This window comes from Staurois parvus, unplaced genomic scaffold, assembly GCF_062004578.1.
Source record: "Staurois parvus isolate SC_StPar_1 unplaced genomic scaffold, SC_StPar_1.0 ptg000694l, whole genome shotgun sequence".
NCBI classification, from domain to species: domain Eukaryota; kingdom Metazoa; phylum Chordata; class Amphibia; order Anura; family Ranidae; genus Staurois; species Staurois parvus.
In genome coordinates, this window is record NW_028318490.1 from 1,238,539 (window position 1) to 1,310,627 (window position 72,089).

General features: G+C 41.0%; 1 protein-coding gene across 1 annotated transcript; it reads right to left on the reverse strand.

Annotated features, from left to right (window-relative positions):
- Nucleotides 1-13,092: 13,092 nt before the first annotated feature.
- On the reverse strand, nucleotides 13,093-38,601 carry OTUB1 (OTU deubiquitinase, ubiquitin aldehyde binding 1). The gene is made up of 7 exons (XM_089652784.1): nucleotides 38,469-38,601; nucleotides 26,528-26,589; nucleotides 19,094-19,192; nucleotides 17,010-17,128; nucleotides 16,727-16,811; nucleotides 16,301-16,495; nucleotides 13,093-13,858 (listed from the first exon to the last, which is right to left on the reverse strand). Exons 1-7 carry the CDS (start codon nucleotides 38,512-38,514, stop codon nucleotides 13,661-13,663), a joined length of 804 nt encoding a protein of 267 aa, XP_089508910.1. The 5' UTR covers nucleotides 38,515-38,601; the 3' UTR covers nucleotides 13,093-13,660.
- Between the last annotated feature and the right edge of the window lie 33,488 nt (nucleotides 38,602-72,089).

Here is a 72,089-nt window from a genome sequence, read left to right on the forward strand (position 1 = left end):
AAAATAAGAATCCCCAATTCAGGACTGCAAGTACACTTGTGCACTCAGACTCATTTTCATCAGGATGTTAAAATCCAGAGAGCTGTCCGTCATGTAATATACTTCTGTGCAGCCATGTAATCTGCAGGTATAATGCTGAGGCAGAAAAAGGCAAAAAAAAAAGACCATCTTGTTACTTGCACGTGCGTTTCTGACACATTTTTTGTATGTTTTTGATGCCTTTTTGACGCGTTCCAGTGCGTATTTTATGCATTCCAGCTCATTTTCCCCCTCTCTTTTTCAATTTAAAGTTGTTTTTTTTCTGCATCCAAAACACACAGAAAGTAGGTTACATAGCTGTCAATGTCAAAGCTCACATCAGTGCTTGCAGTTCCAGTGCGTTCTGTGTGCAGGAAAAAAAAAGTAGAACAGACTGCATTCTTTCTGCACAGAACTGTACTGGAACGCGGTCAGGGCCGGTTCACACTATAGAAACGTATTCCAGATGCATTTTTTGCATGCGCATACTGACGTGTTTTTTGCAAGTTTTTGACGTGTTACAGTGCGTTTTTTTTTATTCCAGCTAATTTTTTCCCCTCTCTTTTTCTTCATTTTAAAGTTGCTTTTTTCTGCATCCAAAATGCACAGAAAGTAGGTTATATGGTTGTCAATGTCAAAGCTCACATCAGTGCTTGCAGTTCCAGTGCGTTCCGGGTGCAGGAAAAAAAAAGTAGAACAGGCTGCATTTTTTCTGCACAGAACTGTACTGGAACGCGGTCAGGGCAGGTTCACACTGTAGAAACACATTCCAGATGTGTTTTTTGCATGTTTTTGACGTGTTTCAGTGCGTATGTTATGCATTCCAGCTCATTTTTCCCCTTTTTTCTTAAAGTTAAAGTTGCTTTTTTCTGTATCCAAAACATAGAGAAAGTAGGTTATATGGTTGTCAATGTCAAAGCTCACATCAGTGCTTGCAGTTCTAGTGCGTTCTGGGTGCAGGAAAAAAAAAGTAGAACAGGCTGCATTTTTTCTGCACAGAACTGTACTGGAACGCGGTCAGGGCCGGTTCACACTGTAGAAACGCGTTCCAGATGCGTTTTTGCATGTTTTTTACGTGTTTTTTGTGCGCTTGTGATGCATTTTTGACGTGTTCCAGTGTGTTTTTTATGCATTCCAGCTCGTTTTTTCCCCCTCTCTTTTTCTTCATTTTCAATTTGCTTTATTATTTATTTATTTCAAGTACTTATATAGCGCCGTCAATTTACGCAGCGCTTTTACACATATATATTGTACATTCACATCAGTCCCTAACCCTCAAGGGGCGTACAATCTAAGGTCCCTAACTCACATTCATACATACACATACTAGGGACAATTTAGACAGGAGCTAATTCACCTACCAACATGTCTTTGGAGTGTGGGAGGAAACCGGAGTACCCAGAGGAAACCCACGCAGGCACAGGGAGAACATGCAAACTCCAGGGAGAACATGCAAACTCCAGGAAGGTGGTGCCATGGCTGGAATTCGAACCAATGACCCCTAGTAGTGCCAGGCGGAAGTGCTAACCATTTAGCCACTGTGCTGCCACTGTGCTTTTTCTCTGCATCCAAAATGCACAGAAATTAGGTTATATGCTTGTCGATGTCATAGTTCACATCAATTCGTTCTGGGTTGCAGAAGAAAAAGTAGAACAGACTGCATTTTTTCTGCCCAGAACTGTACTGGAGCGTGGTCAGGGCCAGTTCACACTGTAAAAACGTGTTTCAGATGCGTTTTTGCATGTGTGTTTTTGACACTTTTTTGTGCGTTTGTGATGCATTTTTGATGTGTTCCAGTGTGTTTTTTATGCATTCCAGATCATTTTTTCCCCTCTCTTTTTCTTCAGTTTAAAGTTGCTTTTTCTCTGCATCCAAAATGCACAGAAAGCAGGTTATATGGTTATCGATGTCATAGTTCACATCAATGCGTTCTGGGTTGCAGAAGAAAAAGTAGAACAAACTGCATTTTTTCTGCACAGAACTGTACTGCAACGCGGTAAAAAGCATCAAAAATGCTTGTAGTGTGAACTGGACAGTGATGATTGGCCCTGTGCTGATCACATGCACTCTCCCAAGAAAAAAAAATATAACCTCTCTAGCAATACACACCAAACTGAGCATATGCAGCATTTCTCCACGTAATATGTCTCATCAGGAGATAAGAAGGGGGCGCTGGAAGAAGGGGAGAATCAGAGAAGTCAGGATCAAACAGCCTTTTTACACAATGCAGAGGATTAACCCCTCAAGTTCCACAGTATAACAAGCATGCTTTACTGCATATACAGGCTGATTTTACTGTTGTGGGTTTAGTAACTAACTTTTCTATGCGCCCTTTGCCCTCTTTTACCTGTATATATCTGTTCACATTTTTCATGATTTTTAAAAAAAAAAAACCAGAATTGTGCAACATGCAGCCATCTGAAGTTTCTATATACCCTGGATCTCAGCAGATGAGCTGGGCATTGCACCTGATTGCTTGAGGACATCACAGGAGACTATGTAGCAGACTGGCCTGGAGCAGTGTCCATTTGTTTGCATACTCAGAGTTTGTTCTGTTGAAAATCAGACTTACTGGCTGGATCACCAGATGAATATAAAGGAAAGAAAGCCTAAAAAGAAAACTAATGCAGCCACCACTTCTAGATGATTAGCAATATAATGTTTACTTTTGGGTATAATATTGCTTTAACCAGTTCCGCACCGCTCTGTAGCAGAAATACTACTACAGGGCGGCACGGGTGTGCAAAATCACGTATATATACACGTGATTTTGCAGTTCCAGGTAGGGAGCACGCGTTTCCTACCGGCTCTGCCATTCGTGGCCTCAGCTGTCAATCGCCAGGTCCCGGACAGTGATTACTTGTCGACACCCGGTGATTGCTGAGTATCTCCGACAGGGGAGAGCCCTGTATGTAAACAATACAGATCTCTCCCGTCAGCTCCTGCACATTGTTTTGTATGGTTCTACATAGCAGAGCCATACAAAGCAGTGTGCTTACAGTGCCCCCCATAGTGAAAACGCACACAGTTAACCCTTTGATTGCCCCTGTTAACCCCTTCCTGCCCAGTGTCATTAATAGTGTCAGTGCTTTTTATTAGCACTGATCGCTGTATTGGTGTCACTGGGGATGCTAGTGACACCAAGTCAGTTCCCCCCAGTGTCAGAATGCCCACTGCAGTCCCGCTATAAGTCACTGATCGCTGCCATTATTAGTAAAAAAAAAAAAAATCCAGTATATATACCATTTGTAAATACTATAACTTTCACGTAAACCAATTCATTTACACGTATTGGGATTTTTTTTTATAGCAAAAACATATAGCAGAATATATTTTGGCCTAAATTTATGACGAAATTTGATTTTTAAAATTTATTTATTTATAGTGCAAAAAATAAAAAGGAAAGGTGATCAAATACCACCAAAAGAAAACTCTGTTTGTGGGGGGAAAAAGGTCGTAAATTTCATTTGGGTGCAGCATTGCATGACCGCGCAATTGTCAATTAAAGTAATGCAGCGCCGTAATGCAAAAAATATCCTGGCCAGGAAGGGGGGGGGATATCCTCTGGAGGGCAAGTGGTTAATACGCCCCAGTTTCCAGTGTAAAGACCAATTCATACTTTTATAGCACGGGGGCATTAGAGAGGCAGCTAGGAAGAAGTTTACAGTTTAGAAGAGGCTGAAGTCAGACTTCGATATCCTCGCTAGTCACAGATCCCCACTGCGCAGTAAGAAGCAGTTTTTTTGCTGTCTTAGCACTTTAGATATATTGCCCTATAAAGTAAAGTAACTAGACTAAAAGTAACTACAACCAGGGGCGGACTGACCATTTGGAAACTCGGGCACTGCCCGAGGGCCTGGGGTCAGTAGGGGGCCCCATGAGATGCCCCTGGCACCTTTTTTCATAGGCTTTTTTGAGTTTGGGCAAGGACACAGGGGCCCCATGATCCCCTATTGCCCGAGGGCCCCATGAGTTGTCAGTCCGCCCCTGACTACAAGTATATATGCCTCATGAGTCAAAAATTCCAGAGTTTCTCCTCTGATAAAACATTATAGAACAGCTGAAGTTTGTAGTTCTACCAAAAAAAAAAATTAAAGCAGAATTATACTCACCTCAACTCCAGCAACGCGAAGATGTCATCATCTTTCATCATCATTCCAATCTTCTGCCATTTTGATTGGCCAGGCCAAGATGATGTCACACGAGCATGTGTTTGGGAGTTCATTGATCTCGGCAGAGTGCACCTCAATGTATAATGCAAGCAGGCGAGAATAGTTTGATACAGAAGAGTCTTACTACTGTCTCTTCTACATTAACCACTTCAAGTCTGGACACTTTCACCCCCTTACAGTCCAGACCACACTTCAGCTTTCAGCGCTGTCACACTTTGAATGACAATTGTGCGGTTATGCAACACTGTGAATTTTTTTGCATTTTTTTGAGGCAAATAAAACTTTCTTTTGGTGGTATTTATTCAGCACTGGGATTTTTATTTTTATATAAATGAAAAAGACCAAACATTTTGAAAAAAGTTTGCCTTATAAAATTTTGCAAATAATAATCTTTCTTCATAAATCTTGCCCAAAATGTATTCAGCTATCTTTTTGGTTAAAAAAAAATCAAAATCAAAATTTAAAAGAAAAAAAATTACGTTTTTATATATTATTATATTTTTTTTATATTTTACATACTGTCACCCTAGCAGTATAGTGTACTACTTGTGGGGGGTGATGAATATTTTTTTTTTTTATACACCGATTGCATTTACACCCTTAAAGGCTGAAAAACAATCATTTCTCTTTCTCCCTCTCTGGCTGCATTCCTGCAGCCCTTGAGAAATACTGTGAGATGTGATTGGTCACAGCTTGTCACATGGTACAGGGCTGTTGTGAATAGCCTTGTACCATGTGACCTCTGTGATCACGCACAGATTTCACACGTAGTAAACAATGATGTCAGGAAGTGACATCTTGTTTACTACTATTCATGTGATCACTGATTGGCCAATCAGTGATAACATGAATTGGGACCTCACACAGCGATCTGTGTTCAGAGATCGCGGCACTGCACGCTCCCAGGGATCACGCACAGGCAATGGATGCGCCGCATCGGCAGCACTCCCCCGCATCGGCCGCACTCCCGTCCGGCCGTTTATCAGCATGCGCTGGATGCAAAGGTTAAAAAGCTCACCTGTGTGCACATTTTTATGGCCCTGGTTCACATCTGTGAGGTCATGCGGGTTGCTATTTGCACAGGCACAAGAGCCCATTCATTTGAATAGACTCCAGTGCCCTGGGATATGCAGGGAAGAAGTCCCTGCACTTCTTTGGAAATTGCAGCTGCATGGGAACCTCGGTTCCCAGTATGGTTGCGATTTCCAGTGCAGGCGGCGTGCCACTAGAATAAAAAGGCAGCCGCCCGTGAGTCCCGCATTCATCTGTGTGGGTGGTGCAGCTGCAGGGATTTGTGCAGGTCCTGCAGTGGCAATACCCGCACAGATGTGAACAGAGGATAAAGAAGTTTGTATTACATGAGCAAACATGTGGAAGAGCACCAATAATTGTCATAATATAAAATATCATTATAATTATTATTATTGCTACTAAAACTTTATCTTTTATCCAAAACAATTCTCCCATTAGCTGTACTGACTATGCTGACATCTCCCCTGCTACCAATGTTTTTTAAAAATACCCTCCATTTTAACATGACATGAACACAATACCATTCATGTCATGTTAAAATGGAGGGTATTTTTAACCACTTCCATACCGGGCACTTTTACCCCCTTCCTGCCCAGGCCATTTTTCAGGTTTCAGCGCTGGCACATTTTGAATGACAATTGCGCAGTCATACAACATTGCACCCAAACTAAAATTTTATAATTTTCTTCACACAACTAGAGCTTTCTTTTGGTGGTATTTAATCACCACTGGGGTTTTTTATTTTTTTGCTAAATTAACAAAAAAAAGGAAAATTTTGAAGAAAAAAAAAAACATTTTTCTTTGTTTCTGTTATAAAAGTGTTGCAAATAAATAATTGTTCTTCATAAATTTAGGCCGAGATGTATTCTGCTACATGTCTTTGGTGAAAATAACCCAAATTAGGATATATTATTTAGTTTGTAGGGAAGTTATAGAGTTCACAAACTATGGTATAGATATGAAAATTGATCAATCCTGAAGTACTGATGGCCAATCTAATTTCTTGAGGTCCAAGAATGTCAGAACAGTACAGATATCCCCAAATGACCCTTTTTGTAAAGTAGACAGTCCGACGTATTTCATAACAGACATGGAGAGTTTTTTGAAGTTGTAATTTTTTTTGTCATACCATAGTAACATTGTACTACTTTGGGGAAGTGATCAGTATTTTTTTTTTTTTTATACAATTTGCTAATAGCAAAGGATTAGTTTGCTATAAGCAAGCATTTACCTGAATGACCAATTCATTCAGGGTTTTATTTTTGTGCTCAGCTGTGATTTGGCCACGGATAATCACGACACAGCTGGGCTGTGATTGGCCCAGCTTGTGCATGTGATCGCTGTGACCATTCACAGCTAGACATACTTGTATACAATGGATGGCATGAAAGGAAGCCGTCCATTGTATACAACTGTCATGTGACCTGCTGTGATTGGTCACAGCAGGTCACATGGTACTGGTAATGGGGCCGGTACACAGATCTGTCATCGACCGTGTCCGAGGTACATGGCTGGTGACAGATCACGCCGCAGAGTGGCCCTGCGGGCAGGCGCACTGTTCATGCCTGAAAGAACGCCATATGGCATCCACCCGGAGGGACGAGCTGCTCGCCTGGCCACCATCTGGTTATAGGCGGCAACTGGTTAAAAGACATTGGTCCATTTTGAACCAGGATCCACATCTCAACTCTCTCATCCAACCCACCCCCATATTCGCCTATCGAAAGGCCCCAAACATTTAAAACAAGATCGCACCCAGTAAGATTAAATTCGTTCCATCCACCACAGGAGCTAACAAACTCACTTTAATCCCATTGGTGGGTATGTTTCGCTGCAATAAGCCCCTTTGTCTCACCTGTGCACATGTTCCTCATGGCCAACAATCCTTCACCACTAAAGGAAACATATATCAAATTGGCGCCTTTTATAACTGCTCTTCTACATTTGTGGTTTACTGTTTGTCTTGCCCCTGCGGGCTCCTTTATGTAGGACGCACCATCAGAATCTTATGGAAAAGGTTTGTTGAACACCATAGGCTGGTGCAAGATGGCATTACAAAACAGTGTACCACGTCATGTTTCTGATTATCACTCCAAATCATGTCAGGATCTGCATGTTTGGGTAATTGAGTATTCCCGATTGTCTCCCCCCGGCTGAGCGTTTCCACATACTCTGCCGACTGGAAACATATTGGATCTTCACCTTAGATACTCTGGTCCCTAAAGGTCTCAATGAAGAGATCGAGAGCCATATGATTATTTAGCTTTTTACATATACTGTAGATCACAGCTTCCATCTTTGTATCTACCATTTCCCTAATCCTCTAGTATGTATGTTTGGTATAAGTCCTTAATGTACATGTATACATACACACATGCAATATTCTGAGAAAATCAACACACACATATATGTGTATACACACACACACATATACATACACAGTTGTGCTCAAAAGTTTGCATACCCTGGCAGAAATTGTGAAATTTTGGCATTGACATTGAAAATATGACTGACCATGCCAAAAAATGCTTTTATTGAAGGATAATGATCATATGAAGCAATTTATTATCAAATAGTTGTTTGGCTCCTTTTTAAATCACAACAGAAATCACCCAAATGGCCATGATCAAAAGTTTACATCCCCTGGAATGTTTGGCCTTGGTACAGACACACAAGGTGACACACATGGGTTAAAATGCCAATTAGAGGTTAATGTCCCACATCTGTGGCTTTTTAAATTGTAATTAGTGTCAGTGTATAAATAGTCAATGAGTTTGTTAGCTCTTATGTGGAAGCACTGACTAGGCTAGATACTGAGCCATGGGGATCAGAAAAGAACTGTCAAAAGTCCTGCGTAACAAGGTAATGGAACTTTATAAAGATGGAAAAGGACATAAAAAGATGTCCAAAGCCTTGAATAAGCCAATCAGTACTGTTAAATTGCCTATTAAGAAGTGGAACGTTCACGGATCTCTTGAAAGCAAGCCAAGGTCAGGTAGACCAAGAAAGATTGCAGCCATAATCAACAGAAGAATTGTCCAGGATTCAACGAAAAACCCACAGGCAACCTCCAAAGAAATACAGGCTGCTCTGGAAAAAGATGGCGTGGTTGTTTTTAGGGAGTACAATACGGTGATACTTGAACAAAAATTAGCTGTTTGGTTGAGGTGCCAGAAAGAAGCTTTTACTTATTAAAAAAAAAAAAAATGATAAAGATAAATCATTTCATCCAAACTTTTTCCACCTTTAAATAGGAGTCAGTACACATCTGCCATCATTTCACGTGCCTCTGCTTAACCCCAAATAAAGTTCAGCTGTTCTAGTAGGTCTTTCCTGACGTTTTCTTAGTCACAACCTACAGCAAATGCCATGGTCTGCAGAGAGCTTCCAAAGCATCAGAGGAATCTCATTGGTAAAAGAAATCAGTCAGAAGAATTTTCAAGGCATTAGATATACCATGGAACAGTATAGACAGTCATCAAGTGGAGATAATATGGTGCAACAGTGACGTTAGCAAGAACTAGACGTCCCTCCAAAATTGATGAAAAGACAAGAAAACTGGTCTGGGAGGCTACCAAGAGGCCTACAACAGTATTAAAGGAGCTGCAGGAATATTTGGCAAGTGCTGGCTGTGTGGTACATGTGACAACAATCTCCCGTATTCTTCTTAAGTCTGGGCTATGGGGTAGAGTGGCAAGACAGAAGCCTTTTCATTCAAAGAAAAACATCCAAGCCCAGCTAAATTTTGCAAAAACACAGCTGAAGTCTACCAAAAGCATGTGGGAAAATGTGTTATGGTCTCATGAAACCAAGGTTGAACTTTTTGGCCATAATTCTAAAAGGCATGTTTGGTGCAAAAACAACACTGCACATCACCACAAGAGCACCATACCCACAGTGAAGCATGGTGGTGGCAGCATCATGCTTTGGGGCTGTTTTTCTTCAGCTGGAACTGGGGCCTTAGTCAAGGTAGAGGGAATTATGAATAGTTCCAAATACCAATCAATATTGGCACAAAACCTTCAGGCTTCTGCTAGAAAGCTGAACATGAAGAGAAACTTCATCTTTCAACATGACAATGACCCAAAGCATACATCCAAATCAACAAAGGCTTCACAAGAAGATTAAAGTTTTGGAATAGCCCAGCCAGAGCCCAGACTCCGATCAGAAATCTGTAATGTGATCTGAAGAGGGTTGCGCACAGGAGATGCCCTCGCAATCTGACAGAGTTGGAGTGTTTTTGCAAGGAAGAATGGGCAAATATTGCCAAGTCAAGATGTGCGATGCTGATAGACTCATACCCAAAAAGACTGAGTGCTGTAATCATATCAAAAGGTGCTTCAACAAAGGATTAGTTTAAGGGTGTGCACACTTATGCAACCATATTATTTTTACTTCCCTCCACCTAAAAGCTTGCAGTTTGTTGTTCAACTGAGTTGTACAGTTTATAGGTTACATTAAAAGGTGGGAAAAGTTCTGAAATGATTTATCTTTGTCTCATTTTTTACATCACAGTAACCTAACATTTTAACAGGCATGTGTCTTTTTATATCCACTGTGTGTATAGTAGCAGTACTAGCAGATATAAACAAAAAGGTACAACTGCCACAGTGTAGATGCACTAAGCCCAGAAAAAAAAATGTTAAATTGGTTGTGAAGGCTGAAGGTTTTTTAACTTCATGTTTTCTATGCATGAAGGTAAAAACCTTCAGTGTGCAGCTCCCCCCCCAATAATGACCTGAGCCTGATCTCGAACCAGGGATATGTACTAGAGCAGCAGTTCTCGCAGGTCTCTCCTCAATGGTCAAGATACAACATCATGAGCCAGTAGCTCCCACTTCTGTCATTTACAGCCAGTGAGGAGGTAATAAGCCACACTCAGTATATCCCATGGATACATAAACTCTGCTCAGGAGTGAGCACACACACGAGTGCCCCCAGAGCAAGCAGTCTGTTCAGGGGCACTCAGTAGGGAGAAGGGGAAGGGAGCCAAAAGCACCACCAGGGGACCCGAGAATCAGGGCTGCAGTGTGCAAATCCATTGCACAGCGCAGCCAAGTATGATGTGTTTATTATTTTAAAGAAAAAAAGTTCAAGCCTTTAGAACCACTTTAAATTTGGAGTCTTCCGCTGCCAGTATGAGGTGCGCTGTACAGGGGGCTGCAAGAGGCTGATATAAAGACAGACTTAAGTACTTATTTAGGCAGTTGAAAATGCATTTAAAATGCACTGTACACTTTCAAATGTTTTTGTTTTTTTAATTTGGTATTAGTGCAGGTATATTCCCTGTGCTGTTTGTTTGCCTTACCTAATAATGGCCTCATGTGTTGTGGCTGCAGTTTTTAGTGTCTGATTGATTGCGATGTCCATGTACTCATTTTTCACTTCGCTTGGCCCTATTGGCTAACAGTACAGGTAACTTCTTATTCTGGGTCAATCAATGCCCAATCCATGTCTCGCTTTTTTTTTTGTGTTGCATCAAAAATGTGGGAGTGCTAAATGTGAACGTCGTGAAAACATCGCTTTCCTTCATTGCCCTGCTTGCTTGAGCCTGTTTCAGATCTAATTTCTATGCACTAGAATGTAGTTCCTCACAGGAAGTCTCAGGTCTTAGACCAGAGAGAGAGAGGGGGGGGGGGGTCATACATTAACCTGTGCAGTACCACACCATATGCCACATGTTTGAACACAAACAGAAAAGTCTGACACCAGAATGTGAGGATGCACTCTACTATAGGACACTATGAAACTATATGATCAATGCATATCTTGTTCGGATGAAGTACACTTGTGCCCAAGACTAGGGATATTACATACTTAGTTTGGCTGAAAAAAGACAAAAGTCCATCCAGTTCAACCATTTAAAAAAAAAAAAAGTTGTCCTATACCCAAAGTTGATCCAGAAGAAGACAGAAAAAAACCCCAGCAAAGCATGATCCAATTTGCTCCTGCAGGGAAAAACAATTCCTTCCTGATCCCCCGAGAGGCAATCGGATATTCCCTGGATCAACTTTACCTATAAATGTTATTATCCAGTTATATTCTGTGTTTCTAGGAAACTATTTAGATAATCCTAACAGGCAAATAAGCACTTTACACCAAGTCCCAAGCCCTCACATAACTCAGTCTGCTAAGATTCTAAAGTGAAACATAAGGGCCCTTTCACAGGAGTATTCACAGTCTGGATCTGTCTGCCAGTTTTAGAATCAATCAGATGGATTCAGGCATGTTGATATAAACAGACATACACTATATTGAAAAACGAATTGGGCCAGGCCTCCAAATCATAGGATTCAGGTGTTCCAATCACCTCCATGACCACAGGTGTATAAAATCAAGCACCTAGGCATGCAGACTTCTACAAATATTTGTGAAAGAATGGGTCATTCTCAGGAGCTCAAGGAGTTCAAGCGTGGTACCTGTGCAATAAGTCTATCAGTGAAATTTCTTTGCTACTAAATATTCCACGGTCAACTGTTAGTGGTATTATAACAAAGTGGAAGCAACTGAGAACAACAGCAACTCAGCCACCAAGTGGTAGACTACGTAAAGTGACAGAGCGGGGTCAGCGTATGCTGAAGCACACAATGCGCAGAAGTCTCCAACTGTCTACAGAGTCAATAGCTAAAGACCTCCAAACTTTGTGTGGCCTTCAGATTAGCACAACAGTGCATAGAGAGCTTCATGGAATGGGTTTCCATGGCTGAGCAACTGCTTCCTTACATCACCAAGCAAAGCGTCGGATGCAGTGGTGAAAAGCATGCAGTCACTGGACTCTAGGGCAGTGGAGACGTGTTCTCTGGAGTGACCAATCACACTTCTCTGTCTGGCAATCTGATGGACGTGTCTGGTTTTGGCAGTTGCCAGGAGAATAGTACTTGCCTGACTGCATTGTGCAAGTTTAAAATTTGGTGGAGGGGGATTATCGTGTGCGATTGTTTTTTTCGGGGGTTGGGCTTGGCCCTTTAGTTCCAGTGAAGAGAACGCTTAGGGAGTCAGCATACCAAGACATTTTGGACAATTTCATGCTCCCAACTTTGTGGGAACGGCCTCTTCCTGTTCCATCATGACAGCACACCTGTTGCACAAAGCAAGGTCCATAAAGATATGGATGAGCGAGTTTGGGGTGAAGGAACTTGACTGGCCTTTGGGATGAATTAGAGCTGAGACTGAGCCAGACCTTCAGTGCCTGACCTCACAAATGCTCTTCTGGAAGAATGGTCAAACATTCCCATAGACACACTAAACCTTGTTGGACAGCTGTTAGAGCTGCAAAGGGTGGACCAACTCAATACTGAACCCTACGGACTAAAACTAGGATAGCATCAACATTCAGGTGCGTGTAAAGGCAGGCATCCCAATACTTTTGGCAATATAGTGTACATCAGAAAACATACCAAAAAATATGAAACATTTTTAAGCAACAAACATTTTTTGTTTATAGTTTTGTCCACATTTAACTATTTTCGTCAAAAAGTGTGAAAAAGGGGTGTTAGATGTAAACTACAGTGAAATGATCTGAAAACAGATTACAAACTGATGTAAAGATTTCCTTTTCATGTGTAGTTTCTTTTATTTTTCCAAAACGGATGACGTGTGTGAAAGGACTGTAAATTCATTTCTAAACCACAAAAACATATACTGTAGCCTCCCACAATACAAATTTCTTTTAGTACTGGTTTCCATTCACCACTATACCAAAGCTATCACTTACTGAATAGTTAAGAGTAGATCGTAAGGGCATTTCAATAATGCAGGCTGCCAGGAACTGGTTACTTAAAGAAATAATGGCTTGCAAACAGTACGGTAAAGATGTAGTGTAAGTCTGTCCAGAAAAAGAAAATGGGTAAAGGTAATGTAACACTTAGCATAATGCTAAATAAAATTTATTTCAACGTTATTACCACTTGTGCCCCTTTAAAGCACTAACCAAAGGTTTATAGCAATTACAAGCTCTCCAACAAAACACTAATTCTCAGGTTCAGAGATTTCTGAAATACTAGTGTCACAAAATTAGCAACTATTTGCACACAACTCTTAATAATGAATACACATTGGATTGTCAAAAGGATTACAAATTCGAAAGAAAATAGTGAGGCTCTATTGATGAGAAAGTAGATACAAATATTTTGTGTCTTTTCTTGTCTCCATTTCTAACATTTTGGGGTTTAAATTTTTTTCAAGAGCATGAACACCACTATGACACAGAAATTTTGCCTAATTTGACATGTGCCCTCTGCTTCCCACAACTACCCATTCAGTACCAGCACGTATATACATTCACCACTCTGTAGAACTCATTTATTTTGCTCCACTGAGATAAAATGTAACAGACAAGGGGTAATGTACAGACAATGGGAAGCAGGTCAAAGCACAGAAGGTGAAGAGAATAGAAGATGACTTCATGTAGGGGGAAAAGCTGAACAATTCGAAATTGGTCACTTATAGAGAATGTCGTAGTGTCCAGGTCGGTAGAGCAGGAAAACCTGTGGATTTGATCCCTCCGGAAACACATGGGTGACCGTGCTTCCCCCCTCACCCCTGTCCATATATTCAACCTGGATAGAAACATTCAAGGCCTGGGAGAGCGCAATGATGTGGATGTGATCACTTTCCTTACACATGGGCTCCACTTCCTAAGCAGAGAAACAGAAGAAAACATCACCATGGTTGAGGAAATCAGCAGAGACAAAAGAGAGAAAAAAAAAACAAAAAACAGGAAAAATAGATATTAAACTGTTGTGCATATAATTACAAGGTACACACATTTAAAACATTTATAGAAGAAAGGTCATGAGTACTTAACTTCACTTCCCCTGCTGCTCTGGGATCCTACAAGTTAGCTGGTCTGTGACCAAATGCTTACAGATTAGAAATAGGATTAGTGCTTTCCAAAAAGACAAAAATACCGCAGAGTCAGCCATTATTGGGTCTCAGATCAGCAGTGAAGATACAGGTGAAACTCAAAATTAGAATATCGTGCAAAAGTTCATTTATTTCAGTAATGCAACTTAAAAGGTGAAACTAATATATGAGATAAACTCATTACATGCAAAGCAAGTTAGTTCAAGCCGTGATTTGTCATCATTGTGATGATTATGGCTTACAGCTCATGAAAACCCCAAACCCACAATCTCAGAAAATTAGAATTTTGTGAAAAGGTGCAATATTCTAGGCTCAAAGTGTCCCACTCCAATCAGCTAATTAAGCCATAACACCTGCAAAGGGTTCCTGAGCCTTTAAATGGTCTCTCAGTCTGGTTCAGTAGGAATCACAATCATGGGAAAGACTGCTGACCTGACAGTTTTGCAGAAAACCATCGACACCCTCCATAAGGAGGGAAAGCCTCAAAAGGTAGTTGCAAAAGCAGTTGGATGTTCCCAAAGTGCTGTATCAAAGCACATTAATAGAAAGTTATGTGGAAACGAAAAGTGTGGAAGAAAAAGGTGCACAAGCAGCAGGGATGACAGCAGCCTGGAGAGGATTGTCAGGAAAAGGCCATTTAAAAGTGTTGGGGACTTTCACAAGGAGTGGACTGAGGCTGGAGTCAGTGTATCAAGAGCCACCACACACAGACGGATCCTGGACATGGCTTCAAATGTCGTATTCCTCTTGTGAAGCCGCTCCTGAACAACAAACAACGTCAGAAGAGTCTTACCTGGGCTAAAGAAAAACAGACCTGGTCTGTTGCTCAGTGGTCCAAAGTCCTCTTTTCTGATGAGAGCAACTTTTGCATCTCATTTGGAAACCAAGGACCCAGAGTATGGAGGAAGAATGGAGAGGCACACACTGCAAGATACTTGAAGTCCAGTGTGAAGTTTCCACAGTCTGTGTTGATTTGGGGCGCCATGTCATCTGCTGGTGTTGGTCCACTGTGCTTCATTAAGTCCAGGGTCAATGAACCCGTCTACCAGGAGATTTTGGAGCACTTCATGCTTTCTTCTGCAGACTTCATTTTTCAGCAGGACTTGGCACCTGCCCACACTGCCAAAAGCACCAAAACCTGGTTCAATGACCGTGGGATTACTGTGCTTGATAGGCCAGCAAACTCGCCTGACCTGAACCCCATAGAGAATCTATGGGGAATTGCCAAGAGAAAGATGAGAGACATGAGACCGAACAATGCAGAAGAGTTGAAGGCCGCTATTGAAGCATCCTGGTATTCCATAACACCTCAGCAGTGCCACAGGCTGATAGCTTCCATGCCATGCCGCATTGAGGCAGTAATTGCTGCAAAAGAGGCCCAAACCAAGTACTGAGTACATATGCATGCTTATACTTTTCAGAGGTCCGATATTGTTCTATGTAAAATCCTTGTTTTATTGATTGCATGTAATATTCTAATTTTCTGAGATTGTGGATTTGGGGTTTTCATGAGCTGTAAGCCATAATCATCACAATTATGACAAATCACAGCTTGAACTATCTTGCTTTGCATGTAATGAGTCTCATATATTAGTTTCACCGCATTACTGAAATAAATGAACTTTTGCACGATATTCTAATTTTTCGAGTTTCACCTGTATTTCAAGATTTCTAATAAATCTAATTACTTCTAGGATATGGGATGCAGGACAGCTTGTTTGACCATAGGTCTCCATTATATGAAAATAGAACACAGTAAGATCCTGAGAACAAAAGACAGACCCTGGGGTGGTTATAAAAATATATATTTTCCTTAGAAATGCACTTAAGGCATCTCCAAAATTTAGATTGTAGGTATTTGGACACTTTTTTGCTCCATCTGTATACTGAATCGGTTTAACATTTAGCCAGCACATATCCCTTTTTATTTATTGCTGTATTGCTGAAAGATCTGTTACAGTTCCATAGTGTTGACTCAAACTGTTCTATATCCCACAAGATATAGCAATCCCACAGCTGGTATGCTTTACCACCCAGATAAGTTACATTTCTGCAAAGTACTAAATGTACACTAAAACTTTTTTATTTATAGCTTTACATCAAAATATTTCCCTTGCTTTCCTTAATACAGAAAGGAAATGAAGTAAGCTATCTGATAAACTATTCCCAAGAGATTGTCAGCTATGAAAAACAAAGCTCAGTTTTTTTTTTACCTGCTGGCAGAATTCCTTGACGCTTCTTCCCCCTTCAATAAAGTGCTGGTAGAAGACACTCTCTCTCTGCAGGTGACCAGATGTCAGAAGACGCAGGTAGACAACCACATAGTCTGAAACAGTCTGCTCATTAAATGCAGCTAGTAGCTCTGACACTGCAGGACGCTTCTCCACAACAGCAATTAAATCCATGAACTGCGAGTGTACAAGGAAAAGAACACTGGAGGTCATATTAAATATAAAATGTTCAAGATACTGCTTGCTTTAGAAAATGGCAGTACATGCACACAAAGATTTACATCAATTACAAAAATATTACTCACAAAAAAAAAAAACACAAAAGAATTGTATGCAGAATTATCTTAAAGTGACAAATAAGCCTCAGGGATGATCAGTCTGGATAACATTGTCAAAGCCAGTGCTCACCGTATTGTGGAAATCTTCTATAGTAAACTCTGTAAATCCTTGTTTGATGAGTTCTTCCTTACTGTGCAGTGACACTTCCTTAAACCTACAAAAGTGAAAGGGAAAGACAGGAGGTGAAGCTATGAAGATGGCGGGTGCACAGACGCATTTTAAAAGAACGTTTCATCACAGAGAAGAGCCCCACAGTGATAAACGTACAAGTAAATAAACAGCCTGTCCTTTGTGCATTGCTCAATGAAAAGGCACTTTCTAAGCATTTAAAGAAAAATAATTTCCATCTTACCGTGTTAGGTCAGGACCTCCATCCAATAAAGCTTCTAAGTACGAATAGCCAAATGCTCGATAAAAGCAATTTCCATCTGGTCGCGTTCGGCGTATGTGAGAATATCTTCTATGTAAATCCTAAAATAATAACAAAACTAGTGACATGCATCTTAAATTTAGCTTTTGCATGCATTGGAATCACTTTTTCTGCTCTTACCCAAATGTATTTTAACTAGTAAACTGCAAGTGTGATAAACCATTAACCCCTCCATAGATGGATCGAAATTCGACCAGTTCAGCAGGGACACGGGGATTACAGCTAGCAGCTAATAATCACATCCTAAAGCACGATAGTGCTGTGTGAGGGATTTCCCCAAACACTGACAGTGTTGATGGGGAAATTGAGCTTTTTTTTTTCTTGCAACCACAGAAAATAGCATAATGTATGGCCTACCTTAGTCATGCAAGAGACAAGATGCATGAGAGGGAAAGTAAGGCTTGCCTCTCAAATAGTTGTGTTAGGTAAGCTGCAACAAGAACCATCAGTATTCTTCCCTGGCTCCTATAGTTAAAGTGTTACTAAACCCACAACAGTAAAATCAATCTGTATATGCAGTAAAACATACATGTTATACTCACAAGGGAACTTAAGGGGTTAATCCTCTGCATTGTTAAAGGCTGTCTGAGCCTGTCTTCTCTGATCCTCCCTTTCTTCCAATGTCCCTGACTCATCTCCTGATGGAATAGAGCCTTGGGGGAAAGCTGCACATGTTCAGTTTGTTGTGTATTGCCTGAGTTTTTTTTTTTACTCTTGGGAGGGTCCATGTGATCAGCACAGGGCCGATCAGCACTATCCAGAGGGTCAGGGGGTCCTGCAGTGTCATAAGACAGTGAGAGGAGAACGAAAACTCCTCCTACAAGCTTTAACCAGTGCTCGGCTGGATACTGGTAGAACTCACAAGAGTGTTCTAACTGCTGATGAGAAAAGATATTTAGCAATTTAAATTTACTTAAATAATTGGATTTCCATGGATTTCCACGTTCTGTGTACTGTGGGAGACCAGATATACTGAATGCAGGGTCCTGGGTTTAGTAACACTTTAAAGTGTACAAAAGCCTTTCAGAAAGGATGAGTTTTAGCCTTGCCTTAAAGTGGTTGTAGATCTCAGTCATGAAATCTGAATAAAGCACATATATCTGTAGTGTATACTTGTCTCTCTCCAAAGTTCTACGTAAGTAGTACGTAAGTAGGACAGAGCAGGATTTCGGCTAAAAAGGAGAAAAATCAACACATCATATTAACTGTACATTATGTCCGTGGTGCATATTGTTCCATTTGTAATTTTTAGGCAAACCTAGGCTTTAATTATATCCTTTAGTTGTTTCAACCTCTTTAAAAGAAGTATGGGTTATTTTTTTTCTGCATAATCTGAATCCAGGTGAGCTACTACTATGAAAAACAATTTTCTGCCCTCTAAAACGTACACCCTTTCTTCTGAAATCAAAGAAAATACCTGTGGGATGGGCTGGGGTCTCTCATGCAGCATCATGCCGACACTGAAGTCGGTATTCACCCCACTCTTATGACTGACATCGGCTCTTGACAGTCTGCACGCTCCCGAGACGTCAGCACAGCTTCAGCTCTTCTCACACTCCCCCCTCCACAGACAGACATGCAGCTTTCTCCCTCCTCCTTCCTTCCCCCTCCCATCCAGGCTGAGCTCTCACTGCCAAACTTTATCAGTTCTCTCTCGGCAGAGTGAAGCACAAGAACATTTATTCATTCTTTTCTTGTACAGTACAGTCTCCTGAATTTGCAAATCTCTCAGCATACTTTTATGTGCCTCTGTTTCTTGCTGACAGTGTGAAGTCATGTGAAGGAGGAGAGGATTAGGGGACGCTCACTCCAGATGTAACCACCCACTCCAAACTTTCAAACCTGAAGAGGACCGTTAGTCAGGCCTAACCAGGGCTTGGAATGGGGATACAGCAAAAATAGAGCAACATAGGAAAGAAAGAAAAGCTGTTCTGTGGGAAGGTTAGTTAATACTATTTGTACTATCCCATACTTCCCTAACAACTTTATAAAAAGTGTAAAATTACCTTAATTTTGTCTTGGTACACCTGATCATCGGGAGCATATTCCTGATACAGTACAGAAAGGTCCAACCGATCTGAGAGCAGGGGAGTCTGTCCAGCAATCTAAGATCAAATATAAAAAAATCAGTAATTTGTAAGACGTATCAGCTAATTTCTCTACCTATCGTAACATTCTTTTCTTTCTCTAACTCGTTTTATTCCCTGCATATGTCATCTTCCAAGTCTGAGTAATAGAACATTCAAACTTCAGTTTTATTGAAAATTTAAATTTCAACTCCAGGAATTACAAGAACTACCTTTGAAGTGACACTTCCTCCTCTCCATCTTAAAGTGGAACTTCACTTTCTCAATCAACATTGACTATTTTGAATCCTTATGCTGCTAGCATTAGAAAATACACTGCTCAAAAAATATTAAAGGAACACTTTTAAACCACTTGCCCTCCAGAGGATTTACCAGGCAATTTTTTGCGATACGGTGCTGCGTTACTTTGACAATTGCGTAGTCATGCAACGCTGCACTCAAATTAAATTTATGTCCTTTTTTCACACAAATAGAGCTTTCTTTCGGTGGTATGTGATCGACTGTGCAGTTTTTATTTTTTGGTGCTGTAAAAAAAAAAAAAAAAAAAAGGAGACTATTTTGAGAAAAAAAAAATATTTTTTACTTTTTGCTATTAAACATGTCCAGTAAAAAATATTTAAAAAATCAAATTGTCATAAAATGTAGGCCAAAGTGTATTCTGCTACACAACTTTGCTAAAAAAAAAACAGAAAACAAAAAAAAAAAAACCTTAAATCAGACTTACCCGTGACGGTATTTCTAGGAGCCGTTCAGGACAGCACCTGAAGAGAGCGCAGCTCCACCCATAATCACAGCAAACACCGCAATTAAAAGTTCACCTCTTCCACCATGCCCTAAGTTATAGCCAAGTAACTTCTGACATGCTGGAAAACAGACAAAAACACCATGCCAACCACAGAATTACATAATAGTCCCCAAGGAATAAAAAAGGGGGGGTTAGATGCTGCTGTCCTGAAAAGCTCCTAGAAATACAGTCTCCGGTAAGTAACTTAGGTTTTCTCTCTTCGCCTTTCAGGACAGCACCTGGAGAAGATAACTGAGTAACTTACCCCTAGGGTGGGACCACCGCTTGCAGGACCTTCCTGCCAAAAGACTGGTCTGCCGCAGCCAAAAAATCCACTCTCTTATGGCATACAAATGTGGAAAAATGGGACCACGTAGCTGCTTTGCAAATCTGTTCTGGAGATGCACCAGCCCTTCCAGCCCAAGAGGCTGCCACCGAGCTTGTAGTGTGCTGCGACCCCTTCTAGAGGGACTTTGTCTAATGCCCCATAAAATTCTTTGATGGCATGTCTGAGCCATCTGCCCAGAGTACTTTTGGAGGCTCTTGCCCCTTTGCGATTTCCCGTAAAGAGTATGAATAATGAGTTTGACTTTCTAAACTCCTTTGACACTTCCAAAAATCTCAATAGACATCTTCTCATGTCTAGCATATGAAACGCCTCTTTCCCCAGATTAGCTGGAGCTGTACATAAGGTAGGCAATACTATTTCTTGAGTACGATGAAAGGATGAGGAGATTTTCAGAACAAAGCCCGGATCCATTTTAAGGCCCACCCAGTCCGGAAAAATAACTAAAAAAGGATTGGAAATCGACAGTGCCTGGATTTCACTGATCCTTTGAGCTGACGTAATGGTAATTAGAAAAATGGTTTTTAGAACTAAATTTCGCACCAAAGCTTCCTCTAGGGACTCAGTTTCTTTGCGAGTCCCTGTAAAACTAAAAACAAATCCCATTTCAAAAAAACTAACTGAAACGAAACTTCTCTGAAAACCAGGAATTATACCTTCTCCATACTTTCATATACTGTATATTGTTCTAGTCACTTCTTTCCAGCTTGAGAATAAGGTGGCAATAAGCTTATCCGATAAGCCCTTTCTTCTTAGGAGTTCTTCCTAAAAGAACCACACTGTTAGGCTGAATCAATCTACTTCTGGGTGCAGAATCGGCCCCTGAACTATGAAATCTTTTCTGATCGGCAGTTTCCAGGGAGGTCTGGAGGACAGGTTATGAAGCATCGAGAACCAAGGCCTTTTTAACCAGTAGGGTGCTATCAGAATTAGATTTGTTGTTTCGTGCATGAACTTTCCAAGTATTAGAGGAATGAGCTGAAATGGAGAGAGTGTGTAGGACAAAAGGTAAATCAAGGGATGAGCTAACGCGCCCAGGCCCACTGCCTGGTCTTCCCTGTAAAAGGGAGAAGAACACTGGTGCCTTTGTATTTAGGTGGCTTGTAAACAGGTCGACCTGAGGAATACCCCAAGCTTCATTGATCAGCTGGAACACTTCTTGATTCAATCCCCACTTGGGTTCTACTATCTTTCTTCTGCTCAAGAAATCCACCATCCGATTCTGCAAGCCCTTTAAGTAGATGGCTGAGAGGGAGGCCAAAATTCTTTTCCGCCCAAGACAGGATCTCTAGTGCCAACTCCAGGAGTCCCCTGCTTTGAAATGTAAGCTACCGCTGTTGTATTGTCCAATAGGACCTAAATGTGCTGCCCCCTTCACCAACTGCTGAAAGGAAAGAAGACCCTGCTGGATGGCTTTCAATTCCCTCCAGTTTAAAGACTTCCTGGCCTTCGCTTTGGACCACGAGCCCTGTGCCAACTGATCTCCAAAGAGGGCTCCCCACCCCCATGCACTTGCATCTGTCATTAGGTGTTCGGAAATGACCATGGCAGACCCCTCCCCAAGTTGGTCGGATGGTGCCACCACCAAAGCGGCCTCTTCACCTTTGGAGCGATCCTTATAGGCATGTCCAGTGGATCTTGATATGTCCACATTTCCGCAGAATGTCCCCCTGGAGAGGGCAGGAATGGAATCTGGCCCACTGAACTGCTGAGATGGTGGTGATATGCAGTCCTAAAACCGACATGGCCACTCGGACCAACACCACAAGGTTGTACTGAATCTGCCTCAGGGCCGACTGGATCCTTTCTATTTTCTCCTCTGGAAGGAATATCCTCTGTTGTACGGAATCTATGGTATATCCCAAGAACCTTACTCTTTGGGCCAGAATCAAGTTGGACTTTTATAGATTTAACAGCCATCCCAAGCTTCTCAGATGACCCTAAGTCGTCTGAGGATCTAACAGCACCTGCGTCCTGGTTTCTGCAAACACGAGTAGGTCGTCTAAATATGGCACCACCGAAATCCCCCTCAACAGTTCTAGTGTTTTGCCATGACCTTTGTGAACACACTTGAAGATGACAGGCCACAGGGTAGTGCCTTGAACTGCAGGTGCCAGATGGACAATCCCCAGATTGACCGCCAGTCAGAGAAATTTCTGAGAAGATAGTGCTATTGGAAAAAGTAGGTAAGCATCCCGCAGATCAATAGTCGCCATAAAGAATCCCAGGAATAGCAGCTTCCTCACTGAAAAAAATTGTATCTATGAAGAAGTGCTTGTACCGAATGGACTTGTTCAGTAATTTCAGATTCAAAATTAAACGTAACTTCCCCGAAGGCTATTGGACTAAAAAGATGTGCGAGTAGAATCACCGATCTTCTTGCTCCCTTTGGCACGTGAATGATGACTTCCTGCTGCATCAGTTCCTTCAAAAGAGACATCATTGCTGGGGCCATCTCCTGACTCCTTGAGAGACTGGTCACACAAAATCTGGTTGGTGGGGTCCGGAAGAACTTTAGTCCGTACCCTTGGGCCACGTTATTTCTGAAAAAGGCACTTGATGTTGTGTGTTCCCGCTGTGAGAAGGCGGCCCGGAGCCTCCCTCCTTCTGGAAGGGAAATGTCATTGGCTCTTGGTTGGTCGCTCTGGGGGTCTGAAGATTACTCCCCCTTTACCCTGGTTTCTCTGGAAACTCCAATTTCTTTTCTGGGTCTGCTCCTTAATTTTTTGTGTTTGTGAAAAGGACGAAAATTCTGACAGGCTGCTTCTTATTTGCAATGGGAAAGCCTTTTTCCTATCCGCTGTTCTATCCAGCACAGATTCCAGATCTGGGCCGAAGAGCAGGTCCGCCAAAAAGGAAATTCAGCATAAATTCACCTTAGATGCAGAGTCCCCCCACCAGATCTTGAGCCAGATGGCTCTCCTTGCTGAGTTGACCAACGCCAAAGACCTGGCTGTCATTTTAACAGATTCTGCCAATGCATCAGCCATAAATTTTACGGCTTTTCGAAGGACCGGGAATGACTCCAAAAGCTCTCTCCTGAAGGTCCCTGCCTCAACATGATCCATCAGCTGTACTAACCAGCACTCATAATTTCTCACAACCACTGTGGAGGCTAAAGCCAGCTTGAGGTTGGTCAGGGAACAGTCCCATGCTTTAAGGAATGAGTCTGCCCTCTTATCCATTGCATCCTTCAGAATGCTCATATCCTCAAAAGCCAGTACGCCTCAAAACGTGCAAAAAAGGCCGCATCCAACCTCAGTTTCTTATTCCATACAAGTGACTAGTCTTCCTTGAAGGGAAACCTTCTAAAGGATTTGGGGAAAAAAAGGCCCCTTTCTGGATCCTTCCATTCCTTCTTTACCTGTTTGATTATACCCGATGGACCCGGAAAACTATGTTTAGCTTGTCCTACGCCCTGGTCCATTTTATCCAGAACTGACAGCTGGAAATCCTCCTCCTGAAAGGGGGAGGGGGGCTGAGGGAGGAGGGAGAATCAAATGCAAAATCACGTATATATACACGTGAATTTGCGCACCCGTGCTGTCCTGTAGCAGTGTTACTGCTATAGGGCGGACAGGAAGCTGTTAATCAGTATAGCATCAAGTCAAACTCCTGGGATATTGGTCTGGTCAGTTAAGTAGCAGAGGGGGTTGTTAATCAGTTTCAGCTGCTTTGGTGTTAATGAAATTAACAACAGGTGCACTAGATGGGCAACAATGAGATGACCCCCAAAACAGGAATGGTTTTACAGGTAGAAGCCACTGACAATTTTTTCCCTACTCATCTTTTCTGTTTTTTTACTAGTTTTGCATTTGGCTAGGGTCAGTGTCACTAGTGGTAGCAAGAGAAGATACCTGGATCCTACAGAGGTTGCACAGGCTGTCCAACTCCTCCAGGATGGCACCTGAACGGTGTCTCCCAACATAGTCTCAAGAGCATGGAGGAGATTCCAGGAGACAGGAAGTTACTCTAGGGGAGTTGGACAGTGCCGTAGAAGATCCTTAGCCAATCAGCAGGATCAGTGTCTGCTCCTTTGTGCAAGGAGGAACAGGATGAGCACTGCCAGAGCCCTACAAATGACCTCCAGCAGGCCACTGGTGTGAATGTCTCTGACCAAGCAATCAGAACCAGACTTCATGAGGGTGGTCTCACATAATCTAGTGGGTCCTGTGCTCACTGCCCAGCACCATAAAGCTCGATTGGCATTTGGCAATGAACACCAGAATTGGCAGGTCCACCACTGACACCCTATGCTTTTCACAGATGGGAGCAGGTTCACCCTGAGCACATGTAACAGATGTGAAAGGGTCTGGAGAAGCCATGGAGAACTTACACTGCCTGTAACATCGTTCAGCATGACTGTTTTGGTGGTGGGTCAGTAATGGTCTGGAAAGGCATATCCATGGAAGGACGCACAGACCTCTACAAGCTAGACAAAGGCACCCTGACTGCCATTAGGTATTGCGATGAAATCCTTGGATCCATTGTCAGCCCCTACGCTGGTGAAGTGGGTCCTGGGCTCCTCCTGGTGCTTTTTTTTTTTTCATGGTTGAACTGGATGGACTTGTCTTTTTACAGCCAGACTAACTATGTAACGACAAAACCCGGCATCATGTGGTGAGAGTATGCAGGCAGTTCCTGGAGGACGAAGGAATTGAAACCATTGAATGGCTCCCATGCTCGCCTGACCTAAATCCAATCAAACACCTCTTGGAAATCATGTTTCGGGCCATCTGATGCCGTCAGGTTGCTCCTCAGACTGTCCAGGAGCTCAGTGATGGCCTTGGTCCAGATCTGGGAGGAAATACCCCAGGACATCTTCCATCTCATTAAGAGCATGCCCTGACACACGTGAGGGCCGTACAAACTACGGAGTACCATTTTGAGATGCTGCAATGAAATTTCAGCAAAATGAACTAGACTGCTGCATCATTTTTTTCACTTTGATGGAAATGAAAATTATCAACCTACAGAGGACTGAATTCAAAGACACCCTGAAAATCAAACAATGGGGCATCCTTACGTTCCTAACACATTACCCAGTCCATATCAGTATAGATATCCAGCCTGATATTTTTCCCCATTGAGATCTGATGTGTTGCCAAAGTGTTCCTTCAATTTTTTTGAGGAGTGTAGATAGAAAAGTATGTCATATTTACTTGTTTTAAACAATTTTTTTTACATTTCTTTAGTCACTTCCTAGTTTCCATGCCTAAGCAAATGATGGAATACATCTCAGGAGTCTTCAGGAGGGGTTTTCTAAGCTAAGCACTCTCTCCTGCTTCTATGCCTGAACTAAGGGCAGATGGATTCCAGGAAGTAATTGCTACATGAATCAGTTGTCCTTACTCAAGATGACCACGGACAGAAATGCTAAGGGTGTTTTTTTTTAGTGATTTCTCAGCAAAATAAAGCATGGAGACATGGATGGGGAAGGTTGCTTTGACTATTAAAAATGAATGAAATAGCACTTTTGGTTTGTGGTGCTCAGATACTGTGTAGTTCCAATTTAACTCAAAGTACATTTTATGACTCCCAGCCTCCTCCACATTTCCAAATTCCTTTTTTGACTGCAGTGATCTAACTACCTTTATGAGGATGGCTACGTTCATTCTCCATGGTGCCATTGTATGCAGGAACATTGCCACCCTCCTATGCTTGGCAAGATTGACTTGGAACTATGGAATTTGTAGAGTGCACATAACTGCAAGCTATATGCACCGCTTGATCAAAACAAACAGAAGGGAAGTGGAAAAGGACGACAGTACAAGTAGGTACAAAAATAGATTATAGGGCCATTAAGCAGTGGATGTGTATAGATTATTTTTGGAGCATAAGGACAGTGGTTAGTGTAATTTTTTCTCTGAGGGATCAGAATTAAGGCAGAATACTTACCTTAATCCTCGCTCCAGCAGGCTCCTGCACTCCCCTCTGCCCTGGGTTGTGGGTAATCCCTTACCATCCTCACATACAATGAAGGATTGGCTCTGCATTGTGCTTGATGACCTCATCGTGCAACAGTAGCCTAGAGTGTCTTTAGAGGACCAGTCGCACACATGGAGGGAGTGTGACTAGCATATAACCCTTTTTTTGTAATTCATGGAGTTGGGCTTTAATGAATACTGAAATCCATAGGTGAGCTTACAATGACAGAAGTGCATAAAGGAAACCATGTACCTCTGCCCTCATGCATAGTTATCCCATATTGTGTCGCACTAACCTCTTGCTGTATACGATCCTGCTGGGCAATAATAGCTTCATCATACGTGAGGCAATTTACACCTACACATAAAATAAAAGTTAGTACAGGTAATTAACAAAAGGAAAAAAAAAATCCACACATTTCAACAGAAACAGATTTATTCCTTTTCATAAACTAAGCAACTGAACAAAATATCCCATGCTTTGAACTTACGTGGGAACAACTGAATCTAAATAAAGATATTAGATGGGTTTGCTTTAATGAACTTTATTCATTGCAAAAATTCTATTGTACTGGGAATGTACAGTACCTACATCATCACAACAATGGCACCATGGCAGGCATTCTCAGGGAAACGTGTACCTCTGCCCTCAAAAAAACTATCAACAGATTCCTAAAAAAGCAACAAGGCGTGAGGCAGGCAATGCAAGAGCTCCCACCATTCTGACTATTTCTTACACAATTCAAGGCAAGAGGAATACAATCAACCAGGCACATGCAAAGTACTGTGGATCAGAACTGACATAATTGTGTCATTCTGGGTCAGCATCTGAGTTGGAAATCATCATCAGCATGTGGATTTAAAAAACTGCATATAGGTAATAAAACCATCAATCCTGTGTAATGGTATATACATTAAAAAATAAATATTTTTTTTTCTTCATGTGGATATTTTTAAACACACACAAAATAATCCCGGAGGTAAGGTTGTAATCAGTTAATTGCTAACACTGCTGGTTGGGGAAGGTTGCTGGGAACCCAAGTGCTACAAAAGAGAAAAGGGATGGGGAGAGAGGTGCCAAGCTGCCAATACTGTAGCAAATTTTATTGAAATAAAAAAAGAAAAAAAAGAAAAAAAAAAAAGGTATAAATTGCAATAATTATGCACTCACAGACGTCGCTGGTAATGAGCATTGAAAAAATTACCAATTGAACAATTACTGCATTTTATACCCTTTTTTATTCAATAAAATTTGCTACATTATTGGCAGCTTGGCACCTCTCTCCCCATCCCTTGACTCTGTATAATACCGGAACAAAGATGGCTTCAAACTTCTGGAAAAAAAAGATAAGGTACCATTTTAAGGAGTACTGTAGTTTCCAGATATATATCTGAAATTGATATTACTAAGCATGCATGCACACACTGAAAATTTGTTTTTTTTAATTTTAGGGTATAAATGGGTTAAAAACATAGTTTATCTCTTGTGGCTGATTAGGAAGATTTCCTTTCACTTCCTGTGTTATAGAAGCAACAGGAAGTGAGTAAATCTACAATGCGAGGGGAATTCGTCTCTTCGTTTTTACCATAATAGGTGTTCCCATGAAAGATTTATTCCCACGAATTGTTCTAGTGACAATGCTAAAATTATGATTTTCTCTTCCCTTCCTGTCTCTTGAACAATAGTCACCAAATAGAGAAGATACATCTACCTAGTGGGGATAGACACGGCAATAAAAACCTGACGTGAGTTCTAAGACTTCCCTACTCTATTAAAAAGAAAAGGCTAAATATACACTTTAAGAACTCCTGGCAAAACGTTTTTGTTTGCTTCAAAAAATCAACATAAAATACCAAGATCAAAAATTTCCCATTACAAAATACCTTCACTAGATTGGTAGCTGATAAGCGCTTTGTAAAGTGAATTTGTTGATGGTATTTTATCAAGGGACTTTCCATGCGGTTATTTCCATGATTTACATACACAAACATTAACTTTTATGAACCCTGTTTTTACCAAAAGTAGATAATCATTGCATGAACATTATACTGTATATTAACCATTGAATGATGCGTTTGTTTTTCACTGTATTGTTTAGTATCATCTACTCTTAATGCAGACCATTTACTAAAAATCACCTCAGCATGCATCTCTGCATGTTGATGGTCAATTATCTCACACAGGCAGTCTGTATCCAGGGCTGATCATTCGCATGTGATTGCTGCATGAGTGATTACATGAGTGGGCGTGATTAGCTGCAGGAGCTGGCAGCCTCCCTTTTCTTTTAATGAGGCCGTCTCTTGCAGCTAGTCGCAAATGTAAAAAAGACATCCCATTAGTGAGACTTTGATGGAAGATGGCCGAATGATAAAGCTGAAAAAAAATGTTTACGTTTCAATTTAGAAGAGCTTTATTCCCCTTTTGAAGCTAAACTGCAATGCATGCAGAAACACACACAAAAAAAACAAAAAACGGCTTGCGTAAATTGTTAACACTTTCAGATAAGATCAAGTACGACTGGCAGCGTCACAAAGTAGGCAGGCCACATGTTATGCAATTTTCTTTCCTTCAAATACAGGTTGAAGAAAGAAAATCGCTCGATTCCCCATCAACACTGACTGTGCGCTATTGTGTTCTGCGGACAAGAAGCCTTCCCTACCGGCAGAACACAATGATCACAGCTTGTGCCTATAGCCGTCGAGAGTGATCAGGTGAAAAATATCCGATAGGCTGGTTGTACTGAAGTTGATTGATACAGCATCTTCAGTACAACCAGCCTGCTCATGCATGGATCACAATATGTCCAGTCCCTGCTAAACTGGAAGAATTTTGATCCATGTATGATTGGCTTTAGAATGATGGTGACATTTTCAAAGGTTTGCGATTTTTAGAATCTAACAACATTGTATTGGTTATGTGAGAGCTTTCTACTCAGGCAGTAAAAACAAATGTCATTCGGATCAGCCAATGTAACTGTTGGGATCTGGGTATAAAGTCTGAGGATGGAATACATTTTTAAAGCCAACTCCAGATTTCATTAAAACCTTAAAGCGGATCTCCACCCAAAAGGGGAAGTTCCGCTTTAAGGACGGCTCCACCGCTCCCCATTAAGGATTGGCACCTTTGGGGGGCGGTGGGGGGATTGAGCGGATACCCGAATTTGACAGGCACCCGCTCCCATTTCCGGTCCAATCACCTAGGTGATGGCGATCGGAAGGTGTCCTCCCTCCCTCCCTGTAGTCTTTTGGGACACGTGACAGGTCCTAGAAGACTACAGGACCATTCATGAAGCGCAGCGCTACTCGCGTATGCCCAGTGGGTACCCGGCTGTAAAGCTGCAAGCTATCACAGTTGGGTGCCCACACTGAAGATGCCAGCCTCCTGGAATACAGGACAGCCGGTGAAACGGGCTGCAGGGGACACACCACGGGACCGAGGGACAGGTAAATGGCTGTTTTTTAAAAGTCAGCAGCTACAGTTTTTGTAGCTGCTGACTTTTATTTTTTGACAGGGTGAGTGGAACTCCGCTTTAAATAGTTCTCACTACTAATTTCACTAATACATGCGACTGCTGCCAGCACTGTATAAACTATATGCAGCATCAGCTAAATACAGTACACATGCAGGGACATTCCCATTCCCAGAACTTGTCGGGCTGAGCGCTGCAGAGTCATTTACAAGCTTTGTATTTTATAAATGAATAAAAGGCTTCCTCTAATTGGCTGAAGTGAAGATGGCAGTAGATGTCACAATTTCCACCTCAGCAAGAAGAAGCCTTATAATCATTCATAAAATACAGTTTATTGTGAATGGCTGAGTAGCACTCAGCCCAACCAGATTTTGTTTCAGCAACGAAATGGAAAGTTCCCACAAGCCTGCATGAACACAGGGGTGTATACTGTATGTAGCTCATGCTACATACAGCCTAGACAGCGCTGACAGCTGGGGCATATACAGTTGGTCCATAAATATTGGGACATCAATTCTAACATTTTTGGCTCTATACACCACCACAATGGATTTGAAATAAAACGAACAAGGTGTGCTTTAACTGCAGACTGTCAGCTATAATTTGAGGGTATTTACATCCAAATCAGGTGAACGGTGTAAGAATTACAACAGTTTGCATATGTGCCTCCCACTTGTTAAGGGACCAAAAGTAATGGGACAGAATAATAATCATAAATCAAGACTTTCACTTTTTAATACTTGGTTGCAAATCCTTTGCAGTCAATTACAGCCTGAAGTCTGGAACGCATAGACATCACCAGACGCTAGGTTTCATCCCTGGTGATGCTCTGCCAGGCCTCTACTGCAACTGTCTTCAGTTCCTGCTTGTTCTTGGGGCATTTTCCCTTCAGTTTTGTCTTCAGCAAGTGAAATGCATGCTCAATCGGATTCAGGTCAGGTGATTGACTTGGCCATTGCAGAACATTCCACTTCTTTCCCTTAAACTCTTTGGTTGCTTTTGCAGTATGCTTTGGGTCATTGTCCATCTGCACTGTGAAGCGGCGTCCAATGAGTTCTGAAGCATTTGGCTGAATATGAGCAGATAATATTCCCGAAACACTTCAGAATTCATCCTGCTGCTTTTGTCAGCAGTCACATCATCAATAAATACAAGAGAACCAGTTCCATTGGCAGCCATCCGGGTCTTTTGGTGTTGCTGAGCTCACCGGTGCGTTCCTTCTTTTTAAGAATGTTCCAAACAGTTGTTTGGCCACACCTAATGTTTTTGCTATCTCTCTGATGGGTTTGTTTTGTTTTTTCAGCCTAATGATGGCTTGCTTCACTGATAGTGACAGCTCTTTGGATCTTATCTTGAGAGTTGACAGCAACAGATTCCAAATGCAAATAGCACACTTGAAATGAACTCTGGACCTTTTATCTGCTCATTGTAATTGGGATAATGAGGGAATAACACACACCTGGCCATGGAACAGCTGAGAAGCCAATTGTCCCATTACTTTTGGTCCCTTAACAAGTGGGAGGCACATATGCAAACTGTTGTAATTCCTACACCGTTCACCTGATTTGGATGTAAATACCCTCAAATTAAAGCTGACAGTCTGCAGTTAAAGCACATCTTGTTCGTTTCATTTCAAATCCATTGTGGTGGTGAATAGAGCCGAAAATGTTAGAATTGTGTCGATGTCCCAATATTTATGGACCTGACTGTATTAGTGAAAGAAATAGTTTGTTTGGACCAACTTGGTCCAATCGATCTATTTAAAAGTTAAATAAAACCTGCAGTTGGCTTTAAACATTTTTTACATTTATTTTTTCCATTAATGGGAGGGGTCTGGATCAGGTCAGTGGTACTCTATAGCAACTAATCACTTCTAATACTTTACTGCCGGCTGAAATGAGCCCGTATTAGATCGATACAGCAGTGATCTATTGCTGCAGGCTGGGGCTGGACAGAGATGCTTCAGCTCTGCCCATACATCGATACTGAATGAAGAAAACATCACAAAGCTTCCTATGAAAAAAAAAACAATCTGGAAGCTGTGTGCTTGCATTCTCCGCTACAAAAAGCTTCTATGGAGTAATCTGTAATCTGTGAGATAGGAAGCCCAGAAGCTGATCGTTTCACCCCGGACATAACTGACAGCTGAAAATTCCAGAGCTTTTGTCAGCTGGGATGCACAGGGCTTGTGCTGTTTTATTGGAAACAGTGGCTCGAGAAATGTCCATGCTCAGACCTGGGTGCATTTACTCAGCAGGAACCACAAGTATTTACAGTGCTTACATACTTCATGAAGTCCCAAGCATTAAATGCTTCATGAAGCAGCACATGCAGTTTTGATGTGATTGACATCAAGGATTACTTAGCAAATGTAAATAAGCCGCATTTCACAGAAAATGTAACCTCACCATCGGCGTACTGGCAGTACAAGATACTAGTCAGAATACTGTAGAGGGACACATTTATGGGGGGATGCTGGTGACCCCCGCCCCCCAGGTGTTGCAGGTGCTTATATGTTCAAAAGATTTTCAAGGGGTGAAATGGGTACAAGTGCTCTTAAGGTTGTAAAAGGACTTTTATGGACAAACACTGCCTTGTTGGAGACAGAATGACCTGCAAGGAAACACCATGCAAGTGTGCTGCTTTGAATACACAGTTTGCTTCACTAAACGGAGGCTCTGATATTTGTCACTGCTCTGTTAGATGGCTGCGTTACATATTTTCGCGTATATATCAATAATGCTCATACCTAACGAGTAATAGTGCTTTCACAAGCATTTTGCACATCACTGGACATGTGTTTTGTATGGGGCTGCATAGCAACAGACCAGTCAGGGTGCCCATACCTACCCATGTCCACAGTCAAAAGCACCTACAATGGGCACACAAGCAACTGGGCCACAGGGTAACGGAAGAAGGTGGCCTGGTCTGATGAATCAGGTTTTCTTTTTCATGTGGATGGCCGGGTGCATGTGCATACCTTACCTGTGGAACAGATGACACCAGGATGCACTATGGGAAGAAGACAAGCCAGAGAAAGCAGGGTGATGTTTTGGGCAATGTTCTACTGAGAAAACTTGAATCCTGTGGTTCATGTTGATGTTACTTGACACGTACCACCTACCTAAACATTGATGCTGACCAAGTGTAACCCTTTGTGGAAACGGCATTCCCTGATAACAGTGTCCTCTTTTAATGCAAACTACAAAAATGGTTCAAGAATGGTTTCAGGAACGCAACATGTTTGAGGTGTTGACTTGACCTCCAAATTCTCCAGATCTCAATCCAATTGAATATCTGTGAGATGTGCTGGAAAAATAAGTCCGATTCATGGAAGTCCCACCTCATAGCTTACAGTGCCTTGAAAAAGTTTTCATACCCCTTGAAATGTTACACATTTTATGTTACAACCAAAAATGTAAATGTATTTTATTGGGATTTTATGTGATAGACCAACACAAAGTGGCACATAATTGTGAAGTGTAAGGAAAATTAAAATTCGGTTTTCAAAATTTTTTACAAAAAAAAAAATCTGAAAAGTGTGGCATGCATTTGTATTCAGCCCCCTTTACTCTGATACCCCTAACTAAAATCTAGTGGAACCAATTGCCTTTAGAAGTCACCTAATAAGTAAATATAGTCCACCTGTATGATAATAATAATTTATAAGTATAATTTTTATAAAAAAATATCCCAAGCTTTGAACATCTCATGGAGTGCTGTTCAATCCAACATCTGAAAATGGACAGAGTATGGCACAACTGCTAACCTACCATGACCTGGCCGTCCGCCTAAACTCACAAGCCGGGCAAGGAGAGCATTCTTCAGAGAAGCAGCCAAGAGGCCCATGGTAACTCTGGAGTAGCTGCAGAGATCCACAGCTGAGGTGGGAGAATCTGTCCACACGACAACTATTAGTTGTGCACTCCACAAATATGGCCTTTATGGAAGAGTGGCAAGAAGTAAGCCATATGAAGTCCCATTTGCAGTCTGTGAGAAGCCATGTGGGGGACACAGTGGAAGAAGGTGCTCTGGTCAGATGAGGCTAAAACTGAACTTTTTGCCCTAAAAGCAAAACGCTATGTGTGCCAGAAAACTAGCACTGCACTTCACCCAGAACACACCATCCCCACCATGAAACATAATGGTGGCAGCATCATGTCGTGGGGATGCTGTTCTTCACCACAGACAGGGACAGAGTGGATGGGAAGATGGATGGAGCCAAATACAGGGCAATCTTAGAAGAAAACCTGTTAAGAATCTGCAAAAGACTTGAGATTGGGGCGGAGGTTCACCTTCCAGCAAGATAATCACCCGAAACATCCAGCCAGAGCTACAATGGAATGGTTTAGATCAAAGCATTTTCATGTGTTAGAATGGCCCAGTCAAAGTCCAGACCTAAAACTAATTGACAATCTGTGGCAAGACTTGAAAATTACTGTTCACAGACACTCTCCATTCAATCTGACAGAGCTTGAGCTATTTTGCAAAGAAGAATGGGCAAAAATGTCTCTCTCTAGATGTGCAAAGCTGGTAGAGATCCCAAAAAAGATTTGCAGCTATAATTGCAGCCAAAGGTGGTTATTCAAAGTATTGAATCAGGGGGGCTGAATACGAATGCACGCCACAATTTTCAGATATTTGTAAAAAATTTTGAAAAACATTTATCATTTTCCTTCCACTTCACAATTATGTGCCACTTTGTGTTGATCCATCACATAAAATCCCAATAAAATACATTTACGTTTTTGGTTATAATATGACAAAATGTGGAAATTTTCAAGGGGTATGCATAATTTTTCAAGGCACTGTACAGGACTTGTCAAATCTGCTACCAACAGCTCAGTGCCAGATAACACAGCATACCTTCAGAGTGGCATCCTTGCCTCAACAGGTCAAGGATGTTTTGGCTGCAAAAGAAGGACCTACTCAATATTAAATGGGTAGTCACAAAATGATGGCTTCCCATTGGTTCCTCCAATGATGCCCATAGTATCCTGGCTGGTAACGGAGAACATATATGCTCTCTGTGCCATCCTTACAACACAATTCCTGTGCAATCAGCAACAGCAGTGCTTGCCATAATGTACAAATGTTCACAGCTTACCAGCACATTACAGCAGACTCACCCCTTAAGCTGGCTATACACTATATTGAAATACAGATGTTTCATCAGGAGCTGGCCAGATTTCAATCAGTGTGTGGCTGTCTCTGTTTGACAGAAGTACATTGTTTGTTAGGTGTCTGTCTAACAGGGGGGAGTAGCACACAGGGTTTTTTTAACTTCATATATAGAATGCATTTTAACTTTAATATCAATGTAATGGCACCCCCATTGAAAAAAGTGGTCATGGACTTATTCCATGCAGGTGTAACAGCCTATTTAACCGCTTGCCCGTCACCCTATAGTAGAAATACTGCTACAGGGTGGCAGGGCTGTGCAAAACCACACATATATATATATATATATATATATATACACACATATATACACACACACACATATATATACACACATATACACACACACACATATATATATACACACATATACACACACACACATATATATACACACATATACACACACACACACATATATATACACACATATATACACACACACATACATATACACACATATATACACACATATATACACACACACACACATATATACACACACACATACACACATATATACACACATATACACACACACACATATATACACACATATATATATACACACATATATACACACACACATACATATACACACATATATACACACACACACATATATACACACACACACATATATACACACACACACACACACACACACACACACATATACACACACACACACACACATATACACACACATATACACACAAATAAAAGAGATTTGCATTCTGGGTAAAGGGCGTGTGCTGCCCTACTCCTACCGCCATTGGTGATCATCAGGGAAAGCTGAAAGGGGAGAGCCCTGTGTGTAAGCAACACAGGTCTCTCCTGTCAGCATGGACATGCTGCTTTGTATCTCTGCACAGCACATCCCCCTAGTAAAAACACAGCACACAGTTAAAGCTTTGATCGCCTCAGATGTTAACCCCTTCCTGCCCAGTGTCCTAAGTACAGTGTCAGTGCTTTTTAATAGCACTGATCACTGTATTAGTGTCATTGGGATGTCAGTAGCAGTTAGTTCCCCCCCAATGTCAGAATGCTCGCCGCAGTCCTGCTATAAGTCGCTGATCGCCACCATTACTAGCATTAAAAAAAAAATTAAAAATCCAGTATATATACCACCATTTGTAGATGCTATAACTTTCACGTAAACCAATTAATTTACACATATTGATATTTTTTTCTAGCAAAGACATGTAGCAGAATACATTTTGGCCTAAATTTATAAAAAAATTAGATTTTTTACATTTTCTATTGAATAGGTTTTATAGCAAAAAGTAAAAAAAATTTTTTGTTTTTTTCAAAATTGTCGGTCGGATTTTTTTGATTTAAATCAGATTTTTTTAAATAAAATGCTTTTTGAGGAAAATATATTACCATCCAAAGGTTATTCCATCATGAAATAAAGATTTATTTTTTAATTATGTAGAATAAGGCTGTATATGTTTAATTTTTTTGGTAAATAAATTCCATGAATCCATTCACAATGTCATGCTCTTCCAGAGGTTTTTGTAAGATTATTGGGCAGTTTCTCTGCCTACAAGATATTATCACAGATGTTGGTTTACTTTTGCAGTTCTCAAAACTGAATTTGACTCAGCGGAGATCACATGCCTCTTCTTCACAGCAAAAATGTTATAACATGAACAGAGTTAAGAAAAAGACCTTAATCCTAACTTCTACAAACCTATGAATACAGAATCAACCCCTTCAGTGCGAAGTTTCAAGAAGTTCAGTGAATAGAATAGAAACAATATTTTTCTGATTTTTTGGAGTGGAATAGATCTGCACAAGAAGAAAGTGAAACTGTGAGGAGGAAGGGGCTGACAGTCTAAGTTTCTTAAAATATATATATATTGTTTAGCCAAATTAGTTAACAAACATGGATGTTTGTTTAAGCAAATAACATATGCTGGAATGTTATTGTTTCAGCTGAATAAATCTATTTAAATTGTTATTATTAAGTTAGATTATTTTTCTCCTTCCTAAGTACAACAGAAAAGTTGTCCAAATATGAATGATTAACCTATTAAACTGGGGATAAAAAAACTAATATGAAAAGTTGTTATTCTAAAAATCTTCATCTACTTGCAAATTAAAGTTATACCAGCAAGAATTAGTCTTTGTGTAGAAAACTAGGATTTAAATCAAGCCTTACTGACTAGTGATTTAAATCAGTTTGATTTAAATCAAATCCACCCTGTTAAATACCACCGAAAGAAATCTCTATTTGTGTGGGGAAAAAAAGCACCAATCTCATTTATGTACAGCGCTGCATGACCGCGCAATTGTCAGTTAAAGGAACGCAGTGCCGAATCACAAAAAATGGCCTGGTCAGGAAGGGGGGGGGGGGCAATCCTTTGGAGGGCAGGTGGTTAATGTAAGCTTGTATTGTCAGCTTGTTGCATCCGTGGATGCTAAAAATGCTGGGGGGGGGGGGGGGGTCAATCCTCTGGAGGGCAAGTGGTAAAAAAAAAAAAGGCTGCTGTACCTATGCAGATGCTTCTGCACAGACACACACAGACTAGACTGTGCACCTAGACTAGGAGACGGTGTAGCGGCAACATGTGTCCCCCTATGTAGATATGTCCCCCTGAAGCAACTGCGCATGTCACGGTTTTAGGCATAAGATCCGATCACTGATCACCAACTGTAGCACATAGCTGCCTCCGTTAACCACTTTTATGCTGCACCGCTGATTACAGGCATATACGCCATGTATTTCATATATACCTGAAATGATTCAGCCTGTATACCGTAAATATCAGTCAGCATGTAAGTGTTAAATGACTCATCCTGCCGATCCTGTGTCCCGGCGACACGCCGATCTTTTGGCATGGAAGGGGTTACTTCACCAAAGGTACATTGTTAGATACAGTAGTTCTAGAATCAATTCATCGTGTCTGAAACCGTGACATGCGCAGTTGCTTCAGGGGGGCAGATCTACATAGGGAGACATCTTGCAGCTACAGCGGCACCATGTGCTGTGCGCTTTGGCGAGTTTTTGGGAAATGCATGCATTCCCGGAACGCAAAGGAGCGAATGGCGCCTAATTCTTGATGGCGCCCCCATGCACTGGAAAATCACATTGTGCTTTCACATACACAATGCTTGCACCATTTTTTAACGGGTCAGGCAGTTTTCTTGCAGGTACAGCAGCCTGTGCACATGAATGGTCTGTTCCATCTATGTATGCGCATGTGTGCGCCTAGTGCTGGGAGCATGCGCTGCACGGAGCGCACACACACTTTTTTTCTTTTTTTGCAGTAGACACATACAGAGCCTCTCCTAGCAGAACACTGCAGCCCGACCTCCACATTACACAGCCTCCTGGATGAGGGTGTCAGGGAGGGCTGAACTCTGACTGAACTCTCAGGCCGCCCTGCACACGTGCAATGCACGCTGATGGAGAAGTGCGGAGAGCCGGGCTGTGTGATACAAGGACACCCAGCCATACAAAGAGCCGGCCGGGGCTCCTCACACGCTGCCCGGGCGGAAGGTGTCCACAATCCGGGGAGCAGCCCCAGCGGCCGCCCCCTCCTCCCCTCATACATTCACACACAGCCTCCCTTCTCACCGTCACCACAGTCAAACTGCTGCCGGTCAGGTTCCTCGGCCGCCATCTTTTCTCCGGTCCACCTCTTCCTACACCACTTCCGGGAGCCGCATACCGGAAACTCAGCCGTCCTTTCACCCTTGCGCTCCGGATGCCGCGGTCACTATGGAAACTGTGCAGTAACCCTAAACCCCGCCCCCCCAGGACACATGGCTTGCTGGCATCCTCCACTGCAGCTGCAGGCTAAGGTTGCCAGGACAGGCTGGGAGTCCCCATGTTGCTGGCCTGGGCTTGGGGATCAAATCACTTCAAATTCCCAGAACATTACATATTTTCTTGTAAAATAAAAAAATAAAAAAATTTTGTTGCTTGATATTTGCAGAACTGTTTATCAAACCTATATTTTCAGGGAAAAAATGTAATAAAATGGATTTTAGCGCAAACACAATAAAATAATCAATTGTTCAGGACCATGTAAGAGACGCGGTTGTCTTAAGTCTGGCATGTCCAAAGTCTGGCCCTCGGGCCAGTTGCGGCCCATGTTTAATACGGCCCCACAGGTAATTTGGTAATATCTATGTAAAGCACTGCGTAAAATTGATGGCGCTATACAAATACCTGAAATAAATATCTAAAAAGGAGAAGAGCGCCTTTAAGTGCAATATGTGGTACATTTATTGAGGAACATAATGAGAAACACATGAAAGAAAACAAAGGCTTAGGCGTGTGTGGTGAAAGCGAAGGAGATGGCGGCGTCCTCGATGTATACGCTGTAGTAAGTGCTGGAGGAGACTCGGGATGTTCACAGGGAGCCGGGCGGCATGTGTGAGATCCAAAGATGGCGTCCGAAGTCCACCCTGGAGTGCAACGTCAGCGTGATGATGAAGGGATGTCCAGCATGCAATGCGACGCGTTTCAGAGCATGCGCGAGGCCAATGAAAGGCAAAGGTGCACTCCCTTCTCAAGCATTGAAGGAAATCAGTGACAGTCATGTTGCTGTGTTTTTAGGGGGAGAAACAAGTACAGATTTCAAATATGTCATGACCAGTATCAGTCACTCCTTTATCCATTCATTTTTTTTTGCTGCAAAATGGTCGGCCCTCATTCATGTTCACTTCATCAAATCTGGCCCTCTTTGAAAACGTTTGGACACCCCTGCCCTGTGATGGATATGGAAAAATGCCTATTTGGTTTCCTGTTGAATATATAACTTTTTCTATACATATCTACTTTTATATTTCTAAATGCTTTGTATGAATATATATATATGTGTTGTGTGTATATCTGTTGTCTTCTGGTTTATGTAGTTCTCCTTGCTCAAAAATGTCCGCTCAGCAACCCCTCCCATCGACCTAAGACCTAGGAAGAGATCATGCCTGTATTCTGAAAGGAGATTGTTTTCGTGTAAAAGGACCAATCAAAGACTAATATAATGCTAATGCTGCTCTCATGTGATTTTTGCATCATTTTGCATATATAAACTCACTTTTTCATTCCAATAATTTAGAAGAAGTTTTCACAGACTGAACGTGTGTCAGTGGGAGTTTCTTTAAGTGCGCGCACATTCCAGAGCTAGCAAGATTAATTAGGACAGGAACAGATAATCACCGGACACTTAGTCCTCACTCAATTTTAAGTGGTCGGTTACCAAACGTATGAAGACTTACACCAGCCATAGATGAGTCCAAAGCTGAACTAAGATCATGTTGATCTTCAAATCATTTGTTTTTCACATCATGAGTGAGCCAGTTGCAATGCGTGATTTTCATTCTGCCTGATCCAACATGCTGGGGCTTTTTTTTTGGAAAAACAAAACAAATGATGGCACAATCGTATGAGCTATTTTCATTTTCTGATAGAACGTTCAGTTTTCGACTCATCTATGGCCAGCTTTTGTGGAACTAAACTCATCAATGTTAGTCCTCATGCACACTGGACGTTTTTACAGTGGCTGTTTTGGACTTTTGATGTTTTTTTTCTACAGCTAGTAAACTCCCCAGTCTGTTATCCTATGTGTCCATGCATGTACATGTAATCAGCGTTTTTTGGCAGTGGCGTTTTTTGTTTGGGGAAAAAAAAAACAGAACTAGTGGGTTTCTAGAGTTTTCTAGCTGAAAAAACCCTCTAACAATGGTAAACACGGCAAACCAGTTTTTTGGGGTGGTTTTTTTTAGCCTCCAATTTTTGTTTTTTTTGAAAAATGCAAACACAGAAAAACGTGGCTAAATGCTAATGCAAAAACACAAAAAAATGTGGAAAAACGCACGCTAATGCAACTAGGGTTTTTAAAATGCCCAGTGTGCATGAGGACTAATGGTTTAAAAAATAGTTACATTACTGACACGTGCTGGGAATGTAAGGCGACTGTCACACTGAGGAGTTTTTGAAGTGTTTTTGCGTTAAAAAAGCACCTGAAATGCTCAAGAAAAACGCTCCCCTATATATGTGAATGTATATAAATGTATGTTTTCACACTGAGGCGTTGCGCTTGCGTTGCAGTGTAAAAACTCCTGCTTGCAGGATCTTTGGGGCATGTTTGGGGAGTAAAAAAAAACACCCCAAAAACGCCTCTTCCCATTGAAATCAATGGAAAACACCTGAAAAACACCTCTTAGAAGAGTTTTTGGTGCAGGTTTAAGTCACATGTCCTTTAAAAAAACACTGCAAAAAATGTGGTATAAATGCAACAAAATGTGGTAAAAAGTTTGAGGCGCTTTTGTGGCAGATCAGTGTGATAGTAGCTTATCACATATGCTTGTATTCTCAACCAGACTGTCAAACCATGGCAAACAAATGGCTGATGTCATTGCTGATCACATGTGCATGGCAGTTGGCGATCAAACAGAGGCTACGATGGAAGCTTCCTTGACTAAAAAGGATAGGAGGGTTTAGTTCCGCATTAATTCAAGGCTTTCCATGAATGATAACTGTCACATTTGCTTGTGCTCACAACCAAACTGTCAAACCATCAAATGGCTGGTGTCATAACTGATGCAGCACCATGGCAGTTGGAGATCAAACAGAGGCTAAAATGGCAGCTTCCTTGGCTGAAAAGGAAAGGAGGATTTAGTTCTACTTTAAATTCAAGGTATTCCGTGAATGATAACTCACATTTTGCTTGTGCTCTCAACTAAAGTGTCAAGCCATCAAATGGCTGGTGTCATAACTTATCACATGTGCAGCACCATGGCAGTTGGCGATCAAACAGAGGCTAAGATGGCAGGTTCTTTGGCTGAAAAGGATAGGAGGGTTTAGTTCCTCTTTAATTCAAGGCTTTCCATGAATGATAACTGTCACATTTGCTTGTGCTCACAACCAAACTGTCAAACCATCAAATGGCTGGTGTCATAACTGATGCAGCACCATGGCAGTTGGAGATCAAACAGAGGCTAAGATGGCAGGTTCCTTGGCTGAAAAGGATAGGAGGGTTTAGTTCCTCTTTAATTCAAGGCTTTCCATGAATGATAACTGTCACATTTGCTTGTGCTCACAACCAAACTGTCAAACCATCAAATGGCTGGTGTCATAACTTATCACATGTGCAGCACCATGGCAGTTGGAGATCAAACAGAGGCTATGATGGAAGCTTCCTTGACTGAAAAGGATAGGAGGGTTTAGTTCCGCATTAATTCAAGGCTTTCCATGAATGACAACTGTCACATTTTCTTGTACTCTCAACCAAACTGTCAAACCATCAAATGGCTGGTGTCATAACTGATGCAGCACCATGGCAGTTGGAGATCAAACAGAAGCTAAGATGGCAGCTTCCTTGACTGAAAAGAATAGGAGGGTTTAGTTCTGCTTTAAATTCAAGGTATTCCATGAATGATAACTGTCACATTTTGCTTGTGCTCTCAACCGAAGTGTCAAACCATCAAATGCCTGGTGTCATAACTGATCACATGTGCAGCACCATAGCAGTTGGAGATCACACAGAGGCTAAGATGGCAGGTTCCATGGCTGAAAAGAATAGAAGGGTTTAGTTCTGTTTTAAATTGTGTGCACTTGTGACATCACAAAAAAACTACAGTACCCAAAAACCTCCATAGCCGACACCTTAAAAGCCTTGACAGCTCATCAGTTTAGAGTTAAAGTGGAACTAAACCCTCCTATCCTTTACAGCCAAGGAAGGAAGCTGCCATCTTAGCCTCTGTTTGATCTGCAACTGCCATGATGTGATCAGTTATGATACCAAACATTTGATGGCTTGACACGTCGGTTGACAGCACAAGCAAAATGTGACAGTTATTCACAGAATGTTTTGAATTTAAAGCAGAACTATACCCTCCTATCGTTTTTAGCCAAGGAAGTGCCCATATTAGCCTCTGTTTGATCTTCAATTGACATGGTGCTGCCCATGTGATCAGTTGTGACACCAGCCATTTGATGATTTGGTTGAGAGCACAAGCAAATGTGACAGATAGCATTCCCGGCATGAAAGAACCCTTAGAGTCAGGATTGAGTGTTCTCTCCGCTCTCCATAATTTTCGATATCCCAGTTATCGTCACTATTGCTGCTCTCCCCACCACCAAGAACCGCATGGAAAAGGACTGCCACAGGCAGATTGCAGGTTGTTTTGCACTTTTTAGGGGTTGTCCACTAGCCTCTATCTAGTGCACATAGCAGCAACTACCTGATTTGTATTTTCTTGATTTTTTTTTAACTCTCTTACCTGATGGTAATTTCAGATTTGGTACTTAAGGAATTGTGTTTTTGCTCCTTTTATGGCACCCTAACTCCCCCTATTTAGTCTCACTGACTTCAGGATGGTATCTTTGGAGTTGGTCCCAATTCCTCCGTTCATTTGACTGTCTCTTTGGAATATGACATTGTGAGGCTTCTCACTGCCTTCAATATCTGAAATTGTCAAGCCAGGCAACATCGCTTCATTCATGGGACTTGTCTTCCCAGTTCCAAGGGTGCAAAATGTAAGGCTCGACCATTTTTCATTTATAGACCAGCTGGTCTTCTTCTGTGGACCTGTTCTTGTCCAATATTCTTGTTGTTGACTACATCCTGTGGTTGGTCTGTTTTTCCTAGTTAGGCAGTATGTTGATAGAGAGTATTTTGTTCTACATGAGCCTCCAGGCATGCTCAGTGCCCACTTGGGTGGGGCCATTGCCCTTGGTGGGGAGTTCTCCTGTCCTGCTTAATCCACTGTGGCCTTCCTTTGGTTGGTAGCAGAGGATTTCTTCTTTCCTGGTTCAGCTGCATTGGTCCTTCTTTTTGTCCTTTTTTCAGATCCATCAGTGGTTGTTGTCCAGCCCACATCTGGAATTCTTTTGGATGTCCCAACTGTTTCTGAATTCCAATGTCCATCAATGGAATATAAAGAAACTTAGATGTGTGTGCTTTCCATAAAATGTATTTCTTCAAGTCCATTGAGGGGCAAAGGTTTTACACTTTTGTGTTGTTGGCCCTACAGTATGTATTGCTTTCTCACAAAACTAAGGCTGGGTTGGGAGGGCTTATCCAGCAGCTGGTTTATAGTTTTTCTGTTTGCTATTGTCCTAACATCTTGAAGGTGGCAGTATAACTTGACTGTTTCTAAATTCCTGTGTCCCTCTATGGACCTGAAGAAATAGACTTTGCAGTAAGTACAAAATTCTTATTTTTTGCATTTGCCTTCTCATATTAGCAAATGCCAATTGATTTGAATGGAAATGGAAAACACTGGAGTTAAAGTACTGCGTTGGCTCTAGGCAGGTCGAACTGTTCAAAAGATTGCTTCTTGTTAACAGAAATACTGGGTACAGTTACATTTTTTTGCAGCAGAGGCATTGGTGGGGAATTCTCCTGTCCTGGTTGGGAGGGGATGAGTGGATTTAATTTTTTTTTTTACAGTGCATAGTTTATTACAATGCACTTATTTACAATCACAATGCATTTTCCAGATGTTTAGTTTAGTTTTTGCTGAAGACTGTGCTGGACTGACTGGATCAATCACTAGGTGGGTGGTTCTGTGGGTGGGTAGGGAGATGTCCCTCCAGTCAGTTGTGCCCAATGGTGGAAACTCTTAGGGTTTGGTCTGTTACCTTTCTGATACGGCCTTAACCACTTGGCACCGGCCGCATGCAAATGTGCAACCTCCTGGCGTCTGGGCCTTCACGCCGAGCGGCCGCACATTTGCGTGCAATTAAGAAAAACATATGTGCTGAGAACACGTGCCCCCAGCACACATGTCCGGTTCCTTTGTTGGTTTCTGCCCAAAAGCTTGGCCAAGCCTTCCCACCAAAAAGTGTTTTCAGATATAATAGCTTTTACCTATTTTTTTACTTATGGCGTCCTTCAAATCCAGACTAAGAAAACCAAGCACTGGATTGTTATTTTTATATCACACGTTATAAACCAAGAACTGCTTTTCATAGTAAAATGTCCTATTCTGTACAATGAAAGACATTAAAATGATCTTAAAGCTTGTTTTATTTTATGAAAAAACCAAACATGTTATACAATACTTACCTGATCTGGGTAATGGTTTTGCAGAGGACAGCCTTGATCCTCTCTCCTGGGGATCCCCACTGGTGCTCTGGGCAACCCCCCCCCCCCCCAGCCAAGTGCCCCCATAGTAGCCAGCCACTTGCTCTTGGGGCATTTTTGTTTGCTCGCTCCCAAGCCCTGCTCTGTGTGTCCACAAGACACCCGCCCTCCTCTCCTTGTCACTGGCTCTGATTGACAGCAGTGGCAGCCAATGGCTCTTGCTGCTGTATCTGGGCTAATGAGGAATGAGAGAGCTGAAGGAACCTTACCTCTTGTGCACATCACTGTGTCAAGATCAGGCTCAGGTATGTATTTAGGGGGGCTGCGGGGAGGCTGCATGCAGAAGGTTTTTTACCTTACTGCATAGAATGAGTCCAGGTAGTACCACAATCAGAAAAATGCTGGCAGCAGAACTCAGAAAATAGCCTGGGGTCATTACCAGAAACAGCAGGCATTGTGGATCAGAGAAACAGTAGACCAAAAACGACCAAGGAACCTATTTGTTCAGGCAGCTGCCCAACACATTGAGTAGGATATTTGCCACTTGTGGATGTCATAGGATTTAAAATGTTCCATATTGGAAGCAGCAGAAGCTGCAGGTACATTCCTGAGAACAACATGTGCAACCAAAAAAGAAAGAGCTGTGCTAGCTATTGGGGGAAGGGGCTAGTAGCTGTCCAAAGAAGGTAAGCAGGAACCACCTGTTCCAAACAGCTGAATCCAAGTATATTTTTCTAGGTGTATAGAAGTCATAGAAGTAAAAGGGGTTTTTATACTTGCCTATTGCCAAGAAAGTTGAGTGGACCTATCATCATAAGGTATATACTTGCTTGTTGCCAAAAGTTAAGGGAACCTATCATTTAAACATAACCACCTCAAGTCAGGGCTTTTTCATTGTCTCCATGGGTTGGATCCATGGGTCCAACCAGTGTCATTGATTAACCCTCTTTTCTTTTAACACAGTTGTTACACTATATTGCCAAAAGTATTGGAACATGAACATTAATGGCATCCCAGTCTGTAGGGTTCAATATTGAGTTGGCCCACCCTTTGAAGCTATAACAGCTTCAACTCTTCTGGGAATTCTGTCCAGAAGGTTTAGGAGTGTGTCTATAGATAAGTTTGACCATTCTTCCAGAAGCGCATTTGTGAGGTCAGGCACTGATGTCGGGGGAGGAGGCCTGGCTCGCAGTCTCCGCTCTAATTCATCCCAAAGGTGTTCTATTGGGTTGAGGTCAGGACTCTGTGCAGGCCAGTCAAGTTCCTCCATCCCAAACTCACTCATCCATGTCTATATGCACCTTGCTTTGTGCCCTGGTGTGCAGTCATGTTGGAACAGGAAGGGGCCATCCCCAAAAAGTTGGGAGAATGAGATTGTTCAAAACAATAAATTCCTCCTGCGCCGCCAATGCTAAACCAAACAAAACCGGGTGGCTGCTAACACCTGCCTATCATACCAATAGTAGCAGATATAGGAACTGAAAAAATGTTGCTGCGCTACCCAATCACATAGACCCCTAAATAATAATGAATCAAGGTGAAATAGGTGCAAATAAAATATAAATAAATTGTAAATAACTGGTGATAAATTGAGTAAACCAGAAAATGGTGAATAAATAGGATGATACAAAAATTAATAAATCAATCATGAAAACTGATCGTATTCCAAATGTAGAAAATATAAATATAACAATGATAATAAACAAGTGATACAAAATTGATAAAAATTAATCACTCAAAAAAACAAAAAATGCCCAATGTGAACAGAGTGACAGTATGGATAAATAAATAACAATGAATCGATAAATCACATGAAAAACATTATTGCATAAAATTAATATGAATAAATAAAGTGCACAGTCCCAGTGAATCTGTGTATCTTCAGAAGAAACAATGGAACAACCAGTGACCATAAAAAACACACAGCCAATCCTCCACCAGCTAGCGTGCGCACTCACCTCCAAGTTGCGACCCGCAAGGGGTCCTAGGGCTAAAAAAGGGGGCACTCATCCGATGCGTAACTTTCGGGCTATATTTCAATGTGCCTTACTTTTTTCAAGGAAGAAGTGGGAAGAAAAAATCCCCCCTGGCTTCTTCCAATTTTGCAAAGAACCTTTGGGATGAGCAGAAATTAAGCAGATGTATGTAAAAAGCTGAAGGACAATAGATAAAGTGAAGCATATAAAAGTGCCTAAGTGCCTGTCTTTCATTCAAATATACACTATATTGCCAAAAGTATTGGGACACCCCTCCAAATCATTGGATTCAGGTGTTCCAATCACCTCCATGGTCATAGGTGTATAAAATCAAGCACATAGGCATGCAGACTGCTTCTACAAACATTTGTGAAAGAATAGGTCGCTCTCAGGAGCTCAGTGAATTCAAGCGTGGTACCGTGATAGGTTGCCACCTGTGCAATAAGTCCATCCTTGAAATTTCCTTGCTACTAAATATTCCACGGTCACCTGTTAGTGGTATTATAACAAATTGGAAGCAACTGGAAACAACAGCAACTTGCCAACTGTCTGCAGAGGCCTGAGGAAGTCATATGATTCGTGATGTAACGCGTAGGATGGAAGCATGGTGACGTCATTTCTGCTACGGACAGCAGCCACCATCTTGGTACACCGTAGTGCTGTACACCTTTTCTGCCATTGCAGTTTTTCCATTCCTGTATAGGTCTGTGGACCTGTTTTTTTACATGTGAGTAGTCAATTTGCTGTTTCTATCTATTAAACGGTTCACTTACTACACTATGGGAGTTTTTTTGTTTTGATTTCCATGAGTGGACTATTGGAGAGGAGAGAGCTTTGGCCATATCTGTGTGCTGTTTACTGCTGGTACATTGATGAGTGTCTACCATAGCCAATTTAGAGGATTGCTCTGATTATTTCCGAAGGGGTATCATCAGATGAGTGCCCCCCCTTTTTTAGCCCTATGACCCCTTGCGGGTTGCAACTTGGAGGTGAGCGCGCAATAGCTGGTAGAGGATTGGCTGTGTGTTTTTGTGGTCACTGGATGTTCCACGGTTTCCTCTGAAGATACACAGATTCACTGGGACTGTGCATATTTATTCATGTTAATTTTATGCAATAATGTTTTTCATGTAATTTATCGATTCATTGTTATTTATTTATCCATACTGTCACTCTGTTCACATTGGGTGTTTTTTGTTTTTTGAGTAATTCATTTTTATAATATTTTTATTACTTGTTTATTATCACTGTTATATTTATATTTTCTACATTTGGAATATGATCAATTTTCATGATTAATTTATACATTTTTGTATCATTGTATCTTTTCACCATTTTCTGGTACTCAATTTATCACCAGTTATTTACAATTAATTTAGATTTTATTTGCACCTATTTCACCTTGATTTATTATTGTTTAGGGGTCTATGTGACCGGGTAGCACAGCATAATTTTTTCAATTCCTTTTTATGAAATTGTTCAAAATGTCTTGGTATGCTGATGCCTTAACTGGAACTAAGGGGCCAAGCCCAACCCCTGAAAAACAACCCCACACCATAAGCCTCCCTCCACTAAACTTTACACTTGGCACAATGCAATCAAGCAAGTACTGTTCTCCTGGTAACCGCCAAACCCAGACATGTCCATCGGATTCAACACAACAAACACTTTTCTCCTGCACTAGGAAAGGACTCAGTAGACCCAATAGGAATGTTCTGGAATTTTTTGGAATGTGCACTGCTTGCTGCCCTCAACAGACCGGGGTGGTCCAAATACACTGGATGCAAATGGAGAAACAGAAAAAGGGTGCACCGACCTAGTGCATTATCATTTAAAATATTTATTGAAGAAACAAAGTAAGTATCATACTTACAATAGACATAAAAACACAGGCATGTCAAACTGAACAAGATGTATGATCCAAACAACATCTGAGTCCATACGATGGAACCCTGGATGACCAACTGGCTAACGCGTTTCGAGGGCACAACCTCTTCATAAATTTCTGCCAAAATGCATTCTGCGACATGTCTTTGCTAAAAAAAAAACCCAATACATGTAAATTAATTGGTTTACGTGAAAGTTATAGCGTTTACAAATGGCGGGAAAGATACTGGGATTTTTAGGTCTTTTTTAAACTAATAATGGCGGCGATCAGCGAATTATGGCGGCAATCAGGGACTTATAGCAGCGACCAGCGACTTATGGCGGGACTGCAGGACTGCGGCGGACATTCTGACATTGGGGGGTACTGACTTGGGGTCACTGACATCCCCAAAAACACTAATACAGTGATCAGTGCAAAAAAACTGACACTGTACTAATGGCAAAGGGGAGGAAGGGGTTAACTTTATTTTGCAGGGACGGGTTATAGGAGTGAGGGGAGTGTTTTACTAGGGGGCGGGGGTGTGTACTGGATGGGACAAGGCTGATCGAGAAAGAGAAACTGTTCTTTCTCGATCAGCTCATCCTCGAGCTGACAGGGAAGTGACAGACAGCACAGCTACTGCAGCTGTGCTCTCTGTCACTGTTTGCCGCCGATCGTCGGGACATAGCCGCTAAGGAGCGGCTGTGACCCAGCGACTGACATCTGCGGCGGTGATCCGCGGGACAGATAGGGCGGCGGCGCGCCTCGCGCGCGTACCCTATTTGTTTACAAAACACACGTTTTAAAACGTGATTTTGCCTGCGAGTGCCGCCCTGCCGCCGTATATGTACAGTGGCTGGACGGCATGTAGTTAATGTGTCTTTCTTGTGCCTCCCCAGGACGGAAATACTATATTTAGTCAAATGGTTTACCTGACTTTCTCTGGCCTGTCACAATATAGGAGACATGCCGTGTTTAGGCTGCACCTGATGCTACTTGCCTTTTCTTCCCACTTCTTCCTTGAAAACAGTAAAGCACATTGAAATACAGCCTGAAAGTTATACAAGTGCCACATTCACTTGTGAATTCAAGCCAATGAAAGTATGACCATATTTCTGCAGTATGGCTGAAGTGGTTGCCCTTTTTTGTTCTGACCAACCTAACTTTACAGTAGATAAAAATCCATTATACCACATTATAGGACCCTGATGACGTTACCTGTGACAAAATGCGTAGGTAAGAGCCATGCACACATGCTACTGCACAGGCGCGACTGGCCGGTGGCCATTTTGAAAACTGGAAAATTTTGGATTTTTTGCCTACCAAGCTCAATGATGTTCGCTTTTATGTGGGTGCAACAATACTTCAAATAAATGTTGTCTTAATGGTTTTACTATGTGGAGTACTCTTTTTTTACATATTTCTTACCACGAGTCTGAACCTTATCCGGAGCGGTGTAGTTACCCTATTTAAGGTCCATTGTTTGGAAGATCTTTACTTGTTCTCTTGGTGATCTGGAGGAGGATCCAATTGTCCGGCTTTCTGGGTTGTTCACAACAAAGCCTGATTGACCAATCTTAACAAAGGGGGTCATGCCTTTCTGATAAGCCTTTTGTATGAGTGGTTGGTGACACAACAACTGTCCTTGGATTTCCTTTGTTTCATCACAGCCTCTGGGGACTTTTTATTTGAATTTTTGGATGGACTATTTTTTGTATGACACATTTTTCACTGTCTTTTTTCACTAATCATTTGTCACTTTATCAAGCGCTGCACTTTACATATATAAAAATCCATTATAGCGCAAAGAGTCAATCCAGTAGGTTCTATAGTGATGATGTCCAAGCTGAATAGTTCACAATGCCAAATGAGGTATAACAGCTGGCTTCAATGGCTGCTCCTCAGCAGATAGGAGTATCTGCAGTAATGCAAAGGAGACACAAGAGGGTGCTTCTAAGTGCAGCTGATCAAATCTCAAATCCAGAAGATACATGGGCTCAGGAGCCAGTCTGACAGCATGGGATTTTGGCCAGTGACATCAGATACCAAAGGTCATGTGTCCTCTGTTTTTGACCTGATGCATCCCCTAAAACTGGTGGTGTTGCCACCATCTGCTTCAGACAAGCCAGTTCCTCATGGATGATGACTTTTAAGCTTGATGTGTGCTTTTATTGCTACTTCATGTGAGTGGCTAATCTGCAATTTTTACTAAAAAATAGACACGTGCAATTAATTTTGTTACGAATTGAAATTTGGAAAAAATATTTGTTCAGAGATTCGGATGTATCTGAATTTTTGAATCACATTAGTAATGAATTTCAATTAATTATTATTATTATACAGGATTTATATAGCGCCAACAGTTTGCGCAGCGCTTTACAATATAAGGGAGACAGTACAATTACAATACATTTCAGTACAGAAGGAATAGGAGGGCCCTGCTCATGGAGATTACAATCTAAATTAATCTGAAATAAATTTGAATAAAACAAATTGAAAAACTAAATGAATTTGAATTTGAAATGGAAACATTTTGCAATAAATACAGTAAGGTATAAAAGTGAAATAAGATAATGATTCCTACTTAGGCTGCTTTATAGAAGATAATTAAATAGAATAGAAAATAATACAATAGAATAAAACAGAATAAAATAGAATAGAATAAAACAGAATAGAATAATATAGAAAGAAAAATAAAAGAATATAATAGAAAATAAAAAAATAGAATAGAAAAGAATAGAGTAGAACAGAAAAAAATAACATAGAAAAGAATAGACTAGAATAGAAAAAAAATTAATAGAATAGATATAGCCATCTTATGAAATTAGAATTTCAAATAGAATAGAATATAGCCATTTTCTGAAATTCAAATGTTAAATAGAATAGAATAAAATAGAAAGAATATAGCCGTCTTCTGAAATTCGAATAGAATATAATAAAATAGAAAGAATAAAGTCGTCTTCCAAAATTCTGATAAAATAGAATAATATAGAAAGAATATAGCTGTCTTCTGAAACTTGAACTTCAAATAGAATATAGTCGTCTCCTGAATTTCAAATAGAATAGAACAAAATAGAAAGAATACAGTCGCCTTCCGAAATTTGAAAGTCGCCTTCCGACATTTGAATTTTAAATAGAATATAATAAAATAGAAAAAATACAGCCACCTTCTGAAATTTTAATTTCAAATAGAATAGAATAAAATAGAAAGAATAAAGCCGTCTTCCGAAATTAGAGTAAAATAGAATAATATAGAAAGAATATAGCCATCTTCCTGAAATAGGAAATTCAAATAGAATATAGCCATCTTCCAAATTTCAAATAGAATAGAATAAAATAGAAAGAATACAGCTGCCTTCCGAAATTTGAACTTCAAGTAGAATAAAATAAAATAGAAAGCATATAGCTGTCTTCTGAAATTCCAATAGAATAGAATAAAATAGAAAGAATAACGCTATCTTCCGAAATTTGAATAAAATAGAATAATATGGAAAGAATATAGCCATCTTCCCAATATTTGAACTTCAGATAGAATACAGCTGTCTTATGAATTTCAAATAAAAAAGAATAAAATAGAAAGAACACAGCCACCTTCCGAAATTTGAATTTCAAATAGAATAGAGTAAACTAGAAAGAATATACTGTAGCTGTCTTCTGAAATTCGAAATTTGAATAGAATAGAAAGAATACAGCCCTCTTTCGAAATTCAAATCGATTCGAAAAAAACTAATATACAAAATGAATCCGAATATATGAAAAGAATTCTGAAAAAAAATTATTCTAACATAACGAATATGACAAAATGAAATTATTAACAATGAAATCAAAACACATTTTTCCGTTGTGCACATCTTTACTAATAAATGATTTAATCTGGATGTGTAAGCACCCTCCTGTGTCTCCAGCCTTTTTTCTTTTTTTTGTTGAATACTAATACTTTTCGACCAGTAGTAAACTAGTGAACTGCATTCTTCTGGAAGTCAAATGCTTGAATCTTGAAAGTTGATTATAAATAAAAGATAAGATAAGTTTTAGCCTTGCCTTAGGCCCCATTCACACCTGAGCGTTATGTAGCGTGAAGCTCAGGGGGAAAAAAAAATCAATATTACTCTGAGGATATGGTTCACATCTCCATTCCAAGTTGCTTGAAGCAGAATGCCTGAAGCTCAAAAAAGTTTTGGAGCTACTTTTGTAGCTCAAATTGGGCAGATTTGAATGTTTTTGGCACGTGTTTACTCCCATAGAAAAGAATAGAAGCATGTGATTAGTGATTTTCTGCTCAGTTAAAAAATGTTTAAAAAATAGTAATAATATATGGATAAATATATGTAAAATAAATACACATATAAATAATGATAGATAAATCATAAATAAGTAATAATTAGCCCCTAGCCTTAAAAAAATTAAATACATTATTATTATTATTATTATTATTATTACAAATAATAATAATAATAAAAATAAATGAACACCAGACCACACAAATACATTATTATTATTATTTTTATTATATTGCTTTTTTTAGGTTTTAGGGGGTTAAGGTAATGGGTTAACTATTATTAATTAATTTATTATTACAAGTATTAATTTATGATTATTTTTATTCATTTGTGTATTTATTTTACATTTATTTTTTTATTATTATTATTACCCTAACCCTAAGAAATAAATAAATAATAAGAAAATAATAAATAAAATACTAACCCCAACCCAACTCCTAACCCCTAACCCTATCCCTAACCTAACCTTAACCTCTTACCCTAACAAAAAACTAAATAATAATAAATTAACAATAATAATAATAATAATAAAAACTAAAAGCTGATGGAAAAACTAAAACAAACTGAAAAACCTAGCAACAAATGATGTATCAGATGATATTTCTCTCTACGGGCTTTTGTTAAAGGGACATGTTGGAAAACCAGCATCTGATCAGCGCTTGCAGCCAATAGCTGCGAATGCTGATCAGTGTATTCTGGCAAAAAGGGGGGGGGGGGGATTCCCCTGCAAGAATACAAAGAAACAGTGGCAGAGATTGCTGCATCAACATCGCCTGTTTTGGTGCAGCAATGTCAGTTTTTTTTTTTGTTTAGTCCACTGGTTGAATGTGTACCCAGCTTCAGATGGGCATTTGTTCTCCAGGAGCACAGGACTGGGAAGCATCTGCCTGTCATACATGTATCAGTTTTTTCTATCATCCAGCTAGCTGATCATAAAATCTGAATGGACTCCGCCATCCTACCGCTGTATTATTGTATCCTGACAGTGGAGAGTCCGCCACTGTCAGAATACACTGAGCAGCACTCTAGATTATAATATAAAAAAATTGAATGTTCAAATTAATAGTATAGAAGGTTCAATGGTTTAGGTAGAAGAGTTGATGAATAGCGGTCCTGTATGCTTACCTTTAAAGTAAAAGAAAAAGAATAAATTTGGATGTTAGACTTCTACATGATAGTTGTGGAATTGGAGTGTCCCATAGTAATAGAGGGGGGGGGTGGGGAACAGGTTCATAACAGTATCCATACCTTGGAACTTTTAAAAATCATGATTCCTGAGAATGGGTGCGGGGGTGGGGGGGGGGGGTTGTTAGTGGGATTAGAAGATTAGAATGCCATGGCAAATTGTGGGTGTGACAAAATAATGCTAAACATGGGAGGGGCCTAAATCTTAAGCTTGCCTACAGAGTGTAGGGGTCAGAAGAATGTCATGTAGAGTGCAGATGTCAGGCGTATGTAACATACAGGATGCAGGGATCTGGGGTGAGTGACATACATAGTGTAGGGCAGGGCTGGGACAATGGGGGGGACAGAAGGGACACGTGCCCCACAGCTGTGTTGAGGCACTGGAGATTTGGCTGTTTGTCCTGCTCCTCATTGACAGGAGTGACTACAGCATCGTTATGCTCTCTCCTTCCTCCAGCCTGCTGTTGGCAGAGAAGAGTCGGTGCTGAAAGTGAAAGTGAGGGCAGGCTGCCCTTGTTATGTGATGTACAGGCGTACCTCGGTTTACGAACATTTCGGTTAACGTAATTTTCGGTTTACGAATGAAAATCCATTGAAAATAATGCCTCAGTTTACAAATTTGTTTCGCAATACGAAGCGTTTATAGCGCCAGCCCTGTGCCTTTAAAGTGCACTTTATAAAGAGTTTTGAACAGATAAGACTTTTTTTTTTTTACTTTTTTCTGACCTCTGGAATGGATTAACTGGTTTTCAATGCATATCGGATTTTTTTTAATCATTCTGTTTTTAATCATTTAATTTATGCCTTTAAAGTGCACTGTATAAAGAGTTTTGAACAGATAAAATACTTTTTTTTACTTTTTTCTGATCTCCGGAATGGAATAATTGGTTTTCAATGCATTTACGAATTAATTTTAATCATGTCCCTGTACAGTATTTATACCTTTAAAATGTACTATAAAGAGTTTTGAACAGATAAAATATTTTTTTTTTTTACATTTTTCTGACCTCCGGAACAAATTAATTGGTTTTCAATGCATTTACAATTTTTTTTAATCATGTCCCTGTACAGTATTTATGCCTTTAAAGTGCACTTTATAAAGAGTTTTGAACAGATAAGACTTTTTTTTTACTTTTTTCTGACCTCCAGAATGGATTAATTGGTTTTCAATGCATTCCTATGGGAAACCGTGTTTCAGTTTACAATGTTTTGCAATACAAAACGTCCTGCAGAACGCATTCCATTCATAAACTGAGGTACGCCTGTATTACATGACTGGAGAAATATTACATGACTGAAGAGGGGAAGAAGAAGCTGCCTGTATTCCTGCATGCACTGTGTTAACAATGTCGCTGTGTCATCTGTGAGCACAAGATGGGTAAACAACTCAGCCCCAGTCCTGCCCTCCCTCCTCAGACCTCCTTAGCTTCCTTTCTTTCTTAACCATTTCAATACCAGGTGCTTTTACCGCCTTCCTGCCCAGGCCAATTTTCAGCTTTCAGTGTTTTCGCACTTTGAACGACAATTGTACGGTCATGCAACACTGTACCCATAAAAAATTTATCATTTTTGTTTCACACAAATAGAGCTTTCTTTTGGTGGTATTTAATTGCCACTGAGTTTTTTATTTTTTGTTAAACAAAAAAAAAACCCAATACGTAAAAAAAAGAACACATTTTTCTTTGTTTCTGTTATAACATTTTGCAAATAAGTAACATTTCTTTGATGACAATACCCCAAATTAGTATATATTATTTAGTCTGTAGGAAAGTTATAGAGTCCACAAATAATGGTACATATATCTGACAATCAATCAATCTACTGACGGCCAATCTCATTTCTTGAGGCTTGAAAACTACAGAATAGTACATTCACCCCCCAAATTACCCATTTTTGGAAAATAGATAGTCCAAGGTGTTTAGTAAGAGGCATGGTGAGTTTTTTGAAGTTGTAATTATGTTACAATTTTCTGAAAAAATTAAGAAATTCACTTTTTTTTTTTCATGTTGTCACCAGTCCAGTACAGCGTTATTATATAACTAGTGTGGCTGTGATCAGGGACACTGACTGCTGACAGTATGTAAAAAAATTAAAATAATAATAATTTTTTTCTTTTTTATTACTTTTTTTTACAACACACTGTGACCAGAGCAATACAATGTTACCATAATAATATTGAACTACTCTGGGCAAGTGATCAGGATTTTTTTTTTACACATTATTTGTTTATTTCAGGTACTTATATAGCGCCATCAATTTACGCAGCGCTTTTACACATATATATTGCACGTTATGATTGCTAATACCAATATATTTTATTGATATTTGCAACCATCTCTTAGATTGTAAGCTCCCAGGATTAGGCCCTCCTAACCCTCTTGTATTGAACTGTATTGTTGCTGTATTGTCTCCCGTCATATTGTAAAGCGCTGAGCAAACTGTTGGTGCTATATAAATTCTGTGTAATAATAATAATTGTTACTGAATGAAACTGATTCATTCAGTCTTTTGTTGAGATTGGCAAAGCCCATCACATGATACAGATGGGCTGTACCCATGGTCTGTACCATGTGACTGCTTTGACTAATCACAGCTAACAACACAATTGTATACAATGGATGGCATGAAAGGAAGCTGTCCATTGTATACAATTGTCATGCGATCTGCTGTAATTGGTCACATGCCACTGGCAATGGGGTGGTGTAGTGATCTGTCATCAGCTGTGTCCCGTGGACACAGCCGGTGACAGATCACATCGCTGCACGGCCCCACAGCCTCGTGAGCGACACCTTCTGACAGGACGTCATATGACACCCACTCAGAAGGAGGAGTGTCCCGCCCAGCCGTCAATCTGCTGTAGGCCGGACGGGAAGGTGTTAAGCTATGCTCAGATTTGTGGCATTTTGCAGGCACCCCCATGGATCTTACTAATGTGGGTACTTTTGTACTCGTTTGCCTGCATTAAAATGCATCGTAAAGTACTATGTGTTCTGGTGTGGCATGATTTTAAAAAAGTAATCACATTTCTTGTGTGTTCTTGAGCAAAAATGTGCGCTCCGTTGCACCTGCATTGGGGGGAACAGAGCCTTAGGGCATCTGACAGGCGATGGGGGGGGCATTATGCTGCCTCCTCACCGCTAGTTTTAACCACTAAAATCCTGAGGTTGCAGCTCAGCCACATTCACTTGTGTGGAATAGACTCCCTCAAGAGATGGTTCTGGCCAGCTCAGTAGTATATCCCCATAGGGCTGCCTTTGTCATATGGGGTGGGCAGTTGGGAGGCAGTTACAAAATAATCTGCATTTACTGCCCCCTCCCGACTGCAAGTGTAAATACAGCCTCAAGGCTTGTTCACATGGACGGATGGAGGGTGGTGATTGAACCATGTTTTTACCACCCACCTAAACAAAGAGATGCAGTTGCTCAGGGTTGTACACATGCAGCCATGGCAAAAATGATATAGACTGGGCCCATGCTACAACTAGGTGCAACATACAAGGCTGCATTACAGTGGGAGTTGTTAATTTTCTGAAGAAATTGGTAATTTTCTGATGAAAATGCTACATCCATTAAGTATGAATTTCATACCAATTCCATGTCAGTGTTTTAGAAAGACTGAAGCCAGAGCATAAGTGTCCTCCATCTTGCTAAGGATCCTCCATCTTGTATCTCTCTCTCTCCTCCAAATCCCCCCTCCCTCAGGAATGTGGTCTGTGTTCAAAAGGCAACAGGCCCCAGTGGGAGAGCTCCATAGCTATTAATCCCGACCTAGCTGGTGCCTAGATGTCTGTTAGATTCCCAATCTGGGATATCGTAAAGCCATAAACCAAGTCCTTCACTGAGCTTCAAAGTCATTCCAGATAAGCCATAAAACCGACATCACATTCAAAATCCACTTTCCCCTATGATTACATATCTAGGAATATGATTGACTTACATAAATACCAGGCATATATTCAGACCGGTCACTTTAATACAAGTTGTCTGATATATTACACCCCCTAGCTGACATCTACAGGAGAGCAGAAAATGATATCTCCTTAACAGTCCCAGCAGGTATGTCATATTTCATATCTAGACGTTCGGCAGGTGATTCTGCATATTAATCTACTCGTGGCTAGAATGTTACATGTATCCAGGGAAAGTTATTGCCCTGGTATCAACTTGTGAGGGATTTTGGTTCTAGCTTGGGTCTCCGTTTGCAACACCGCCCAAATGAGGCAATTGGTTCTCTGCTTCAGGGAGACACCCTGCTGAGTTCCTAGAAAAGCTAAGCTAAGCTGAGTTGAAGTTGAAGAAGCTCCCTTTTAACATCGGAACTAACTTTGGGAGAGAAGGCCCTTTTGCTCAGAAAACTTGAAAGCTGCTTGACCCAGGACTTTTGGCAAGTACTTTATCTCTCTAAACTTCTTTCTGTTATCTGTTTGCTGTGTTATTGCTCTCTGTATATATATATATATATATATATATATATATATATTGGCTACATCTTTTTCTGTAAATATCTTTATTGCACCCTTTTGACCTTTTAATAATAAATCTTACTTTCTGAAAATGTTGAACTGTTTCTAAAGCTCTTTAATGCAAACTAAGAATCCCTGCCTCTGAAGAGCGCTACTGTGTGTGTTTAAACCTCTATATATCCCTGCCTACGGTGACAGTGGTATACAGATGATTATTCGAACATCATAGTGTTATTGCTAATATTGCTGAGTTTCCTCTTTCTCTGTACAAAAAGGAGGTGGTGGTAGTGTGTAGGGTTAATTGCGTAATTAACCTGACCCAGTAACAATCGCTCCCAGGCTGCAGGTACACAGATTGTGGTCCATTAGCTGGAAAATCTTTGTGCAGAGTGCAGCTGGGCGTGGCATTGTTATGCACGTGACAGCGCGGTTTTAGATTGGCTAGCCCTTTTGGTCACGACTTTGGAGAGAAGGGCTTGGGTCTGACGCCTCGATCTTCACAAAACCCACAACAGTAAAATCAGTCTGCATATGCAGTAAAGCATGCTTGTTATACTCACTGTGGAACCTAAGGGGTTAATCCTCTGCAAAAAGGCTATATGATTCTGACTTCTCTGATCCTCCCCTTCTTCCAGTGCACCCCTCTTATCTCCTGACAAGACATATCGTGTGGACACACTCTGCACATGCTCAGTTTGGTGTGTATTGCTAGAGAGGTTTTTTTTTTCTTAGGAGAATGCATGTGATCAGCACAGGGCCAATCAGCACTGTCCAGGCAGAGGTCAGGGGTTCTGCATCCTCCTAGAGAAAACTCCTCCTACATGCTTTAAGTAGTGCTCTGCTGGACACTAATAGAAGTCACAAGACTGCTGTAACTGCTGATGAGAAAAGGTATTTAGCAGTTTATATTTACTAAAACAATAGCATTTCCATGTTCTGTGTACTGTGTGAGACCAGATATAGTGAATGCAGGGTCCTGGGTTTAGCAACACTTTAAATGGTTTCCCATGATGGCGATGGTTTGACTTGCATATCGTTTGTTTCTGTCAATCTCTTTAGTTTTTTTCCTAGAATAAAATGTTTTAACACGTGCTTGAAAGCTCTACCAAAAATGCAACAAGAAAAACAAGACTAGTTTACACAAACCAGAAACAGGTTTTAGGCAGCAGACAGACATTTGTCAGATGACAAAATGGGGAAAGAACAAGCCTAGTGCATTACCATAAAAAATGTTTAATAAAAAATAAAGTAGGTGTTGTACTCACAAACGACAATATAGTCAAGGCACATCATAGAAGAACAGCTGGATCAACACCGCGCTGAGTAACAGTCCACAATAGGGAGTTTAGACATCCAAAAGGCTGACGCGTTTCGAGGACTTGCCTCTTCCTCAGGGCTCTGAGGAAGAGGCAAGTCCTCGAAACGCGTCAGCCTTTTGGATGTCTAAACTCCCTATTGTGGACTGTTACTCAGCGCGGTGTTGATCCAGCTGTTCTTCTATGATGTGCCTTGACTATATTGTCGTTTGTGAGTACAACACCTACTTTATTTTTTATTAAACATTTTTTATGGTAATGCACTAGGCCTGTGCGCCCTCTTTTTGTTCTTTCCCCATTCAGTATATTTGGATTCCCCCGGTCCATTTGAGGGCAGCAAGGTGTGCATGTTCCAGGACATTCTTAATGTGGTTGTAGCATCGAGTCCATCCCCAAGCGCAGGAGCATTTGTGTTTGCTGGTTATTTGTCAGATGACAGTCTGGAAGAAGGAAGGTGACATTTGGGGCTGTAAGATACTTTAGTTAGAGGAAACCAGTAGTGAGTGAAATATGGAGGTTGCCATTAGGCAAGCAGCTTGTCAAACTCTGTGCCTCGAGTGCAAAATTGCATGGCTGTGAAGCACAGTATCAGGGTGGTGGCATATGAACATCCCTGACTGACTGTTCATGTGGGTTAGGCTCCATGTACACGAGACACTTCTGAACGATGGAAACTGCTGGAAAAAGTAGGTTAAAAAAACGTCTGTTTAGCCGCATTAGCATACTGCGTTTATGCACGTTTATGAGCCTTTGCGTTTAGAAGCGTTTTTTAAAGATAACCTCAGGAGACCTTCCAAAATGCCCAGAATGCACTGAAAAACAGTAAAAAAAAATAACTATTTCAAACATTTTGAGAGAAGCAGAGAGAGCAGAAGCAGAGAGAGCAGTATTTGTTGAGATTAGCTGTGGTTTTTTTTTTGTGGTGTTTGGATGTCTTTCAGCTTATTTCTGTGCAAAATTATTGCAGCAGTGTCTAACATATTTTCTTTCATGCAAAACCTCAAAGTATGGTGTACCAGGTCCATTTGAGTACCAAGAAAACGCTTTGCATGCATTTTTCATGATGAAAAAAGGCTCTGGACAGCATCTGGAAATGGAAGCATTAAAAAAAAGTTTCAAACGCTTATAAACGCGTTTAGCTGCATTTACAAGCATTTGGCATTTGAAACGCTGATAAAATCTACTCCTGAACACAAGTTTTCTGCGTTCAAAAAAACGACTGTAAACGACGATGTGTACATGGACACATAGGGAAACATTAGGGAGAGTTCAGGGGCTGCTGAAAAAAACTGCTGAACAGTTCCTAAATATGAGTTTATCAGCTGCAGTGTACATGAGCCCTTAGACAGTTTTTATCTCCCCCTGACCACCTGTCTAAAACCTTATTAGACTTCCTTTTAAAACTGTTGTCTGGCTGGAATGCTAAAGCTGGCCATACTTTAATAGAATTTAGTTAGAAATTTTTCATTTTAAAAGCTGAATTCAGCCACTTTCTAAAATGTGCTGGCTTGCTATGGGTTGAGTCCTACAAGGTGCATGCCACCTCCTGGACTTATCTGTTATTTATAATTTACATTTTTACAGATTGCTGGGAGCATAACTCTCACTATACTTTTGGCGCTTCAACAGTGAACCTTCCGGTCTCAGGTCCTAAAGCTGCAGAGTTGCATACAGCCGCTCCGCCTGCCCCTCCCCCTCCTCCTGCCCAATCACAGAGCACTTTGGATTATGTGAACCCATTCACAAAATACAAAGCCTTCTGTAAGGGCCCTTTCACACTGATCATTTTGATCAGTTTTTCAGTTAAAAAAGCGGAAGATTATGCATTTTTATTGGGTTTTTGCAACAGAGCAGTGCGAAAAGCAAATGACCGGTGTGAAGAGTTCCATAGGATTTAAAGGGATTCATTTTTCTTTACCTTTTTTTAACTGAAAAGCTGATCAAAAACTGAAAGAGCCCTTAACCACTTGCCTACAGGGCATTTATACCCCCTTCCTGCCCAGGCCAATTTTCAACTTTCAGTGATGTCGAACTATGAATGACAATTCTGTGGTCATGCAACACTGTACACATATGACATTTTTATTCTTTTTTCACACAAATAGAGCTTTCTTTTGGTGGTATTTACTTGCCACCGGGTGTTTTATTTTTTGCGCTATAAACAAAACAAGAGCAAAAAATTTGAGCAAAAAAAAAAGTTTTCCTTTCTTTCTATTATAAAATGTTGCAAACAGGTAATTTTTCTCCTTCACTGATGTGCGTTGATGAGGCTGCACTGGTGGGCATTGATGAGGTGGCACTGATGATGCTGCACTGATGGGCGACAGTGACGAGCAGCGCTGACTAAAGGCACTGACTGACAGCACTGACTGGAGGCACTGCTGGGCACTGATAGGCAGCATTGATGGGTGGCACTGGTGGGTGGCACTGGTGGGCGGCACTGTAGGGAACTGATGATCAGTGCCAATCTCCTCTGACAGCTGCTGGTTCTTGGTAGCTGTGACAGCGTGAGGAAAATGCTGCTGATAACCGGCAACTGTATTTATTCCGTGATCTGCTGTGTCTTTGGACACAGCTGATCACGTGGTAAAAGGCTGCTGTGATTGGCCTTTTACCTCATCATGTGATCAGCTGTCCGTAGGACACAGCAATCACGCTGATCGCTGGGTGCACGCCCCTGAGGGCGCGCAGGGGGCGTGTTCTGAGAGGACATCATATGACACCCTCCCAGAACTAGGTAACCAGGCTGTAGCTGTCATTTAGCGCGGTTACCAAGTGGTTAATGGAAAGCATTGGGAGGGGCGGCCAGAGTTGCTGTGTGTGAGTATGCATCATCTTTCCCATCAGAGCTCTTGGAATATAGTGATAGAGATATACTCCCAGCACTCAGTAAAACTGTCAGTTGTAAATAACAGAGATAAATCCACAATGTGGCATTCACCTCGTTGGATTAAATCCATAATAGAACCACAACACTTATTATTGGGACTATAAATGTACCTCCCGAGGTATAGAGCCAAAAAACGAATATCAATACATAAAAACAGTATTTTATTGTTACCATATACATGTATCACAAATAAACATCATAAAAGACTTATAAAATTTAAAATGTCGCTTGAAGTATAACCATATATCTGTTCATAAGACCCTAGTCTTAAATGGCCGACACGTTTCGCAGAAAAAACGCTTCCTCAGGGCCTTGGATCTTGTTATACATAAACTAGAACAAAATAGATATAGTTAATGACATCATGTGTGAATCATAGCACTATAAGCAATCACATACATCAATTTTATGACATAGATATAGTTGACATAATTAACTCCAATTGGTGAATACCCACTCTGAATTGTGAAGCAAAATCAGAAAAGTCACAAAGAATGGAAAAAAATAAATAAATATATATATATATATTTAAATCCATACTATACCAGCAATTTTAGAAAAAGGCTGAATTCTTGGGGTTCAGCTTTAAGAATATTCATTCGATTATTTAATCATTTGTCAAATTGATATTTGATTTTAACCACAGTGATGAGAAAAATTGAAGGAGCAGGATGCAAAATTCTCCTTGAACTAACAAATTTCTAACAGTGTATGTGGTTTTCATTTGAGAAAGTCCATTCATTCCAAAACTGAATGTTAAAAGCAAGTGAAATTTTGAAGCACTTCTCTTGGAAGACATTGGTTATGTCATCGAATGTACTGAGAATTTTCATATGAATATTAATTAAAAAATCTACTAGTGTACGGCCAGCTTAGTATAATTACTTCAATACTTTCTCGAAGTCATTAAGCCCCCGGTCACATCGAAGCCGATTTTGAAATTGTGCGATTTACAGTGAAGTCGCATGATTTCAAAGTTGGGTGACCTGCCGATTTCAGTTGCGATTTGGAAGACATCTGACACAGATGTCTATGCAAATCGCAACAAAAGTAGTGCATGCATTACTTTAGAAAATTTAGATATGACCGCTCTAATAGCCGACAATAGGGTGCGACTTGGCATAAGATTTGCAAGTCGCATGGCATGCAAATCGCATGCTAAGTTGCACCCGATGTGACTGGGGTGTAACCTGGATTGAGCTTGCAGAGCAGAAATATTCAAAAATCTAAACCTGCATGTTTGTACCAGGTCAGAGACTGCAAAAATACTAAGGTGCAATTCACGCCTTTCTGATCGCTGCGTTATTATTATTATACAGGATTTATGTAGCGCCAGCAGTTTGCTCAGCGCTTTACAAGATAAAGAGAGATAGTACAAGCAACAATACAGTTTAATACAAGAGGGTTAGGAGGGCCTGATCCTTGGAGCTTACAATCTAAGAGGGAGGGTCTAGTGGTACAAAAGGTAATAACTGTGGGGCATGGTCTGGTAGGAGGAATAGAAGATTCCGTTATTAGCTGAAGGCAGGATAGGCTTCCCTGAAGAGAAAGGTTTTTCAGAGATCGCCTAAAAGTGGGCAGAGTAGGCGATAGTCTGATAGATTGGGGTAGAGAGTTCCAGAGGATGGGGGGAGGCTCTGGAGAAGTCCTGGAGACGAGCATTTGAAGGAGGAGACAAGGGAGCTAGAGAGCAGGAGGTCGTGGGAGGAGCGGAGAGGACGGTTTGGGTGATATTTGGAGACAAGATTGGTGATACAATTTGGAGCAGAAATAGCATAAACCTTTTCAATAATATCCATACACACACACCCTCTCCCGCAGTCTCATATTGCTAGCATAATGTCCACAATAAAGTCCCAAATCCAAAAATGACAATCCAAAAATTCTAAAAAATACAAAAATAAAAATAAAGATTATGCAAATTATAGTCCTCGCTCTCCAATCGTCCAACTGTAAAAATGTCCAGATCTTCCCTTCAATCCAAAAGCACCTCAAAAAATAAACTAGATATAGTGCATTATCTTTCATAAAAATTATAAGTGATATCATGCAACCACACTGGTAATAAAAATATAAACATCACACATGTGAAGTGAAAATCAACATACCACTTAACAAGTGGTCCTGTGAAACAACCACTGCAATACGTGAAATGCCACAAATACACAATACGTGATCAGTGAAAAAATTAGTGCCAAAAATAAGTGCCACCACTCTGCATATAGGATAATATACGATTACCCTCTTAATGCTTTCAAAGCATTCTGGAATTCCCTTAAACCAGATATAGCTGCCCTCACTGGGAGTATGCTCTCCTTTATATGGGTACACGAATGGAGTCCCTTCTTCATGCAGCAAAAGGCATCGGGATCCCCGTTCCTCACAGGACAGATAGGGGCAGACTCAGTGGAGTAATATATAAAGCATACACAATTTTATTTAATAGCTTACATTAAAACAAATACCGTCCATCCTCGCTTATTGTCCGTTCTATGCTGAGACCACCTCAAAATGGCCGCACTGCTCCTTCCAGCTAAACGTCTGACGTCACAACCCTGACGCGTTTCGTCACTTCCGACTTTTTCACAAGGGACTTTTTTTGTGAAAAAGTTGGAAGTGACGAAACGCGTCAGGGTCGTGACGTCACACGTATATTAATCGTATATTATCCTATATGCAGAGTGGTGGCACTTATTTTTGGCACTAATTTTTTCACTGATCACGTATTGTGTATTTGTGGCATTTCACGTATTGCAGTGGTTGTTTCACAGGACCACTTGTTAAGTGGTATGTTGATTTTCACTTCACATGTGTGATGTTTATATTTTTATCACCAGTGTGGCTGCATGATATCACTTATAATTTTTATGAAAGATAATGCACTATATCTAGTTTATTTTTTTGAGGTGCTTTTGGATTGAAGGGAAGATCTGGACATTTTTACAGTTGGACGATTAGAGAGCGAGGACTATAATTTGCATAATCTTTATTTTTATTTTATTCTTAATTTTTATTTTTGTATTTTTTAGAATTTTTGGATTGTCATTTTTGGATTTGGGACTTTATTGTGGACATTATGCTAGCAATATGAGACTGCGGGAGAGGGTGTGTATGGATATTATTGAAAAGGTTTATGCTATTTTTGCACTTTCAAGGGTGAAAGTTTGACTTTTCTGTGGGAAGTTATAGAGTTTTGATTTATTGTTACAATTTGGAGCAGAGTTATAAATGGTTTTGATTGTTAATGTTTTGAATTTTATTCATTGGGCAGTGGGATGCATTAACACGCATTAGGTTGAGTGTTAACACATCCTGCATTGAAGTAGCCATTTCATTATAATTGGCTGCCAATGCACCAGAATAGACAAAAAGAAATTACACCTACGTCATTTATCCCTGCATAGAGCACCACAGCAATCGGTAGTGCATTACTGTGCATTGTGCTGCAACATAGGGGCGTTGAGGTGCCTTTTAAAATGAATGGCGCTGCAACACACTACTTTATACATGGTGTGCAACCACACCAGAATGCAAGGAATAACGCCTGCATGTTTACCCGCCTTTGCGTGCATTTTGCAGTGTGTTGCATTGTATTTTTGTATGCCTTGCAATTCCACTCTGCACACTTCACAAGATACATGAAGTACATGTCCCCATAGCAGTCAAACATCAAAACTTGTGGTTTTGCATTTTGTTCTTTTTTTTTATTGCATATCCCTGCAATGCAGTGGTGTGAAGCGCATCCTTTGCGTGGTTGCACCTCTTTATAAACAATGACCGCTTTGCAGTTATAACTTAGTGAGATGGTAGACTTCTTGCATAGAATCCACCAAAGGCTGTTAGATAATTATGTATATAAGAAACAAAGAGAGGGCACACGGGCCTAGTGCATTACCTTTAACCTCTTGGCGCCGGCCGCACGCAAATGTGCGGCCTCCCGGCGACTGGGCCTTGACGCCGAGTGGCCGCACATTTGTGTGCAATTAAGAAAAACATATGTGCTGAGAGCGCGCGCCTTGCGCGCTCCCAGCATACATGTCTGGTACTCACGGATAAGTCCCGATCTCCTCTTTCGATCGGGACCTTTCCCGAACATGTGACTAGCATGTCACGGTGGTCACATGACCCTAAACCCTGTCCCGCTTCCTGGCTCCTGAAACCCTTAGAGGGCTGGGAGGCGCCGGCGCCAATGAGATTTATTATAAATGGTAAAACACTCACAGGAGAAATAAAATCAAATGGAAAACATGCCACAAAGGATGCAATGTGGTCCAAAACCCCTGGAAGTGATCTGGTGGGGGACTGGAGACCTCTAGATAGCTTGTGGCTGACGCGTTTCGAGGGTGTACCTCTTCCTCAGAGCCAGTGTATGTGTGCAGCCTGTGTCCTCTCTTAATTGGGCTGGGAACCATGTGATAAATGGTGGAGGGGTCCGCCGCTAAGGCGGAGACAGGAGTGGAGGGGGATAAAGGGAATGAGGGGGAGGAGAATAAGGGGGAGGGTGAATCCATACATCAAGTAAATACGAAGGTGAGCCTCCATATCACAGATGCAGGAGTGGAAACATACTGAGTGTGGGTGATGTAAAGAGTAATAAATCAGCTAGATGCAAAGGGGATGATAATAATGCACATCTGATGATGATGATGATAATTATGTATCATACGTTTGTAGATTTTAGATCCTGAGGAAGACAGCGAGTGCTTGAAACGCGTTGATCTTTCATATGGACTGATTCATTTGGCAACAGGAATTGTATATATGAGATATGTGAACCCTCTTTAATGCATGGAGATGGTCACATGCGTATCCTTTTCATTTTTGTATAATAAAACGTCTACTTTTATTGTTTGTTATCTGTGTTACCATTTTCCTTTGTGGATATGCCCTTCAAATCCTTTTGCTACAAAGCCCTTTGCTTAGTTTATGAAATATAGGACGGGGGAATAACCTCACAGAATCCTCCTTTCTTTCTTGTCTATTGATGGTGTGAACTACACTTATTGCAAACCATTCATTTTTATCGTCCATGGGTTTGGAACACGTTTATGAACGCATCTGGTGTGAACAGGCTTACTGCAATGCATACAGTATTGCTATTAAACAGCTTAACAGCCAAGCATCTAGTATTTTCCAAAACAGAATAAAACAATACCAATTTATATACTTAAGTACAAGTTTCCTTTATAAAGCTGAGACAAAAAGCTAATATACGTATACCTCTTTGTCCATCTTCAAGTGATACTAAACCCACAACATTAAAATCAGTCTGCATGAGAGAGAGATCCCAGGAAGGATATGAGACGTGGAGCTGGCTGAGAGATACCCACCATACCTCATACTATGTAATAAATGTTCCTATTAGTGAACAAAAGCGCATTAAGCCTGTCACAGGCTATCAAGGAGGACTCGCAGTAAGGATTCCCATACACCCGGTGAGCTGACCTGTCCATCCCTAAAATGTCCCCGGTTACTTCGACATCACACACCAGAGGTTACAAGATCCAGGCGTATTCAGTGAGCGATTCATCTCCATTCCTGATCAGACCTTGATGATCCTTAGTGACTTCAGGATATTTATATACAAATGTGCATTTGATTATGCACTCTGGTGAGTGCGCATTCTTATCACTTCTGACTGCACAAACACCAGTTTCCGGTTGGAATAAGGATTCATGTTTTTTGACACCGGCTACGAACTAATTTATACAACAATTGTCCCTTTTGTCTCTGATATATTTTAGCGCTGCACTATATTTAAATCAGTCTGTATATGCAGTCAGGCTCCATTCACACCAATGAGTTTCTTAGTGCTTTTTGCTGAAACGCACTACAGTCCATGTAACATGGTCTCCTATGGAACACGTTCCCATCTATGCTTTTTTGAGCTGCTATGTTTTTGGAAAGGGTCAGGGACTTTTTTTAAAAGCAAAAAGCAGTGTTTTTGCTACAATAAAGTTCAATGGAGAATCTGCTGAAATGCATGGTAGTGCATTTTTGCCGGTTTTCATTTGTATTCTGTCCAGCAAAAAAACAAACAAATCCACTTAAAAAAAAAAGAAAAAAGAGCTGAACAAAATGCATCAAAAATATGTCAAAAAAGCATGTAAAAAAATGCAAAACGTACTGCGAAAAGCACTGCAAAACAGGCTAAACGCACTGTAAAACAAGCAAAAAGCACTGCAAAACGGGCAAAAAGCACTGCAAAACGGGCAAAAAGCAAACATCATAGGTGTGAACGGAACCTCAAGCATGCTTGTTATACTCACTGTGAAATCTAAGGGGTTAATCCTCCACATTATGTAAAAAGGCTGTTTTATCCTGTCTTCTCTGATCCTCCCCTTCTTCCACAGTCCTTAGTCCATCTGCTGATAGTACAGAGCCCTATGAGATGCTCTGCACGTGCTCAGTTTGGTGTAGAGTGCTAAAGATTTTTTTTTTTGGGGGGGGGGGGATGCATGTGATCACCACAGGGCCACTCAACACTGTCCAGACAGAGGGTCAGGGGTAATACAGTCTCAAGGGACAGTCAGAGGAGAATGAAAATTCCTCTTATAAGATTAACCAGTGCTCAGCTGGACAGTGATAGAAGTCAGAAGACTGCTATGTGCTGCTGATTAGAAAAGGTATTTGGCAGTATATATTTACTAAAATAATTGTATTTCCATGTTCTGTGTACTGTGGGAGACCAGATATAGCGAATGCAGGGTCCTGGGTTTAGTAACACAAGGACTTTTAATAACTTATTAGATCTAGATGTGAAAAGAGATCTCTGTAATTTAAACAACCTTAGCAATGTGTGTCAGTGTATTTAAAAATTAGGTTTCTATGTATAGTTTGTAATTACTGAGGTTCACAGGGCAGCCCTTTTAATCTCATCTACATTGCGTACTAAAAATAATAGAGTCTCTGCAGTAATGACTGTTTGTCTGACCTTGTGATGGAGGTTGGCTGCATTCAAAAAAAAAAAAAAAAAAAAAAAGACTGAATACAGTAATGTAGACGATATAGAGCCATGACTTTGTATCCTGTTATACAGTATTATTAATCAAAGCAGCAAAGAAAGGAGAATGCAGCTGTATAGTGTCTTGTAAATGTTGATTGCTGACAAATAAAAATCCCCATCTGAGAGCGCTGTAAAGCAAGCCATAGATGAGACTTGCTTTCCTGCAACCACCAAGAAAATTGCTTGATTCCCCCATCAACACAGTCAGTGTTGATGGGGGAATCCTTCCAGCAGAGCTATTGTGTTCTCCTGGCAGGGGGACACGGGGAGCCGTCCCTGCCGGGAGAACACACTGATTACTGCTTATGGCCAGGGCTGCTGTTAGAAACCACGGGGCCCCGTACAGCCAACATGCCCCCCCCCTAAAAAAACAGTTTACTATGCTTTAGTTATAAATGAACACAGTGAGTGATCTATACCGATCACTCATCGTGGTCATTCAGGAAAGGAAGGGGCTGGTAAATGTGACATATTTACTGGAATCTTCCCCCACTCTCCATCCTGAAAGGGGAAACCTCTGGTGCACAGGGAGGGTGATGGGTGTGGTGTGGGGGGGGGGGCAATTACTGGAACCGATCCCCTGTATGTCTGCCTATGAAGCAGCTGAAAACCAGCAAGAGTGGGAGGAAAAGAGCCAGCTCTCAGCTGCAGCAGAGAGAACCATACAGGGGATCGGTTCCAGTAATTGCCCCCCCCCCCCCACACACACACATGCTGTGCCGATCACCCTTCCTGCCCACATCCAATTTCCCCAACTACCTGGGTCCCCCTTCTGGCCTGGGCCCCATACAGGAGGACTGGTGGTACCCACTTATCCATGGCCCTGCTTACGGCAATAGCTGCTGGCAGTAATATTGTGCTTGAAATTCGACAGGCTGGTTGTACCCAAGTTGATTGTTGGATCGACTTAGGTACAATCAGCCTGCCCATAGATGAATCTCATCTGGTCCCTGCAGAATAGAAGTAGCCATTGTCTCAATCACAAGATTCACAGAAGCTTCACAGTAGCAAGGCTAGGCTTACACTTGTGATTGATGAGGGTGGTAAAAACACACAATTGTGCTGCATTTTTACTGCCGTCCAAGCACTCCCCCAGTTGACAAGACAGCCACGTGCAATGCATGCAGTTGGGGTGTGGGCTGCCTGTCAAATGCCCTTCTGACAAGAGACCCACCAAAAGAGACCCACCATTCTAAACAATTTAATTTGATTTCGGCAGAATAGGCAGGAGTTAGGTCAGGTATGTCAAACTGGTTCACATGGGTACTCAGTCCCATGCAGCAGCCAGAGACATTTGTTTACTTTTTTTCACAGATGAGCTGCATGCAGACAGCCCATAAAAAATGAAAGGGATCACACTGACTGTGACTGGTTTGTTACCTGACTGTACCATGTGATTAGCTGTAGCCAATCACAGCATGTCAATAGAAAGCAAACTATCATGAATTGGAAAGCCATTCATGACGGCTAACTATTGCTTATAACAGTGATCATCACTGTTGCAAACAATAACAGTGTAAAAAAAAAAAAACCCTGATCACCCCCCACCAGAGTAGTACAGTGACACTATGGTGACACTGAACTACTCTAATAACAGTATGTAAAAGAAAGAGAACTGTTTAAAAAATGGAATACTTTTTTTTTTTTACATATACTGTCACAAATGTCCCTGATCACTGCCACATTAGTCATATGATGACACTGTACTGCACTGGTGATAGTAAGTGCATTGGGACACCCATCCAAATCATTGGATTCAGGTGTTCCAATCACCTCCATGGCAACAGGTGTATAAAATCAAGCACCCAGGCATGCAGACTGCTTCTGCAAACATTTTTGAAAGAATGGGTCGCTCTCAGGAGCTCAGTGAATTCAAGCGTGGTACCGTGATAGGTTGCCACCTGTGCAATAAATCCATCCGTGATCATTCCTTGCTACTAAATATTCCACGGTCAGCTGTTAGTGAGATTATAACAAAGTGGAAGCAACTGGGAACAACAGCAACTCAAGGGGTAAGCCACGTAAAATGACATGCTGAAGCGCACAGTGCGCAGAAGCCGTCAACTGTCTGCAGAGTCAATAGCTAAAGACCTCCAAACTTCCAGTGGCCTTCAGATTAGCATAACAACAGTGCATAGAGAGCTTCATGGAATGGGTTTCCATGGCCGAGCAGCTGCA

Coding starts and splice junctions, on each gene's coding strand:
- OTUB1 (XM_089652784.1), bottom strand. CDS start 38,514: ATGGCGGCCGAGGAACCTGACCGGCAGCAGTTTGACTGTGGTGACG. Junction 26,590..38,468: donor GCAGTTTGACTGTGGTGACG/GTGAGAAGGGAG, acceptor TTTTATGTGTAG/GTGTAAATTGCCTCACGTAT. Junction 19,193..26,527: donor AGGATCGTATACAGCAAGAG/GTTAGTGCGACA, acceptor ATTTGATCTTAG/ATTGCTGGACAGACTCCCCT.